This window comes from Lygodium microphyllum, chromosome 27 (assembly GCF_053477565.2).
Source record: "Lygodium microphyllum isolate KBCC chromosome 27, Lygodium_microphyllum_v1.1.10, whole genome shotgun sequence".
Lineage (NCBI taxonomy): Eukaryota > Viridiplantae > Streptophyta > Polypodiopsida > Schizaeales > Lygodiaceae > Lygodium > Lygodium microphyllum.
The window spans coordinates 14644116-14716204 of NC_141161.1; the positions used below are offsets into that span (position 1 = coordinate 14644116).

At 43.8% G+C, this 72089-nt stretch overlaps 1 protein-coding gene across 1 annotated transcript; it reads left to right on the forward strand.

Annotated features, from left to right (window-relative positions):
* The first annotated feature begins 5919 nt into the window (after positions 1-5919).
* Positions 5920-45606, forward strand: LOC148012079 (alpha/beta-Hydrolases superfamily protein). The gene is made up of 14 exons (XM_087669311.1): positions 5920-6076; positions 6173-6208; positions 6294-6437; positions 6530-6556; positions 6662-6752; positions 43484-43527; positions 43630-43728; positions 43824-43881; positions 43990-44042; positions 44167-44268; positions 44403-44468; positions 44559-44674; positions 44760-44931; positions 45036-45606. Exons 1-14 carry the CDS (start codon positions 5981-5983, stop codon positions 45114-45116), a joined length of 1185 nt encoding a protein of 394 aa, XP_087525437.1. The 5' UTR covers positions 5920-5980; the 3' UTR covers positions 45117-45606.
* The last annotated feature ends 26483 nt before the right edge of the window (positions 45607-72089 follow it).

Sequence of the window (72089 nt, forward strand, 5' to 3'; positions counted from 1 at the left end):
TCGCAGGCATATGCTGCGATCAGAGGACTTTTCCTGTACTTTGTCTTTCCCCTTCTCTTTGTGCTTCTCATTGTGCAACTCATGACACTGTGGGCGTATATGACCCTTCTTGCCGCAATGATGACATGTCACATTTGCATTTCTCCCACGAGACTTGCTACACAACTTACCATGTGACTTAGACCTAGACTTCTGCAAGTCTTTGCCACGATCATTCCCACTGTGATTCTTGCCATTATCATCTCTGCCTCTAACAGTCAAAACATGCAACACATGAGAGGCATCCAAGTTCTTATAGTTAATCTCTTCCTGCAGAAGAGCACTCTCTACATTAGGCAAGTTCAAAATAGTAGCAAGAGCATATAAGGCAGTGCGGAATACATCCCATGACTCACTGAGAGTCCCAAGCAAAACCAATGGAGTAACCTCATTATTAAAGGTAATACCTTGTGAAGTCAAGTTCTTGAGAATAGCATGGATTGACACTGGAGGAGAATATACATAAAATTAAGATGATTCAGTATGAAAATTCCCATCAGTCATACATAATTGCTTGCTGTAATAAATTACAGCCAGGTACAATGAGAGAAAACTGTGGGCAAAATCAATGCACTAAGTCAATGGCGGACTGTCAAAGCATAACTAGCATCAAGCGGGCATAAATCAGCATATGAAAGTCATATGGACATTGAGCAAACACCCAAGCATTTCAAACGAATCCGTCAGTAAGCCGGCACACCCCCTGTGTAATAGGGCAAAGTGTATACAACACTGGCAAGACCTGACACAAAGAGGTATATGCTTAGTAGTGTAAAGCCCAAATCAGCCCAAGTACATGTATGCGGACCACAACATATCAACCATGCAACATCCAAGTGAATAAGATCCCAATCTCAGAAGACTCAAAGCTCAATAGCATAAACCACCTGCTCAATGTCTATCAAACATCCAATGATGCTCCCACTGGCACAAAAGCCATCTGGATCAAGCCAAGAATCTCAAGAAAGGCATATGAGAGCACCAATGATGAAAGATCCAAGACCAGACATCAATGAGACATCATGAGCATATCGGCTATGTAGCCTCCAAGTATAGCATCCACAGACATCAATTGTATCCCAAATACAACTCTAGCGAGCCAAGAAATATCCCAAGTAAGTTCCGAGAAGCCAGATGCAAGCCGAGACAAGGCACTAGTAGCAATCGGCTCCAAACAATATAACGAGCATGTAGTAGTGGCATAGGCCAAGCATGTCAAGACTGGTCAGACATAGGTAACATACATGCCACATGTACATCCGAGACGGAGCATCAAATGCATTCCAAAGCCAAGCTCGAGTGCAAATAAAGATTCGGAACCAAAGACAAGTTCGATGTCGTACCTCGAAGGTCAATAGGCTTCAGCCCACTGCTGTATAGTAGTGATTTATTGTTCAAAACTAAGTATCTTTAGCAAGAAAATCAGTCCAAAATGATGGCATAACATGTGCCTTGCATCCCCCAAACAATCGGTCTCATCAATAAGTATTAAACCGCTTAACTAGGAAGCACCAAACAAGCATAGGCATCAACTGCTAGTGTAGCATTGACATTTAATGTTTGTAGGCTGATGTAAACTATTTCAAAATAGTGCTACAGGACCTTAGATCAATGTCCAAGACTCGGGAGGCTTCAAAGCATGTCAAGCATCAATGCCAAGGGTACCACATTGATCCAGGAGCAGGGCATGACCTTCAGCAAGTGGGAGATGAGCTATTGAAAAGCCTGTAGATCAAGCGCAAATCACGCTGATCTACTAAGGGCTTCAACTCCTATCGTTGTGCTAGTCATGATGGTAAGGAAGCTCTAGGGGGTGCCCAAGGAGGCACACAACAAGCCTCAAGTGCCCAAATGCAAGAGGGAGCAAGATACAAGCTCCAAGGGTTTGAGCTATGGCTGCCCTGATTGACTGCAACCTGAAAACTGAATAAAAGCACTAAAAGAACACTTCAATATCTCGATAGCAATGCCCTGAGGGTTCCTTAATAGGCCGGGAAGGTGCTCGAGAAGCCGGGGAGTGACGGGTGCTTGGGAAGGTCAGCTATGGCTGCCGGGAAGGAGACCCAATGCTGTAGGTATTTGAATGGAAGCTGAGAATGCCACGAACCAAGCTCAGGAAGCCAGGAAGCCTCACTCTGATACCAATTGAAAGGTGAGAAGGATTGAAGCTTGCTTGGAAGTGAGCTATGGCGGAGTACAAGAGCAAGAAGAGAGAGAGACACAAATGGGAACTCCAACAGTCACAATGTGTGACCGAGCCTTCTTTTATTCAAACTGTCACTAAAAGAATAAAGAATAAGGTGACGGTGACAAGCGCCCACCACCTGCAGTGTGCAGTGGTGGTTACTATCAGTGTAGTAATACACGGGCGGCTAGGCGGAGGCACCTTTACTCCAACATGCTCGAGCAATGAAATGCTGATGCAAAGGAATCGATTCAATCATGCAGTAGGTGGTGCTAGTAAAACTGAAAGGCAAAGTTCAACCTTCTCTGGCAACACATTCTAGAGGAACAATAGGCTTGAGTGGCTCAACGAGAAATGAAGAAGGCTAGCATTCCCTATCTCGATCAAGATTCAATAGACCCATACCCTCCACCAAAACATTGCCAAGTGCTCGACTCCAGTTGTAAGAGCCAAAGCCAAGAAGGAACCACACCTCAATCAAGGAGAACAATCCCCCAATCTTGATGATCCAAGCAAGGATCAGGGTGGTGGAGATCCTAACCTTGATGATCTACTCTCTGAAGACCCCTCTGCTCCCACTCAAGATATCATGAACTTTGTCGATATTCACTAGGTCCGGGCAAGTCTAGCAAAGTCTGAAGCCTAATCTCTAAAGTGCTTGCATCGCATCCATGCACTCTTGAGTGCCAAGCCCATGCACAAATATGAACTAGATGGCATGTAGGTCCATCTTGCCAAAATCACCTTTGAGTGTGACAAGCCCCAACACCAAATTCGACTCAACACAATCTACTTAGAAAAGCTTGCAACCAACGAACTCATCTTCAACATTGTGCTACAACCTTCCTTGTGGACCCAAATGGATCTCTAGTTGCAATAGCACCACCTATAGTATAACTTGGGCAAGCCTCTCCCTTATATAACATGCTGCCAACTATGATATTCTCTTCGCCCATTCGCCCATGTTCCGTGTCGACGGTCATAACTATTATTGCTGCTATTTGCTCATCAATGCGCCGTTGGCTACCTTGCTTTAAATGCGGCTAACTATTACTAGCCTTAACACTTGCATGCATGCTGGACTCGGACCCACTAAGTCAGTTCGCTAAAGTCACCTTCATCCTCAATGGTGGGCGCATCATCTTACTGGATTTGATCTTGGGGCACATGTGGGGCAATGGATGTCGAACCCAGTGGAGGGATGGGTGGAAGTAAGGAGTGGGGTGGGTTGGGTTTTGGTGGAGGCTAGAGTTGAACTGGGTGGTTGGGGTCGTAGCAAAGGGAGTGGGTGAATGGTTTGACTATTCATTTGTCCTTTTGGGTTCATTTGTGTGCTCGTCATCCAGCTGTTGGACCCTTTGATCAATTCTTTGGTTGGCATCTTGAGTACTATGATAATAGTAGAGTTGTTCCCCCTGTATATCCTGAGATATGAGTATTAGCAGTAATATCGCCATCCCCTTTTGTATTACTATTTGCCTCTAAGTCTATGAGATGATGCTATTTCTCTAGTGATTGTCCCTGTGCATCCAATTACTATCATTTCTATCTTGTTGAGACTATTGTATTGGTTTCATGCATCTATATACACTTAGAAGTTTTGTTTGAGTACTTCATCTTTGTCACCATTGTTTTGATGATGTTAATCTCAATACCTTGAATGCTAACTATAGAGTAGGATGTCAATGTCCACTTGTGTCGGCTCCAAGTATGACTGCACTTTACCCTAGTGGCGGTGATGCTTGGACCCAATTACAAAGGTATGGTATAGAGAGGTGTAAGGTATGTATGCATGTGTAAGGGATGTGCTTATATGTAAAGAGTTTTGTAAGGTATCAAGGTGCAAGCCTAGATGTCAACATAAGGTCTCAATTTATGGTGTAAGGCATGAGGGATGTGCATGGTGTGAGGTGTGTGGTAAAACGTATGATGCATACCAAAGAAAAGCTTTCCAATATTATTCTTTTTGAAAGTAACAGTGTAAGTGGAAGGTCTAAATATTTGTATAACATTACCATTTGAAAATTGTACTGTAAAGCTTCAGGGGTGTAAGGGAGGAGTGAAGATATGCTTTTTGAAGGTGTGTGCTCTAAAGCTATGAGGGTGCAAGGTATGGTGTAAGGGGTAATGCTCTTAGCAAATGCTATAGGGTGTAAAGTGTAATGGTATATGTGATAGCTCACACTATATCATAAGCCCAATCACCTAACTGGTGGTGGGGCCCGCAACCCACAAGTTTGCCCTCAACACATGTATGTTGGTGTGCTTTGTTTCATGGTTTTTTCATTTCCATTTTGTCACTGTGTCTTCTATTATTGAAATTTGCCTATCAAATTATTTCATTTATTTTGGGAGGCCAACTTGTAAACATGTCAATCTTCTATATTCTTTGAACCAAATCATCTCTTAATGCTTCATTTTGAAAGTATGGTCCTTATACTCTTGGTTAGATTAGCTTAACTCTAGCAGTTACTCACTTGTCTAGAAGATAGTTGAAATTTACTTTTAATGGGGTAATATTATAACAACAACTTCAATGGGCATCTAAATTGGATAGAACCTCAACTAACTTAAAATCTAGTTTGCAAGGCTTGTTCATCCATCAAATACTTTCTTATGAGGAAGTCCAAACATCAAAGAGCCCTTGTCCATAAACCATTTGTTGGTCTTTCAAATAAGTGGCTTAGATCCCATCAAACTACCCCAAGTAGTAGATTGTCTAAGATGTATTGCGAGGAAAGTGGATCTCTTCTTACTACAATGAATTTTAAATTTAATAGCCAAAATTCTCTCTTTTGATTAGGTGCCTAGAAAAAGTTTGTGATGTAAAGGAGTGCTGATGTCAAGATGAGAATAATTGATTCCATGATTGTAATCCAAGTTTATGTGGAGGTTTTTTGGATTCAACTTTCATATCCTAGTGTATGTGTAACATTGCAAGGTTATCTAAAGCAACACATTAAAGTTTTGCCATCATCAATCTATCTATTGAGTGGTTGTTACTTCGAATTTTGTAGCTTATATACAACTCAACAATCACCATTCTATCCATATTGTGTTTAAAGAACTTAAATGTCGGCTTTCCAAGTAGGTGATTACAAAGTGTTTTATGAAAGTATGATTTTATTCTCCTTTCAGCTTTCAGCAAAAATTGTTTCAATGGGATTATCCTACCTTTCACCCGAAAAAGTAGGCACACTGCAAAGCCACTCAATTGGAAAGACAACCCCTAGGCTTAGTCACAGCAACGACTAGTAGAGATCAATATTTTTGATAACATTAGCCCTTGCTTTGGGATTTGATCCTCAGGACCACAATTCATGCGCACGCGGCACGCCCCAACCGACTGGGCTGCCCCTTAGTATTGTCAAGTGTTTACTAACGTGCGTGTGAACTACTGTGTTTATGAATCCGTCCGTGGTATTGCACATGTACGAGTAAACGACATGGTTTGTCTTTGGAAAAGTGGGGCCCGCTATGGCAAAAGAGCACACATTGTGCTGACGTGGGACTCCAATAGACGGGCTTGTCGAGGACCGCACATAAAATTATACACCCTTGGCAAGGAGGCACATGCACGAATGATCGGGCGCCACGTGTGACTGCTGAGGGCCCTTCTGATTATTGAATTTGTTGTTCGATTTTAAGATTTTTCTTCCGATTTTAGAGACCAATAAATATGCATTTTCGTGTCTCTCGCGCTCTCTCTCTCTCCCGAGTCTGGCCTCGCCTCAGATCAGCTCTACCGAAGAAATAATGGCTTCGCTCCAGCAGCATCCTTTGCATGCTGCTGCTGCTGACTCCATGACGCCCGCTTTCGAGCGTGCTTTAGGGTTTCGCCATTCTTTTCAGGTCTAAAAACCTCCCTTTTCCTCTTTACAATTGCATTGCTGCCGTCTCGAACAGTAATCTCCTCAGTCGTCACTATATGTCTCAATTATCTTGCAGGAACAGCGTGTTTTGGGGTTTTTCCATCCTCTTCCGGTAAATGTCTTTGTATTTTTCTTTATCTCGATTAGTCATCGCCTTTCTCGTCTCAGCTCCTAGAATGTGCATCAACTTTCTGCAGAAACACAGCCATGGCCTGCCTCTGTTCTCTGATCAGATCCATCGGGGCATGTGCAAAGCCCCCCAACCCGTTCGGATGACTCTTGTTGACGAAAGGCCCGTGACTAGCAGGAACTCCATAAAGCCGCATCCGACCAAAGCTCTCGTTAGTCTCTTTATGTCTTGATTACCTTCTTTAAGGCTTTTAACACAGTTCATATGCCGTTTATGCCTGACGAGATCACTCTTCCTATGCAGGCTTACGAAATGATCCAAGGGCCTCTGGTAATCACTTTGTGTTTCAGCTCCCGCACTAATGAAATTCAGATGTTTCGATGTCACAGAGAGCCTGCTTTTGGCTCCTGTTGATCTATTCTTGTCTTAATACAGGTGAGGTGGAGTGAAGTGATGGACAGAGTTAGGCGTGAGCCTCCAACAGCAGTCCTTCTCCATGGAATTCTTGGAGCGAGACGCAACTGGTGTATGCTTATGCAACTCTCAGAAAATTATGGATGTGGACTGCACCAGTTTGAAATTTTTGGATTGCTATGCATAGCATGGATTGTTCCACCAAACCTCCAAGCTCCTTGTAGGAGAATGTGAGCCTCTGACAGATAACTCTATTATGCTCTTCTCCGTGAGTCAAGGCTCGATGGGAAATGAAAGCAATGACAGAGCCATAATACTAGCCATTTCATATCTCTGTGACGTTATCAGGGCCTTCCCTAGATTGTGACCATGACTAGTTAGAGCGAGAACCAGAGTGTACATAAAGCCAGCATAATGTCACTACCAGAGCATTAGTGTAATGCCAATAATATGGCTTTTTTAACGTTCTTGATCACCAGGATCCTGTTCAACCTCGTCATGTGGTTTGGCCTGCTCCTCGTCTTGAGTGAACGCTTGATGGGACATGAAAACAATGATAGAGTCGTCATACTAGCCATTTCAAGTCTCTGTGATGTAATCAGGGCCTTCCCTTGATTGTGACCATGAACCAGAGTGTATGTAAAGCCAGCATAATGTCACGACCAGAGCATTAGTGTAGTGCCAACAATGTGGCTTTTTTAACGTTCTTGATCACCAGGCTCTTGTTCAACCTCCCCATCTGGTTTGACCCCCCTTTGACAAATGGTTGCAGGTGCAAACTCAACCAGCAAGCAACTGCAGGCTTTCTGTGCATGGGCAACTAGGCACGTGGCATCATTCAGTGGCTTTGTTGAACACTTTCTTGTTGGAAGTGCAGTAGGTTCCTCAGATGGAATTGACAACTTTCTATTGTGCTCATGCACTCCAACATTACATCTGTTCTCTAGACTGTTCTTCCTGGGAGTGAAACTTTGGATCCTAAAGTAGCATCACTGCTCCTACCTATGTTTGTTTGCCTTTGTGCCAGCTTCCACTGGGCTGTTCTGAATAATAACTTGAACCTTGAGTTCATGCCAATCAATCAATTGATCTGCAAGATACACACAATAAAATTCAAAATTATGGTCCAACATACTGCTAAGTAGCTGGTTGTACACAATCGTAAAGGGGATGCATGGCAGCAGAGTAGTGAATTGAAGCATAGCAATCTTTAACTTGTTCTTGTCTCTAATGATTGGTCTGTGGATGGAAAGCTATGGAGAATGATAACTTTTAAACAAGCATAGCCACCTTTGACTTTTCATGTGTCTAACGATTGGTTTCTGGATGGAGAGCTATGGAGAATGATGAATTTAAACCAAGACTATAGAATAGGGCTTTCTGAGACCATAGAACATGGCTTCCTGAGACCATAGGATATGGCTTTCTTGAATACTAGCACCTTGCAACGCCACATGTTCTGCTTTGGCAACCCGTGCAACTTGAAAATGGTACTTACTAAGAGTCTAGCCAACTTGTGGCATCCCACATAAGCCTCGACAATTTGCACGAAGACCGTAGATTAGGGCCTTCTAGAAAGCTCTACTGAAGTGACAATGGCAGCCTGCACAACTAGACAATCATCATGTTGTGACAAACATTGATTCGTTCTCCAGATTTGCAGGACATTAGTAAGACTTTCTTTGCAATTGGCCAACTTAAAGGCCACTATAGTAATTCACTGGTAATCTTAGGTTGAACCCATGATCGAATCGGAGCAGTTTTGATGATGTGGCAGGCTGTACGGCAGCAGCTCATCAGTAAACGCAGCTGCCCTGATGATGTCAGCAGTTAGGCACTGAAACAGGTTGGACAACAGCAGACACAACTTGAGCAGGTGAGAGGTTGGATGCAGAAACATCCATCTGAAGGGGTGTGGACAGCAGAGAATAAGTGCCAACAATCTGCAAAACCAGGGGGACTGAGTGATGGGCAGCCTGCCTATTATAGATGAGTGGATCCTCTCAAATTATGGTTCTGAATAATCCAATCAAGAACCACACTCTTAGTACTAGTTGGCATTAGTAGGTGCTAATATCCATTGAGGTAATGTCACCAGCACTAGAAAGTAGCAAAAGGAGGGGCAGCCAGCCTCTTCCCCTTCTTTGAAGAAGATGACCCCTTCCATGCCTTGACCTTCACCTTGGTTGGAGGATTTGAGCCGAGTTGGAGGAGGATGAGGATGACTTGTCAAAAGAGTCCATATCTTGCTTCTTCTTCTCCTTTTCCCACAACGCTGCTAACTCCTTATAGTCCTTGTGTAAATGTCCCTTCTTACCACAATGATAGCACCAGGTCTTTGACTTCTTCTTGTTACCTTGCTCTGAAGTTGCAAATGTCTCATCATGGCCATCGTATTGAGATGGAAGCCTTTCATGTAATCTCAATGATGCCTCATGCTCAAGCAACATCGAGGACATATGTGTGAAATTGACTCTGGCATCGATGATGTTTGAGCTCACAAAGCATTGGCTACTCCAATAAACTCTGGAGGGAGCTTATAGGGCACAATCCCCGCAAGATGAGCCTCTAGAAGCGTGGATTGTATGCGTTGAAGCTTATCGTGTGCCTGTGTAGTACGAAGCAAGAAAGACTATACAATATCTTTAGGCTTGAACTTCATTTGCTCGAGCTATCCATAGAGAGTCATTGCATGCATATTCGATGAAGCCTCATACATGTGAAGCTTCTCCCACACCATTGAAATAGTTCTGTAGGAGGTAACCGCCGGTAGTAGCTCTTTAGAAATGCATTGGAGAAGAGTAGAATACGCATGAGCATCATCATAATCTCATGTAAGCACAACTTTCTCATAGTTGTTAAGGTCCCAATCATTTAAGAGGAGTGGAAGGTTAGGGTTGCTCAATAGCTCCTAAAAAAACATACTATAATCACTTGTGCACAAACCATGCTTTCATGACAACAATCCATGTAAGATAGTCAAGACCACGAGGTTTATCATTGTTAGAGCGACGGTGAGGTGCCATTTGGAGAAGATAGAAGTGTTAGCAGTTATGTTTGCCATGCGTCATCATCTCTTGCCTGTGAGCCTTAGTCTGAGTCAGACAAGGACTTTTGGAGCTCTGATAGGTCTTTCATGTGTTTTGATGGGGGAGGCCACTCATTCTAGGGTGGCTATCTGGGTGCATTTCTTTTGTTTGTTGAGTTCTTGTGTGTTTTCCATGGGCAATTTTTGCATTTCCCAAGTTGTCCACACTTGTTGGACATTGTCCTTGCTAGTTGGATTTTTTGGTGGCCATCTGGCATTTTCTAGGCATTTATTATGCCACAACCAGCATTAAATGCTGGTCAGCCAGCATTTATGGCATTTCCAAATTGTAGTAGGCTAGTTTAGGGGTTTTGTGGCTATTTATAGCCATTTCCCACTTTGGTAGTCATTCATATCATCATCTTCCTTCTTTGGTGGGCAGGTGCACACTCCAACTTTGACATCTTTCTCTTCCGTTGCGCACTCTCACATGGTATTATCGCCCAAGTGAGGACATAGTCTAGAGATTTCTTGTAGAGAGACTTGAATTCGGGAAAATTTGATTAAAAACAGTCAATAAAGCTTGAGAACTCAATCACCCAGTCTGGAGGAGAGAAAAAAATCTGAAAATGCAGATGTTGGACAATTTAAAAATGCAATTAGTATGAGCATTAAATACAGCAATGACTGAATAAAATAATATAGAAAATAGAAAATGCAGACAGCTGACTAGAAAACACAGGCTGTACGTTAGAAAACGCCATAGTACGGGGGAGTTTTGGAAATGGGGGAAACGGAAACGGGAAAAACCGGAGTTTCGGAGTTTTGACCAAATTTTGGAAACGGAGAAACAACGTTTCGGATTGTACACTAAAATAAATACAGTATTATGTGGATATGTAAATATATCAATGCCTACAATAACATGTACCCAAATTTCATACAAAACTTTTGAGTCCATGTTATATGATTGCAATCATGATTCATTACACATGTCACGACTCACGAGTGAGAATTGAAGAGTCAAGACTCAATGGTTGAAACTTAAGACAGCTTAACACAATTAAGACTCAATTTTCAAAACTTACTGCAACAAAATGAATTATAATTTATGACTTATGAATCATCTATGATCTAAAGAGTAGTGAAGACTGACATCAAGAACAATGGAACAAGAATCAAGATGCATAATAAGTGAAATCAAGATTCAATGATACATGTATCTATGTCATGTGAATAATTTGTCAAAACTTCAAAGTCCAGTGATGAGCACTGAGCATTGTGTACTAGTCTCTAGACTCTTGAAGAAGAAGAAGAAAAAGAAGAAGAAGAGGAAGAGGAAGAGAAAGAGGAGGAGGAGGAGGAGGAGGAGGTGGCGGTGGCGGCGAGAGTTGGAGTACCCCGAAACGGACCGCAGGATGTCGAAATGCCGGTCTGCCGTTTCTATTTCGGTTCGAAATGGCCGGTCCGTTTTGGCAGCCCCAAAACGCTGTTTTGGGGTACTATGGAAAATGCAGGGTTTAGATGGCTGGAATAGGCTGATTTGGAGCAGAAATTGGTTGTCTATGCAGCAGTAGACAAAGAAAGATCAGCACTGGCAGTTGACAGACCTGCAACAACAGAAAACACACTCTAGGATGGTGGTGCTTTGAAGTGTAGAAGACTGCTGTAATAGATTGCACAACACAAGAAAAAAGAAAGAGAGAACAGAAGAACATTGCAAAGAACTTCGAAGAATGCTTGGGAATGGAATCCATATACCAAGACATGAGATAGTTAGATACAATAGCAAGTCATTGGCTGTATGGGTACTAGCACCGAATCCCTCTCTCTAACAAGACTTGCTCTAGAAAACTCCAAGTGATGAATAATTGTGGATAAGGGAGCCCATAGTAAATGGGCAAAAAATGCCTAATAATGCATCAGGTCGGTCAACATCATGACGGTCTAAAAGTAAAGTTGGCTAGTACAAAAAATGCTAGAAATCTTAATAATAGGCATTGAAAAGGTGTTTAAAATAATTTATTGTGCACGACCCACCAATATATATATAGACTCACTCATGAGCTAATTAATCTGCTAACACCCTCACCTTCATGGGGGAGCAAAAATTGGAGCTAAATCCTCTAAGCCTTCCTCTACCTCTACTCGTGCTTATGAGTTTGCATTCCTTCACATCCATGAGATGAAGGAGCTTTCTCCATCGATTGTCTCATCTTCAAATAGGCCTTGGCTTATTGACAACGATGCTTCAAATCATATGATTCCTGGAGGAGATTTGCTGTAGGATCAGTATCCATTAGAGGGTATAGTCATTGTTGGCGACATTTCTTTGGTGCTTATTCGCGGTGTTGACACTTTACTACTTTGCTTGACCATCCATCAAGCTTTGTTTCAGAAGTCCTACACGTTCCAAAGTTGCGCTTGCCACTCCACTTTGTTTATGGTCTTACTAGACTAGAGCCTCGGATTGTCTTTATCGAATATGCCGTCTTTGTCGAGGATTCTTCTATAGGAGCCATTCTTATGACAAGTTTGCAAGAGAGGGGGCTATATAGACTCCATTCCCCTTCCATTTTGCAAGGTCCTTTGTGGCAATTGTCTATTGCTGCACTCGTTCCCAACTATGGACCACCTATCCCACAGGTTTCATCCTATCCTCCCACCATCTCCTTTGGTGGCTTGCTTGTCCTCATTGTGAAGATATGCTAGGATTTGTATTGAGGGAACATAGGAAGTACGACCATGATTGAAACACAAAGACTGAAACAATGATGTGCAAAACCCAATCCCTAAACGCAAAATACAAAACGTAAAAACACAAACATAAAAGAAAAAACTTTGAAGTGAATGAATCAATGCTGTAAATGAATGAGAGAATGTAAAAAATGCTCAAGGGCAGAGCGATCAACCGGTGGTTCTCATGGGAGCAAGTTGAGGGAGGTGTCAATGTGTATTGTCCACTAGAGATGGATCTTGAGTGCAACAACCACTAGTCGGAGCAAAGGTTGTGAAGAGAAGTGCTGAAAACACAAAAAATGACTTGATGTAGATAATGGAAGCTGATCATCAATAGTAGTGGGAGGCTGTGCGACAATTATAGACCACATAGCAGCAATTGTTGGGAATTGGATTGCTAGTGGAAGAGGGCTGATGGTTGAAACTTGCAAGACAAGGATTGGGCTAAATGGTGGGCAGGTTGTCTATTTATAGATATGGAAAGATCCTCCCAAATTAGGGTTTTGCATGTGGAACCTGAAAACTCTCTCGAATTGCTTTCCGTTTAATGAAACTTTTGGTAATTTATTGTTTTGGGGTTGTTTTAAAGAGCTAATCAAATGGTAATGAATTTTAGCTCAACAACCCCTCTTAGGCCCAAAACTAAAACCAAGAAGAGACCGGAAAAGAAGCTCAAGTCCATTTTTACCCCAAAGTGTCCCATCCCAAAGTAGCCACGGCATCAGACAAAGGGTGTATGTTGGTTACCTAGTGGCCTACCAAGATTACAAAGGCAATGGTTATCTTACAAAAGGGAGTCCAAGTAGTCACCCTAGAGAGGAGAGGGCATCATACAAAGGTTGCTTTTTGGTTGCCCAGTGGCCTACCAAATCCTACAAAGGTGGATGGAACCACTTTTTTTTTGTTTTTTGGTTTTTAAGAAAACAAAAAGTGTTTGGTGAATGAAGAATAGATATGGTTTGTGGCCTCTCAAGTAATTGTGCCTGGTGGGGAGAATTGAAAGGGATGGTGAGATTCAACACATCACAAAATAAACAAGCTAACTCAACCACTCGACGATGTCGATGACAAGGGAAAGGGTGATGAAGGATGGTACTGTGGTGGTAAAGAACTGCTAGTGGAGATAACTCAGGATCCACTTAGGGGGCCATGTGCAATGGGATGCATAGAATAGTGTCCTATGTGATGAGAATGCGCATGCAAAAGGTGTCATTTGGATAGTGCCCCTTGTGGGAAATTGTTCACTTGCCTAAGTAACCTTTACAAAGATGAGGAAATCATGCAAAACCCTACACAAGAGATCAGAATCTACAAAATAGAGGTTAGTAGTGAGATGCTACACTCAAGTCTGAGGGGAAACTGTTGTAACTGAGAGTGGAACTAAGGAAGCTTAACATTGGCTGTAGCATTGCGTACGGGAAATGAAATCCATATACAAAACACGAGATATAACAATGAGTCACTAGTAGCGTGGGCACTAGCACTAGCTCCCTCTCTCCACAGGGTATGCACTAGATCTGCAAGTGATAATTGATTGACTGTGGAGGAGGAGCCTAAATAAACAGGACAAAATAGTGCCAAGAAAGTGATCAGGTCCGCTAGCATTTAATGCTGGTTAGCCAGCATTAAATGCTCAAATAATCACCTAAATGACCACTAAAAAATACCTAGATAACTTAGTAATGCATGGCACATCCCAAACTCACGCATGAGGTAACTAGATTGCTAATTACACTTGGCTTGGCTGAGATGAAGAAGATGGATGGCCAATTGTTCGAAATGCTGAATGTCCTCCATGATCAGAGAGGTTCTCACCGACCGGTCCTGATGGAGTAGCAAAGCTGGTAGGAGGGGTGTAAGCTTTACTATACATGATGCACAATTACTCTTCAAACTCCTCCTCTCTCAAGTGATTGAAATCTGGAACAAGAGAAGGAAAAGAAGTGTGAGCTAACATAAGCATTACATGTTGAATTAGCCACTTAACAGCCCAAAAATGCTTAATTAGTGAGAACCCTAAAATTGTGCATAGTTTGAAAGAGTTTTAAAAGGGTGCATGGTATGAGGTCTCGAAACTTTCTATAAATAGGTAGGTTGCCCTCCATTTTGCCTAATCTCGTTTTTTTAGGTTTCAGGCCCTCTAGCTTTGCTGTCCACACCCCGTTTGCAGAGGACATCTTAGTTGAGGCTGCTCAACATTGTCTCCATCCATCTGGCATCTGTTTCTAGTCTCCATTGCATAGTCTACATCGATTTTTGCTACATTTTTAGATTACCCACATTGTCTATAGTTGGCACACTGTTGAATTGTTGCGTTTGTGATATGGAGTTGCTATACGGATTACCACATCATCATAGTTGTGTTTTTGCTGCCGTCTGCTTGCCAAGTCATCATTAGCTTGCTGCATTTGCAGCATTTGCAGTTTTCTCTCCTTTGCCTGTCTGATTTGATCCAACACCACATATTGTTGCATTTGCTGCTGTTTGACATTTGAAGGCTGCTTTGCTACGTTTTGGGATCAATTAGGAGTACAACACTCTCTCGCTCAGCACCTTTGCCTCGGTCTATGCGACACGAGAGTTCAGGGTACATTGATTCAGATTTCCATTGTGTTCATTGTCTTTGAGTTATCCTAACCCTAATTGTATTCTTTTGAGTCTATGCTTTGTCGTATGCCTTCATTTATATTTTTGTGTTAGGGTATTTCTTCACATGGTTTCAAAGCAAGGTTCTTTTCCATGAAACCTCGGCCTTGGATCTGAAAGCCCTTCACAAGAAGCAAGAATAATAGGAGGGAAATTTGACTTCGAACACAACTTCTCCACATCATCATGATGCTCTCGAGCCTAACATATCAAGACATGAGATGGAGTGGGCTTCAGAGCTTGCTCCTCCTTCCAACATGGCTGGAGGGTCTTTGGACTACCATGGAGTCCACAAACCATGCGAGATCTCACAAGCTGAATATGATCTCATCCTTATGTATCGTGCTTGATAGTAGATTGAAGGTAATTTTGAGTTTTCCCCTTTAGATTTGGTGCATTGGTCTAATGATTGTGTAAGAAAGACGGAAGCTCCACAATGGAGCCATTCTCACGTGAAAACTAACATGGAGTACAAACCATTTTTCTCTCTACTACCATCATCTTTATCTTTACCTCTTTCATCTTTTCCACACACTTCTCCACCTTCATTCACTCCCATATCATACACATGTTACTACTACTAAATCTTTTGAGTTTACTTTCTCTTTTTCACAAGATATTGGAGATGCTCATGATGAAGGAACTCTTCAAACTAAGTATTGGTTCATTAGCCCCGAACATGATAGATTTTTCCAGTTGCACTCAAGAAAAGATAAACAAGAATTACGAGAATCTATGGTGAGTGCTGCTTCTTCATCTTTTTCTTCAGCTTTTATATCTCATGGTCAATTTGATTTTGGTGATTCATCTTTTTCATCATTTGCATTTAATGGACAAAAGGAACCTAACATATTTCCCACATCTATACAAATGACAAATCCATTTAATCTTCCATCCATCCCACCCACTAGTTCCGCTACACTGTCCTTTTAGCCTTCATTTTCTTGATCTTTGTGGGGCAACATCCACCATCACCTTGAACAGTGCATTGTACTTCTTTTTGATTGTGGATGATCATTCTTGTTACATGTGGGCGTACTTTCTCAGGCATAAGTTGGATGCCTTCACATTTTTTCTACTTGTGTGGTTTTGGTGAATAGCTAGACCAGTCGTGGTGCAGGATGCATGAGGAGAGACAATGGGGGTGAGTTCACCTCCCACAAGTTTTTTGAGTTTCTACCAGAGCATGGTATTTCAAGCCAGCTTATCTCTATGTAACCAGCCTTCCTTTCGTGGATGGGTGGTAAATCCCTAATTACAACCTAATTATAGCAACAAACAATAAATGCAAATCTGAAAATACAAATTTACCTATTGATCTTGGACAATGCATACCCGATTGGCCCCAAAATTGGCACCCCTTTTGGTATTTCTTTAGCTTTATTGAAGAAAAAGTTGATTTACAGTGGGATTCTCCCGATCCCCTTGGCAATCCAAACTCCCCTTGCTGTCCAAAGTTACCAGCAAATCTTCAATTTGATTTGCCCCTTGATTTGGGCACTTAATTGGCCTTCATCCACTTCATAGACGATAGAAATGCCCAAATTCAATGGCTGGCTAGTCCTCTACCTGAATTTAGCTGAAATTTACCTTCAGCCCTGGAAAATCCAAGTCTTGGAGCTTCTAATTTTTGGCACGCTTCTCGAGGCTGCTGCTAAACCTTGATTTCTGTGTAAATCAAGGTTTACATTAGAGAATTTTGCAAGTTGTCAGCCTCCAAGGGTCAAAATGTTGAGATCTTTAGAGTAAGGTTGTGAAATGACTGGGAGATGAGAGAGAAAGCTGTAGAGATAGAAAATTCATAGTTTTGTCACGAAGAATGATTAAAAATCAGTCAAATGCAACTGCTTCCCTACCACAACAGCTTGTAGATGCAAATAGGTGAAGAAAATCAGTCATTTACTATTGCTGCCTTGTCTCAACAGCCTGCAGATGATGTCACTTGCTGTTGATTGGTCTTCTCCAGCCCTTGGTTGCCTCAGAAGGTCCTCCAATGGCTGCAAATTAGACCTGTAGCATCTCCTCTCTCTTCTTGCAGGTTGAATATACCAAAAATGCCTCTTTCCAGCCTCTAAAGACGTTTTTTAGTATTGCATGGGCATTTTTGACAAGTGGCAGCCTTCCCAAATGGCTTTTCTAGCATTAGCCATAATTAAATATTAATTTTCAGTCTTTAAATATCAAAAATTAATCTAATAATTATTTCGGTGTTGTGAAAAATAATCTGACTGGCCAATAATTAAATTGGCTAGGCAACTTCCATTCTCGAGTGTCTCTGCGCCATCTTTGACCATCAGATTGGTATTAGGTATCATTAAACGCCACTTCTCTAGTGTCACTAAACTGACACTTATGGCCAAATGAATGACCTATGTCAACAACTGGTATTAGATACCACCAAGTATCTGTGCGGCATAACTTATAGTAACTTTTGCCTTTGACATCCCGTGATTTTCTCGGGTTCCGAGCTCGTAAATTTACTCTAAACCCAATTGCACCTCACATGTGCAACATCTACTTAACCATGTGATTAAAAAATAATCCACATGTTAAGTGAGGTTTTAAAAATACATGTCCTCATGAGAACCCTTTTCCTTAAATACTGAAAATTAATCTAATAATTATTTCAGTGCCCTGAAAAATAATGTGATAGGCCAATAATTAAATTGGCTAGGCAACTTCCATTCCCGAGTGTCTCTGTGCCGTCTTTGACCATCAGATTGGCGTTAGGCATCATTAAATGCCACTTCTCTAGTGTCACCAACTAACACTTATGGCCAAATGAATAACCTAGGCCAACATCTAGCACTAGATACCACCAAGTACCTGTGCGGTATAACTTATAGCAACTTTTACCTTTGACATCCCGTGATTTCCTCGGGTCCCGAGCTCGTAAATTTACTCTAACCCTAGTTGCACCTCACATGTGTAACATTTACTTAACCATGTGATTAAAAAATTAATCCACATGTTAAGTGAGGTTTCAAAAATACATGTCCTCATGACACTTACCAACTCCCCTTCATAGAATGGAGTTGTAGAGCGTAGGAACCGGACCATCATGAACATGGCATGTTCTATACTGTTCGTAATAAAGCTCCCTTAGTGTCTTTGGGTTGAGGGTATTAATGTTAGCAGTCATGTTTGTCATGCCTTGTCATCTCCTGCCTGTGAGCCTCAGTCTGAGTCAGACGAGGACATTAGGAGCTCTGACTTGTCTATCACTTGTTTTGACGGAGGAGGTAGCTCATTCTAGAGCACTCAGATGTGCATTTCCCGGGGCAGTTTCTGCATTCATCAGCTTGCCTCACCTGCCGGACATTGTCCACCCTTTCCGGGATTTTTCTGAGCATTCCTGGCATTTTTACCAGCATTAAATGCTGGTCAGATCAGCATTAAATGCTGGTCGGACATATTTATGGCCTCAAATTTCAGGTCGGCCAGTTTGTGGGTTTTTTGGCTATTTATAGCCATTTCCCACTTGCCAGTCAGTTGTATTATCAACTTCCCTCCTTCTTTGGCAGGTGCACACTCCGACTCCGTCATCTTCCTCCGTCTTCGGTGCTGCCGTCATCATCAGCCTGATCTGGTGCCCTCACTGACGCTTCGGGCTGCGTGCAGGGGCTGATCAGTCCCCAGTTTTGTATTCAGCATTCATTACAGTCAGTGCAGATTTTCTTCCTTCATTTTCTGCTGTCTCTCTCTCCTCCTCTGTGTTCGTGTTCTTCTTCCGTTGCGCACTCTCACATGGTATCATCGCCAAACTGAGAGCACGGAGGTCTTCATCGACTGGAGAGAGACCACACCTCTCATCTGTTGCTGCCCCCCTTCTCTCCAACAGCCAGGCGGCCCCTCCAGGTGGTCTGAATATTTGCGTTTGCTGCATAGGTGGTCTGAATATTTGCGTTTGCTGCATCAGCCCCTTCCAGAGGCTGCCACGTCATCAACCAGCCCTGTCTCCTTGCGTTTTCAGCTGGGCGGCCTTCTTTTCAGCTGGGCCACTCCACTACAGGCTGCGTTTTGCATCCCCGCTGGTCGTCTACCCTCCTGGCGGCTCATCTCCAGCTGGCGCTTCTCTTCTTGGCTGCGTTTTGGTGCCTGGCAACTTTCCCTCCGGATTTTGTGCCCTACACAGCTGCGTTTTCACCTCCTGGTGATAGGCGACCTAATTTCCTGGAGTTTGGTGGTTCTTCTGGTGGTTGGTGACCCTTTTGGTGGTCATTCTTCGGCATCGGCACAGTTTTCTCTGGTGTTTGGTATTTTGCAGATTGGAAGATGTCTTATCATCAGTTTACAGGTTTTGATGACTTAGATGATGAGCTTTTGTCTCGACATTCATCTGAACGGCGGCGTGATTTCTATCGCGAGGATCGTCATACGGAGTCTATTCCTCGTTCTCGTCCCCCTTCTATTCATGTATCTCGGCGATCCCCTTTCAGAGGGCTGAAGATGCAGCCTTTGGTACCCCCTGTACAGGTACCCGTACTTCCTCAGCTGCCCAAAGAGGACCGGTTGGATGGCTCCAACTTTTCTCTATGGTCCTGCAAGGTGGAGTGTATCTTGGACTCCTTCGATCTTTGGGAGCTTGTTTCTGTTCCTATTCCTCGGCCTCAGGTGGATCCCGCAGATGGGACATCTATGGATCGTGCAGCATTATGGGATCGGCTTAATTCTAGATCCAGATCTTTCCTCTTTCTGAGTTTGCAGGATTCTGTCCTTGTTCATGTTCACAGGTTGAAGACTGCAGCAGACGTATGGAGAAAGCTCGCGTCTCTCTATCAACAGAAGACGTTTGCCCACCGGATATCTCTCGAAAAGAAGTTGCGGATGCTCGCTATTGATGATAGTCCTTCCATGAAGAACCACATCAACAGATTACAGGATATGAGGGATGAGCTTGCATCCCTCGGTCGGACGATATCTTCTGAAGACATGGCTATGATTCTTTTGACTCGGCTGCCATCGCCTCGGTTTGATGTCTACTACACCAGCCTACTTACATCGAGGACCCGTGAGAAGCTTCTATGGGAGGAGCTATCCCCGCTTGTCTTGGAGCATGACGAGCGACTCAGAGAGGTCAGTGCTAGTGGATCCGACTCCACTAGAGCCTTTGTTGCAGGTTCGGGAGGACAGAAGAAGAAGAAGAAGAAGTCAAAGGCTAAGAAGAAGGACAGTTCTTCAGGCTCTGACTCAGATTCAGAGAGACCGAAGTGCCCACACTGTGGGAAAGGGACACATCCAGAGGAGAAATGCTGGAAGAAGTACCCTCACCTTCGTCCGGGAGCGAAGGGTGGATCTACATCGGAGCCTTCTTCTACCTCTACACCAGCTGTTACCCATGAGTCAGTGTTCCTTCATATCCATACTTTGGAGGAGGATCCTTCTTCCGTGGCTGCAGTGTCTTCTGCGCAGCCTTGGTTAGTGGACAGTGGTGCTTCGAGTCATATGACTCCCTGAGGTGATTTGCTACAGGATCTTCGTCCATCAGAGGATTCAGTCACTGTTGATGACCTTTTATCGGTGCCTATTAGTGGTGTTGACACATTGCCTTTGTTTACAGACCGACCTACGAGCTTCCTTTCACAGGCCCTACATGTTCCGGACTTGGACCTTCCCCTCCTCTCAGTTTATGGCCTTACGAGGCTTGGCACACGAGTGATCTTCACCGAGCATGCCGTTGTTATTGAGGATTCTTTTACAGGAGCTGTCTTATCTACAGGTTGGCAGGAGAGCGGGCTTTACAGGCTCCATTCCCCTTCTTTGATGCAGGGTCCTCCGAGGCAGTCTATTGCTACACCCGTTCCCGCTTGTGCACATTCTATTCCACAGGTTCCTTCCCATTCCCCACCCTCTCCTCCGGTGGTTCCCTCGTACCCCCCATCCCTTTCAGAGGGGGATGATCTCGGTGATGCGGCTGTGGATTCCCTGGCCCCTAGTGTTTTAGAGGGGGATTCCCAGGATCGTGAGGAGCTCCTTCAGCAGCAGTCTACATCGACGGACTTCATCGACCTTGGCATTCCTCTTGCCACCCCAGGATCCGTTTCTCCCTTGGCCTTCTGCCACATCCAGGATCTGAGAGGGGGTGTTAGCAGTCATGTTTGTCATGCCTTGTCATCTCCTGCCTGTGAGCCTCAGTCTGAGTCAGACGAGGACATTAGGAGCTCTGACTTGTCTATCACTTGTTTTGACGGAGGAGGTAGCTCATTCTAGAGCACTCAGATGTGCATTTCCCGGGGCAGTTTCTGCATTCATCAGCTTGCCTCACCTGCCGGACATTATCCACCCTTTCCGGGATTTTTCTGAGCATTCCTGGCATTTTTACCAGCATTAAATGCTGGTCAGATCAGCATTAAATGCTGGTCGGACATATTTATGGCCTCAAATTTCAGGTCGGCCAGTTTGTGGGTTTTTTGGCTATTTATAGCCATTTCCCACTTGCTAGTCAGTTGTATTATCAACTTCCCTCCTTCTTTGGCAGGTGCACACTCTGACTCCGTCATCTTCCTCCGTCTTCGGTGCTGCCGTCATCATCAGCCTGATCTGGTGCCCTCACTGACGCTTCGGGCTGCGTGCAGGGGCTGATCAGTCCCCAGTTTTGTATTCAGCATTCATTACAGTCAGTGCAGATTTTCTTCCTTCATTTTCTGCTGTCTCTCTCTCCTCCTCTGTGTTCGTGTTCTTCTTCCGTTGCGCACTCTCACAATTAACACTTCGGTGTACATGCTCAACCGGTGCCTACTGTAGCGGTTGTTCCTCAGAGAACTCCATATGGTTTTTCACTTTAGAGTTTTTAGGAGTTGTGCTTACATGCACACCGCTGATGATAAAGTAGGCAAGCTCACTCCTTGATCTGATCTCTCGATTTTTGTGGGATACTTCTTCAAAGCTAAAGCCTATCATCTGTTCGATCCTTGGACAAAGCAAGGTGATCGTTAGGAGAGAGGTAGTGTTTGATCATAGGGACATTGTATAGTCTTTTGTATTGGATTTCATGCCCTTTTCTTACGTTATTCCTTCAGAGATAGTGCCTTTTGAGCAGGGTCTACTATATGGTCTTGATCCACGTGTAGATTCTTTAGCTCCCAAGTCCCCTCCATGAGACCTGTTACCTCGTTGGCACCAACAGATCATGTAGGAGTTGGAGATTCTTCCATCAGATTCCACTCCGGAAGGCCCTAGAAGATTTGCCCGGCTTGCATCTTAGGCTTCATTTGCTTCACTGTGTATAGCTAATTACATAGTGCATTTTGAGCAGGAAAGTTAGCAAGAGACTCTTCACCACCCCCAATGGCGTGAGTGGCCATGGAAAAGAAGCTAGTGAGTATTGATTGAAATGCGACTTAGACCTTGGTTGATCGTTCCAGCCACAAAAAAGTCATCGAGACGAAGTGAATTTTTAGGACTAAGCTAAAGGCTAATGGGACTCTAGACACGTACAAGGCTTGCCTTGTGGTGCAAGGGTTTTGACAAAAAAATTAGTCGGTGTTGTAGTATATTCTATCCAAGATCGACTTGGGTACACCCTTCCCTACTTCTTCAAATTGACAGGGAGAGGGTGATTCCCTTCAACTTTTCCTTTCACTTTGAGAGGGGGTAGCTTTCTTCTCTTGGTGGTAATCACTGTGCACCCTTTGTTCGATGCCATGGTTGCTTTGGGGTGGGATGCCTTGGGGTAAAAACACATAAAAACCAAAAACACTCAAAACTTTGGGTTGGCCTTTCTTTCTAGCTTAGTTTTTGGACTTGAGAGGGGGCGTTGACTCTTGAGCTAACATAAGCATTACATGCTGAATTAGCCACTTAAACAGCCCCAAAAATGCTTAATTAATGAAAACCCTAAAATGGTGCATGGTTCGAGAGAGTTTTAAAATGGTGCACAGTATGAGCTCCCAAAACTTTCTATAAATAGGTTTGTTGCCCTCCATTCAGTTGTATCTCATTTTTGTAGGTTTCAGGCCCTCTAGCTTCATTGCCCACACCCTGTTCGTGAGGACACCTTAGTTGAGGCTGCCCAACATTTTCTCCATCTATCTAGCACATGTCTCCAACCTCCATAGCATAGTCTACATCGATTTTTATTGTGTTTGCTGATCAACCACATTGTCTATAATTGATGAATTGTTGAATTGTTGTGTTTGTGATCTGCGGTTGCTGTACATGTTGCCATGTCATCATACTTGCGTTTTTACAGCCATCAGCCTGCCACATCATCATACTTGCATCTTTGTTGCCTTTAGCTTGCCAGGTCATCATTAGCTTGTTGCGTTTGCAGTTTTCTCTCTTCTACCAACTCAACACTGATCTGCCACCACACACTACTGCGTTTGCTTCTATGCGACATTTGGAGGATGCTTTGTTGTATTTCGGGATCCGTGAGGAGTACGCCACTCTCTCTTGCTCAGCACCTTTGCCTTGGTCCATGAGACATGAGAGTTTGGGGTACGGTTTTCATTCCTACATGGTTTGTTTGCTGCATGAGCATTGTATATTTAGCATTTAGTCATTGATTGAGTTTTCCACTGTGTTCATTGTCTAGAGTTACTCTAACCTTAATTGTGTTCTTTTGAGTTTATGCTTTGTCATATGCTTTCATTCATGTTTTTGCGTTAGGCTATTTCTTCACAAGAAGGTGAAGGTGAAGGTGAAGGTGGGGGGATGTCTTTCTTACAGAGTCCATAATGTCTCCTTAGGGTCTCCAATGATAGAGAAGCTTGATAAGACATCATGGGATCCTGAGAAGAAGGTGTTTGAGACATCATGAATCAGTTATGTGTCGTTTGTATACCTCGCACAAACCCAAGTCTCCATAATATTTGTATGATACTTTCTACAAGAGCACAAACTTTGATACCATGTGAAGATATGCTAGGGTTTGTACCGAGGGAACATAGAAAGTATGACTACAACTGAAACACAAAGACTTAGATAGTGATGTGCGAAATTCAAACCCTAAACACAAAACACAAAACACAAAAAGAATAAATGTTGTAAATGAATGAGAGAATGCATAAAAGGCTTAAGGGTAGAGCAATCAGCCGGTGGCATTTGTGGGAGTGGGTTAAAGGAGGTATCGATGTGTATCGTCCACTAGAGATGGATCTCGAGTGTAGCAACTACTAGTCACAGAGTAGAGATTGATAAAGAAAAGTGCTGAAAACACAAAAATGATTTGATGTAGATGATGGAAGTTAATCATCGATAGTAGTGGGAGGTTGGGCAACAACTATAGATTACATAGCAATAGTCTCGTTGAGGGTTGGACATGTCGAGCTCAGAGGGCACGAGGATCGAGACACATAGTGATTGTTAGTAGTAGAAAGACAGAAAGTGAGAGAGAGCAGAGTTGAGAAAGAGAGAGTGTGAGTACAACTTGTGCGTATAATCGAGTGTGTACCTCTTTAGGTTTTTAGATATATATATATATATAGATATATATATATATATATGAAAGTACAAGTGTTAAGGGTGTGTTCACACCCGAGCACATTTAAAAGGCACGAGGGCCTTTATTCCCAACAACCTCCCACCTAAAGGCAATGTGCCTTAAAAGGAGAAAAGAATAAGGTAAGTCTAGGTATGTACAAAGCTGAAATACATATATCTATCCAACTCCCATCATTTGTCGGCAACGAGCAAACCGCTCTGTTGGAAGACCCTTTGTGAGAAGGTTTGCAGGATTATCATCTGTATGCACTTTGACAAGCTCAATGCTCTTGTTGTCAAGTACATCTCTAATGGAGTGATACTTCACTTGTATGTGCTTTGTCTTTGCATGAAAGACGGAATTCCGTACTAGCATGATAGCACTCTGACTGTCACAATGGAGAACATGTAACTCTGTAGTATGCTGTATAAGAGTGCAGAAATATACACGGGGATAGAGGAAATATCTGCGTGTGTCTCCGACTTGATGACCTCGATCTCCGTCAGCTCGAGCACAGTCTGTCTCAGCCAACAGATCTCAAGATCAGAATCTGAATAATGAATATCCTGGACTATGCCACAAACTGGCTATAAATAGCCAAAAAATAGAAAATACTAGTTCCAGGTCGGTTGCACAGAATTGCAGTCCGACTGTACTTGTGCCATGTGGCACCTGTTTGCCCTGTTGACGTGGCATCCTGCCGTATTGTGTTGACGTGTCTGCCTGCTGCCGTACTTTGCTGACGTGGCATTGCTATCCGACTGTCCAGGAAATGACTGTCTAACACCCCCTCTCAGATCCTGGACGGGGCAAAAGACTGAGGGATCTGGAATGCGGCCGAAGAAGAGCTTGGGGAAGCGCCTTCGTGAACAAATCTGCAAGATTATCCTCCGTCTTGCAGTACTCCACATCAATTGTCCCATCCAGAAGCTTCTCCCGAAGTGATAGTGGATCTCAATGTGCTTCGTCCGGGCATGGAATACAGGATTCCGCACCAAGGTAATGCAACTCTCATTGTCACACCGCAGAAGAGTAGAAAGAGTCCGGAGGCAGCCAAGCTCTTCCAACAATCTCCGAAGCCACACAACCTCACATGTGGTGGAAGACGCAGCCTGATACTCTGCCTCGGTAGAAGAAAGGGCTACTGTGGGTTGCTTTTTGCTACTCCAAGAGATAACACTTGTACCCAAGGTAAAATAGTAGCCGGTAGTAGGCCGTCGGTGGTCCACATCGCCAGCCCAATTCGAGTCATTCCAACGTGCAAGAACCAGATCTGAAGCATCTGTATCTGCGGGATAAGAAATCCCTAAGTTAGAGGTCCCCCTCAAATACCGAAGAATCCTCAGGGCAGCCTACTAATGCACTTGTTTGGGTTCGATCATGAACCCGCCAAAAGACCCATAGCAAAACAAAGGTCAACACGAGTGTTGAGAAGCCAAATCAAGGATCCAATCAACTGACGATAGTGGGAAGCATTCGTCACGGGAGAATTTGAGTGTGAAGTGGTCTTCTAGTTTAGATCCATAGGAGTAGTAAGGGGCCGACAAGTCTCCATCTCAAAAGTCACAAAGAGCTCCTGAATGTACCTCTACTGGGAGATGAAAATCCCCCTCTGAGACTGATAAATCTAGTGACCCAAGAAGAAATGAAGAAGACCCCAAATCCGTCATCTCAAATGTCTGATATAAAGCTGTCTTGGTCGCTCGGATCTTTTGTGCATGATCCCCTGTCAGAATTAAATCATCAATATACAACACAAACAACATACGACCAACCTCGGAAGTGTGCACATAAAGTTGCGGATCAGCCTTGGAGCGTCAATATCCCAACTTCGATTGAAGAAACGAGTCAATCTTCTTGTTCCATGCATGCGGAGCTTGCTTGAGGCCATACAAGGCCTTCTTTAACTTGTAAACTTTCCCATCCGAGGATCCAAAGCCAGGAACGGGGCGTTGAGTAAAACCTTTAGCAACAAGGCGAGCCTTGTGCTTGTCCAAAGAACCATCGCTAAGGTACTTAGTCTTGAAGACCCACTTGACACCAATTATCTTCTTGTGAGAGGGATGAGGCACAAGAGACCAAGTGCCATTCCTCTCAATAGCCTCCAACTCGACTTCCATAGCCTTCCGCCAAGGATCAGATTGCAAAGCCTTTTTCACTGAAGTGGGCTCACGATCCTGCATAATACAGGTCAACAAACAATAGTTAGAGCAAACAAGCTCCGTAGAATGTGCCTGGGTCCTCCTTGACCTCCGCGGTCCATCCCGTGGTTTCCACTCCTCAGGGACCCCCTTGATCCCTGAATCGCGGAGTGTGTCATGGGTCTAACGGGAGGAGGTTGGACCTCTCCCCGTCGCTCTCCATATGATGAAGACTCGGAAACATCCACCGGTGGAAGCTTCTCAGGGGTGGCCGGTGGAAGTGAAGACTCCGAAATAGAAGAAAAATCTCCATCAAAAGACTCTGGCTCTAAAGGAACTGTCTCGAGAGCCCAACTCTCCCTTGGATCTCCAAGAACAGGGTGCTCCTCACCCCCTCTATGACCGGAACTTCCACGAACCGCACATCTCGGCTTGTGTAGACATCTCGCTTTACGGGATCAAACAGATGATAACCTTGGGGCTGGGAGCTGTAGCCAACAAAAACTTGTCATCGGGAAGCCGTCTCGAACTTGTCACGTTGCATCTTTGGGATGTGCACATAAGCGTCACACCCAAAGATCCGGAAATAAGAGACATCAGTCTTAGTCCCAAAGTAAACCTTAAAAGGTGTCATTCTGTCAACGACCGAAGTGGGAGATCGATTGAGGATGTGAACTGTGGTAGCCACTGCCTTGGCCCACAGAAACTGAGGTGTTTGTGTCAGAGATCATAGCCTGTCTTGGAGGGCAGTCGGACCAGCAGCAGCAGTCGGACCTGCAGCAGTCGGACCAGCAGCAGTTGGACTGCCACGTGGCAGTCCGACTGCCTGCAGCGGATTTATTCCAGGCTGCGCCCTATTTCTGGCGCCCCAGTTCGTGGCAGATTTCGGCTATAAATACCCGATGTTTCCAGCAGTCTGGCCACTCTTCTCTGTCGCAGATTACAGACCGGTGCCGTGCAGATTTCTGTCTCTGTTCACAGATTTCAGACAGCAGACAGTGCAGATTGCAGCAGACTTCGAGGTGGACAGCAGGTCGCATCGTCGAGGTGGAGACACGCAGTCCAGCGCATTGCGCCAGTGTATATCTTTGTATTCAGCATTCTTTATACAGCAGATCTTCATCGTCCACTGTCTCTTTCTCTCCCTTTTCTCTCTGCGTTCTCTCTCTCTCAGTCCTACGCTTCCGCATCGCTGCACTCTGACATGGTATCAGAGCAGTGTTTGAGGGCTGACTGAGCGCAGAATCAACCTGAAGGGGAGTTTCCATCGCGACACAAATTTGCGTTTTTTGCGTTTAAGGGCAGACAGGAGGGCTGCGCCTTGGAACAAGGCTGAAACGAGTGTGGGCGCACAGGAAAGGAGTTCAGGTGGTGGATTTGCTGCTGTTTACTGCTGTTTGACGCGGAGGAAGTTTGAGTTTTCAACCTAAAAGTGCAGGTTTTGCTTTTTCATCGCCTCCGGCAGGTGAAGAAGCTTCGGGACGCGGAAGAGCCTTAGCAGGCTGAGTTTACCCAGTCAGAGGGGGCTGCTTTTGCGTTTGAGAAGGCATTGCAGGTGAAGATGTCTACAGAGATGGACTTGGAGTTCCAGGCGATTATGGACCGGAAGGTGCCTGTCCTACCGGCTCTTCCTACAGATCAGAAGCTCGACGGCGACAACTACCGCATTTGGCGCGTTATGATGTTGGCCATCCTTGAGTCCTATGATTTGGCGGAGTTGGTACAGGAGGATATTGACCGGCCTTCGGTAAGAGATGAGTCTAAACTCTCTTCCGATGCTCGTGCGGAGTTGGCCAGGGCCCAGTCTCATTGGGACAAACTGAATGCCAGGATTCGATCCTTTCTCTTTCTATCATGCACTACAGTCGTGATCGCTCACATCGAGCACTTGACGGTGGCTCGTGAGATATGGCTGGAGCTTGATCAAATGTACAATCGGATGACCCTGATGAAGAGGGTTTCTTTGGAGGTACAGATGCGGACCTTGTCCGTCAATAAGTCTTCTTCGCTAAGGGAACACATTAACAAGCTAAGGCAGCTACAGATGCAGGTTCAGAATGCGGGGAAGCCGATTTCCTCCGAAGACATGGCGATCACACTACTGTCCCAGTTGCCGCCACGATTCGGTACATTTTACTCTGCCCTTATTGCTTCGGGGCGAGAGTCTACTCTTCGGTGGGAAGAGTTGGTTCCTATGGTCTTGGACCAAGAGGAACAGTTAAAGGGACAGAATGCTTCCAAGACGGAGGCGTTGACGGGTCAAGCCTCTCAGAAGAAGGGGAAGGACCAAAAGAAGAAGAAGGGGGATAACAAGTCCAAGAAGGACAAGGAGAAGGACAAGGACAAAGACTCCACATGTCATATTTGTGGAAAGACTGGCCATTGGAAGAAGGATTGCCCTGACAAAGACACGAAGGACACTAAGAAGAAGGATACCAAGGATTCTGGAGCGGTGGCTGCACCCTCATCAGCTGCATTTCTACATTTAGTTGTCATTGAGGACGCTTCACTGAATGCTTTTGATGCTGCGATGACGGCTCCCCAAGCTCGAGAGTGGATTGTTGATAGTGGTGCCTCACGGCACATGACTCCTTCATCAGATGGTGTTGCCCAGCTGCGCCCCTCACGTGGGCAGGTTCTCATTGGGGACAGCTCTTCCGTTTCTATTGCAGGTCGGGATAAGATGTAGCTTATTCCGGATGGACGAGGTGGCACCCATACCTCAGAGGTTTTGCATGTACCAGGATTAGGGTACCATCTCCTTTCAGTTCATAAGATTTGTATGAGGAGAACGGCATTTACAAACTGAAGTCTTCCACTGCCCTCTCTACTCTTCTTCTTACCTCACAGTCACAGTCTGAATTATGGCATGCTCGGTTTGGTCACCTAAACTATGACTATCTTCGGAGGGCGTCACGTGGACAGCTTGTTCGAGGGTTGCCGGATATAGTGGTGAGCCAGCAGCCATGCGTCTCCTGCATACGGGGGAAGCAGCATAGGGATGCCATTCCCCACACAGCTTCGCGGCGGTCTACTTCACCGATGGAGCTAGTATCTACGGATCTATGTGGCCCTATGAGGAATGAGTCCCTGCGTGGGAGCTCGTACTTCATGCTGATCGTGGATGACTACAGCAGGATGACATGGGCCTATTTTTTGGCACTAAAGTCAGAAGCTTTCTCGCACTTCAAGGATTGGCTTCTCTTTGAGGAGAACCGATCAGGCCGGAAGTTGAAGACCTTGCGATCCGACAAGGGAGGTGAATTTGTGTCTAATGAATTTGCTCGGTTTTGTGCAGATAGAGGAATTCACCAGGAGTTTGCCAATACCAATACTCCTCAAGAAAATGGTATTCTCGAACGGAAGAACCGCAGTGTGATCGAGATGGCGCGCACCATGATGGAGCACCGACAGACCCCTCAGGTTCTGTGGGCCGAGGCTGTGGCTACTGCAGTCCACATTCTTAATCGATCCCCTACTTCGGCCGTGGCAGGGATGACTCCATTTGAGGCTTATTTTGGGACGACGCCAGATGTTTCTTACTTTCGGGTCTTTGGGTGTGATGCTTATGTTCACATTTCCAAGGTTCACCGTGACAAATTTGAAGCGGCTTCCCGAAAACAGGTATTTGTTGGCTACAGCTCCCAGTCCCAAGGCTACCGACTGTATGATCCCGTCAAGCGGGATGTATATACTAGCCGTGATGTGCGGTTTGTGGAGGTTCCGGCTTCTTCTACGGGTGATGAGCATCCCGTTCTTGGAGATCCAGGGGAGAGTTGGGCTCCTTCTACAGTTCCACTGGAGCCCGTGCCTTTTGATTATGATTCTGTTTCTGACACAGAGTCTACTGTTCCACCAGCTCCTTCTGAGGAGTTACCCCCGGTGGACATTCCAGAGTCTTCTGCTGATGGAGAACGACGAGGGGAGGTTCGGCCTCCTCCTCGCTGGGCCCGTGACACACTCCGTGATTCAGGGATCGAGGGGGTTCCTGAGGAGTGGGGACCGCAGGATGGTCCGCGGCGGTCACGGAGGCACCAGGCGCATTCTTCGGAGCTTGTTTGCTCCAATTATTGTTTGATGTCCCGTGTTATGCAGGATCGAGAGCCCACCTCCGTGAAGGAGGCTTTACAGTCCGCCCCATGGAAGAAAGCTATGGAAGCTGAGTTGGAGGCTATTGAGAGGAATGGCACTTGGTCACTTGTGCCACGTCCCCCGAAGAAGAAGGTGATTGGAGTCAAGTGGGTCTTCAAGACCAAATATCTCAGTGATGGTACTTTGGATAAGCACAAGGCTCGCCTTGTTGCTAAGGGTTTTGCCCAGCACCCAGGGATTGACTGTCATGACACCTTTGCCCCTACAGCTCGTATGGCCACTATTAGAGCTGTTCTTGCTTTGGCTGGCCATAGGAGTTGGCCTGTTTATCAGCTGGATGTGAAGTCGGCCTTCCTGAATGGTGATCTGAAGGAGGAGATCTACGTTGAGCAGCCTCCTGGCTTTGGTTCTTCAGATGGGAAAGTCTACAGGTTGAAGAAGGCCCTGTATGGTCTCAAGCAGGCCCCGCGAGCTTGGAACGAGAAGATTGATTCGTTCCTCCAGTCTCAGTTGGGATATCGGCGGTCCAAGGCCGATCCGCAGCTGTATGTTCACACTTCCGAGGATGGTTGTGTGCTGTTTGTATTATATGTTGATGATTTGATTGTCACAGGTGATGATGCACAGCAGGTCCAGGAGACAAAGTCAGCTTTACATCGGACGTTCGAGATGACGGATTTGGGGCTACTCCATTTCTTTTTAGGACATGAGATTTATCAGTCTCAGAGGGGGATTTTTCTCTCCCAATAGAGATATGTACAGGAGCTCTTGGTGTCTTTTGAGATGGAAGATTGTCGGGCCCTCTCTACTCCTATGGATCCGAACTGGAAGGCCACTTCCCACTCAGCTTCTCCTTTGGCGGATGCTTCCCGCTATCGACAGTTGATAGGGTCCTTGATTTGGCTTCTCAACACCAGGGTTGATCTATGTTTTGCTGTTGGGCTCTTAGCAGGGTTCATGAGTGAACCTAAGACGGTGCATTGGCAGGCTGCTCAGAGGATACTTTGGTATCTGAGGGGGACGTCTGATTTGGGGATTCATTACCCCGCAGGGACAGATGGGTCAGATCTTGTACTTGCAGGTTGGAGCGACTTGGATTGGGCCGGTGACGTGGACCACAGGCGGTCTACAATAGGTTACTGCTTTACTTTGGGTGCAGGTGTTATTTCATGGAGTAGCAAGAAGCAGCCCACGGTAGCCCTTTCGTCTACTGAGGCGGAGTATCGGGCCGCGTCTTCCACCACATGCGAGGTTGTGTGGCTTCGGAGATTGTTGGAGGAGCTTGGGTGTTCCCAGACTCGTCCTACATTGCTGCGATGTGACAATGAGAGTTGCATTGCCTTGGCGAGGAACCCTGTTTTTCATGCCCGGACGAAGCACATTGAGATTCAGTACCATTTCATCCGAGAAAAGCTTTTGGATGAGACCATCACTGTGGAGTATTGCAAGACGGAGGATAATCTTGCGGATTTGTTTACGAAGGTGCTTCCTCAGGCTCTACTTCGGCAACATTCCAGATCCCTCAGGCTTCTGCCCTGTCCAGGCTCTGAGAGGGGGTGTCAGAGATCATAGCCTGTCTTGGAGGGCAGTCGGACCAGCAGCAGCAGTCGGACCTGCAGCAGTCGGACCAGCAGCAGTCGGACTGCCACGTGGCAGTCCGACTGCCTGCAGCGGATTTATTCCAGGCTGCGCCCTATTTCTGGCGCCCTAGTTCGTGGCAGATTTCGGCTATAAATACCCGATGTTTCCAGCAGTCTGGCCACTCTTCTCTGTCGCAGATTACAGACCGGTGCCGTGCAGATTTCTGTCTCTGTTCACAGATTTCAGACAGCAGACAGTGCAGATTGCAGCAGACTTCGAGGTGGACAGCAGGTCGCATCGTCGAGGTGGAGACACGCAGTCCAGCGCACTGCGCCAGTGTATATCTTTGTATTCAGCATTCTTTATACAGCAGATCTTCATCGTCCACTGTCTCTTTCTCTCCCTTTTCTCTCTGCGTTCTCTCTCTCTCAGTCCTACGCTTCCGCACCGCTGCACTCTGACAGTCTGTCGGTGGTCCATCATGGTGCGCGCCATCTCGATCACACTGCGGTTCTTCCGCTCCAAAATGCCATTCTCTTGGGGAGTGTTGGTGTTAGCAAACTCCTGGTGAATGTCTCTATCTGCACAAAAACGACTCATTAGACATAAATTCACCTCCCTTGTTTGAATGCAAGGTCTTTAGTCGCCGGCCAAAACGGTTCTCCTCAAAGAGAAGCCAATCTTTGAAGTGAGAGAAAGCTTCCGACTTCAAAGTCAAGAAATAGGCCCAAGTCATCCTGCTGTAGTCATCGGGCCACAAAGATCCGTAGATACAAGCTCCATGGGTGAAGTAGACCGCCTCAAAACTTTGTTGGGAATCGCATCCTGATGCAATTTCCCACGAATGCAGGAGACACATGGCTGATACGATCAACATGAAGTACAAGCTCCCCTTCAGGGACTCGGTCCTCATCGGGCCACAAAGATCCGTAGATACAAGCTCCATGGGTGAAGTAGACCACCTTGAAACTTTGTTGGGAATCGCATCCTGATGCAATTTCCCACGAATGCAGGAGACACATGGCTGATGGCTCACCACTATATCCAGCAAACCTCGGACAAACGATCCTCGCGACGCCTTCCGAAGGTACTTATAGTTCAAGTGGCCAAACCGAGTATGCCAAAGCTCGGACTGTGTTTGAGAGGTAAGAAGAAGAGAGGTAAGAGCTGTGGAAGACTTCAACTTGTAGATGTCATCCTCCTTATGCCCTGCAGAGAGAACCTTCCTCGATCCACGATCAAGGACTCAAATAGTATCACTGTCAAACTCCACCAAGAGGCCAAGGGCACAAATCTTATGGACCGAAAGCAAATGATACCCCAAGCCGGGCACATGCAACACTTCGGAAGTGTGGGTACCACCACATCCATCTGGAATAAGCGGCATCTCACCCCGCGCAGCAATAGACACAGAAGAGATGTCTCCAATGAGAATCTGCCCACGCGAAGGTTGCAAAATGGCAACACCCCACTATCCACTCTCGAGCCTGGGGAGCTGTCATCACAGCATCAAAAGTCTTCGATGTAGAGTTCTCAATGAGTGCTAAGTGTAGAAAAGCAGTTGACGAGGGTGCAGCCACCACTCCAGAATCCTTCGTGTCCTTCTTGTCTTTGTCGGGGCAATCCTTCTTTCGATGACCGGTCTTACCACAAATATGGCAAGTCGATTCCTTCTCCTTGTCCTTCTTGGATTTATTGTCCTTCTTCTTCTTTTGGTCCTTCCCCTTCTTCTGAGAGGCTTGACCAACCAATGCCTTCGATTTGGAAGCATTCTGTTTCTTCAACTGTTCCTCTTGGTCCAAGACCATAGGAACCAACTCTTCCCATTGAAGAATCGACTCCCACCCTGAAGCAATAAGGGCGGAATAAAAAAGTACCGAATCGTGGCGGCAACTGGGACAGTAAAGCGATCGCCATGTCTTCGGAGAAAATAGGCTTCCCCGCATTTTGAACATGCATCTGAAGCTGTCGAAGCTTGTTGATGTGTTTCCGAAGCGAAGAAGACTTATTTATGGATAAGGTCCGCATCTGCACCTCCAAAGAAACCCTCTTCATCAGGGTCATGTGATTGTACATTTGATTGAGCTCCAGCCATATCTCTCGAGCCACCGTCAAGTGCTCGATGTGAGCTATCACGGATGTAGTGCAAGACAGAAAAAGAAAAGAACGAATCTTGGCATTCAGTTTCTCCCCAATGAGACCGGGCCTTGGTCAACTCCGCACGAGCATTGGAAGAGAGTTTGCACTTATCTAGCATCGAAGGCTGGTTGATCTCCTCCAACATAAGCTCCTCCAAATCATAAGACTCCAGAATGGCCAACATCATCACCTGCCAAATGCGGTAATTGTCACCATCAAGCTTCTGATCCGATGAAAGAGCCGGTAGGACAAGCACCTTCCTGTCCATGATGGCCTGGAACTCCAAATCAGCCTCTGTAGACATGTTCACCTGCAATGCCTACACAAACGCAAAAGCAGCCCCCTCTAATTGTGTAAATGCAGCCTGGTAGGGCTGTTTCCGTCTCTGCCCGTACCTTCTTCACCCGCTGAAGGCGATGAAAAGGTTAAATCTGCAATGGAAGACCTAAAATGCAGTCTCTCCCCTTCAAACAACAAATTCACTGATTGGACTCCTTTCCCGCACGCCCACGCTCGCTTCAGCCTTGATCCGATGTGCAGCCCTCCTGCTTGCCCTCGAATCCTGGAAATGCAGCCTTGTGTTGCGCTGAAATCTCCTCTTCAGATAGGTTCAGCCCTCAATTAGTCCATCTTCACTGCTCTGATACCATGTCAGAGTGCAGCGATGTGGAAGCGTAGGACAAAGATTGAGAGAGAGTGAACACAGAGAGAAGAGAGAGAGAGAGAAGAGGAGACAATGTAAACGCAGAAAATCTGCAGTGTAGTATGCTGTATAAGAGTGCAGAAATATACACGGGGGCAGAGGAAATATCTGCTTGTGTCTCGGACTTGATGACCTCGATCTCCGTCAGCCCGAGTACAGTCTGTCTCAGCCAACAGGTCTCAAGATCAGAATCTGAATAATGAATATCTTGGAGTGTGCCACAAACTGGCTATAAATAGCCAAAAAATAGAAAATACCAGCCTCAGGTTGGCTGCATTAAATGCAGCCGATTGCAATAAAACTGTCCGACTACACAAAACTGCAGTCCGATTGTACTTGTGCCACGTGGCACTTGTCTGCCCTGTTGACGTGGCATCCTGCCGTGCTGTGTTGACGTGTTTGCCTGCTGCCGTACTCTGCTAACGTGGCACTACCATCCGACTGTCCAGGAAATGGCTATCTAACAAAAGCCTCCTTGCATGCCTCAGTGGCAACCACATACTCTGCCTCTGTAGTAGACAATGCAACACACTTTTGTAGCTTGGAGATCCAAGAGATTGCTCCTCCTATGAAGGTAAACGCATACCTAGAAGTGGACTTCCTGTAATCCGCATGACCAACATAGTTTGCATCCGTAAAGCCAACAACAGATGTCTTCTGCTTTCCAAAGCAGATGCACAACTTCTTTCTGCCTTTGAAGTATCTCATAATACCTTTCGTTGCTTCTTCCCAATGCTTTTTACCAGGGTTTGCCATGTATCTGCTAACCACCCCCACTGCAAAGGCAATGTTAGGACGTGTAGCAACCATATCATACATCAAATTGCCAACAGCTGAAGCATATGGTATATTGGCCATTTCAGTCTTCTCATCATCAGATGTAGGGCTGTCCTTTGCACTGAGTTTCACATATGGAGGCAATGGAACCCCAATTATTTCCCCCCCCCCCCCATATTGAAATGCTGCAAAACCTTGGAGATATACTCCCGCTGAGATAGATAGAGTAATCTTGTTGACCTATCTCTGAGTATTCGCATGCCAAGAATGTGATTTGCATCACCAAGATCCTTCATGTTAAAGCTGCCATGAAGACTTTGCTTCAGTGAGTCCAAGGCATGAGTATCCTTGCTAGCAATCAGCATGTCATCAACATACAGATCCAAGATAATCAGGCTACCATCTGCTGACTTCTTGGTGTACAAGCAGTGATCCACTTGACTTCTATGGAAACCTTGAGACTGCATAAATGTATCAAACTTATGATACCATTCTCTTGGTGCTTGTTTCAGTCCATACAAACTCCTTCTGAGTTTACATACCATCTTCTCTTTCCCTTTTTCCACAAACGCTTAAGGTTGCTGCATATATATGTCTTCATGCAGATCACCATGTAAGAATGCAATCTTTACATCCATCTATATGAGCTTTATATCTTCAGTTGCAACCAAGCCCAAAATGGTTCTCAATGTAGTCATCTTGACTATAGGAGAGAAGATCTCATCAAAGTCAATTCCATGTTTTTGCTTGTACCCCTTCGCAACCAATCTTGCTTTGTACTTTGGTGAGGAACTAAAAGTGAGCTTCATCTTGTAAACCCATTTGCATGGAAGTGTTTTCTGCCCTTTAGGCAATTGCACCAAGTCCCAAGTGCCATTTTTCTCAAGAGATTCCATTTCTGACAACATGGCTTTATACCATTTCTTGCTGTCTTGTTTGTCCATTGCTTCCATGAAGCAAGATGGTTCACCATAGTTTGTCAGCATGACATAATCAGCCACATTGTTTACATCAGGAATGAATCTATTAGGTTGTCTAGTAGCCCTAGATGATCTCCTAACCCAATGATCATTGTTTGCTGGCTATTGAGCATTTTCAGCTTGCTGTCTTGGCATTTCAGCCTGCAAATCAGCATTAACAGCTTGCTGTCCTGGCTGTTCCTACACATGTAGTGGCTCATTATCATGGGCAATAGCTGGCTCATCATTTCCAACATTATTTTTTGCATTTACAGGTTCTTTTACAGCAGGTATTTGCTGCTGTACAACGGGCACATTTTGCTGTCCAAAAGGTATTTCTTTCCGGAATACAACCCTACAGACCTCCTCAGTTTTTTCAGGTTGTTTATGCATGCGACCTTCCCGGAAGATAACATCATTGCTGCGTATTACTTTCCTTTTCTCAGGATCCCATAATCTATACTCCATTTCACATTCGTTGCCATATCCTTGGAAAATGCATTTACAGGACTTTGGCTCAAGTTTGTTGCGTTTTTCTTTACGAATGTGCACAAAAGCTTCGCATCCAAACACTTTCAAGTGTGCATACGAAGGTGGCTTGCTCAACCACGCTTCTTGGGAAACTTTCCCCTTCCCCCCCTCCCCCCCCCCAACCCAAAGACTTGTTTGGTGACCGAGTAATCAAGTGTACGGCTGTCATAACAGTCTTTGCCCAAAAACCATGGGGTAATGCAACATGAGACATCGTTGTACGGATGCTATCCTGTATGGTCTGATTCATACGCTCTGCAACTCCATTTTGGGGTGGATTATGAGGGGCAGTGAGCTCCCTCTTTATCCCTTTGCTGTCACAAAATGCCTGATAGGCCTTGGACACATATTTTCCACCATTGTCAGAGCGAAGAATACTTAAGTGTCTTATCAGTCTGATTTTCAACCAATGCCAAGAATTTTTTAAACTTGTCAAACACTTCATCCTTGCTACGAATAGAATAAACCCATACCTTCCATGTAGCATCATCGACAAAGGTGACAAAATATTTCTTTGCCCCTAAAGATAATCCTGGCATCTGACATACATCGGAATGTACTAACTCTAGAGGAGAAGATTTCAGTGAAAGAGACTTCTTATGAGACGTCTGTGCATGTTTACTATAAACACAATGATCACAATGCTCAAAATCAGCATAATGAAGACTAGGCAAGTAACCCAAACGAGAGAGCACTTTCATTCCAGTTTGACTCATATGTCCCAACCGGCCATGCCACAAAGAAACACTTGGCTGCTTAGTCACAGCAACAACATGATCACTCACACTAGATACATGGAGAGGATACAAGGTATTACTTTTACAACCTCTGGCAATCACTCTAGATACCTTACAGATCTTCCGTTTCCCATCACCAAAGGTGGTATGAAATCCATCATCATCTAGCTGCCCTGTGCTGATCAAGCTCTTCTTGAGCTGAGGTACATGCCGTACATGCTGAAGTGTGAAGATAGAACCATACTGAAACTGCAACTGTACACTGCCAATACTTGCAATGTCACATGCATAGTTGTCCCCAAGAGGAACAACACCATGTCGACCCCCTATATAGTCAGAGAACCACTTACGGTAAGGGGTGACATGAAAGGAAGCACCTGAATTGAGAATCCAAGTGTGCATGTCCTCATCCGTATTTGCAAGTAAAGCATGTGCATTAAAGTGTGAAGAGACAAAGAGTACGTCATTTTCACTATTAGTGTCATGAGTGACTATATTCACCTCTTCAATTTCTACACTACTCTTCTTAGGCTGACTCTCTTTCTTCTCTTCCTTGCTATCATCTGTCTTCTTGCCCTTTCCTCTCTCTTTTTTCCATTTGTAGCAGTCACATTTAGAGTGACCCTTCTTGCCACAATGATGGCATTCAACATCTTTGCCATGTGATTTACTGCGTCCTTTGCTATCAGATTTACCTTTCTGTTGTGATCTGCCTCTAGTATGCAAAGCATTGGAAGACTTACTGGATGCATTGTTTTGCCGATTCATTTCTTCCATGAGTAGAGCACTCTCTACATCGACATACAAAAGGATCGCATTTGAACTTCAAGGCAACCAGTTGGCTGAAAATGGAGTTAAACTCACTCAAGTGAGTAGACATTGCTATACCCTCTTTCATACGCAAATCCATAAGCCTTTTCAGCCAATACACTTTGCTTGCAGTACTCTTCTGTGCATACAGTTCTTCCAGTCAAGTTCAAATAGCATATGTAGAATCCAAACCTTCAATGTTAAACAACACGGCATCAGAAATCGATAGCTCGATGGTTGAGCGTGCAAGCTCATTTAACTCATCCCAATCTTCCTGTTCCATATCTGCGGGCTTTGCCCCTTTGGTCTTAATCGGCTTTGCCTGCTTCTTCTACAATAGGATATTGTAGCACTGTTTTTGCCAGACTGCAAAGTTATGTGCTCCTTCAAGCTTCTTTATGTGCATGAGATTACTACTGTCACTGCTGCCAGCCACGATTTTCAACCCAAATGTGACAAAAAATTCAGCAAATGCAGGCCCAAACTGTCACACAAGTGACCAAGGTACAAACAAGTACCAACCAGCAATAAATGACCATGTAGAAGCAGAAATTTCAGATCTGTAAGTAAATTTTCAGAAGCACCAAACCATGTGCTACAGCATTCCACAACTGATTACAGCTGTTCCAAGGGCAAATACATCACATTACATAAGAAATTCCAAATTTTAGCTGCAATTTCTGTTGTACATGTACCCACGGGCATAAAATTTGACACGCATGGTCAAAAGCCCCAAAATTGTTGTGCTCAAAGCATCAACCATACATCTGCACTGTCTTTGACATGCTAGAACATGCATATTTTGCCAAAATAGAGCAATTTCAGCAAAACCCCCAAATTTTTCTAGATGTTGGGTATCCAAATTGCATTAATACATGTTCCCGAAAGCATAAAACATGCAAAATTAGTAAAATTTCACAAGGTTTTGCAAAAGCCCCAAATTTCTTGGGTCCAAATGTGCACCAATGTCAACCAATCTGACTCAACTGAACAGAATTTCACCAATACAGTAAAAGCTTCAAATTTTATGGATCCAATGTTGAGAAATTTCACTCAAATGAGCAAAATTTCAATATATTTGGCGAAATGCCCATTTCAAACGGGCACGTCTGCAATTTTTGGCGCAAATGCCTCAATTTTGCATGAACAACACTCAATTTGGAAAAGCCCCAAATTTCTGGGCCTAGATTGCACAAAACAATGGAAGTTGCGCCTCCATGTGTGAAACCCCGTCAGAGGGAAAAGGAGATTTCCTTTTTTCTTTTCCTTAAAAAAAACCCAATTTCGAAAGATGTGACCTGGGGGTCCATTGACCCCGTGCAGGTCGCCGGCTGATCATGGCGCGCCATGGAGTCGAGTGACTTCTACTCGTTCGTTAGCGTAGCCGTGGCCTATTCGCTCGCTAGTCGCCTGTTAGTCGCGTGGCTCCTGTCCGTCAGTGCGCCGTGACTTGCTCCATCCGACTATTGCGATGTTGTCAGATTGTCTGACTTACCCGCCGTGCAGTCGCCACGTTGTCGTCGGCTCGCCTGACTTACCCGCTGGTCGGCAGCCTGAACTAGTCGACTGCCCTTTGCACTTGTCGACTGCATCTCCTACACACGAGCCTGCCTGCGATTCCCTTGCACCTGTTGACTATTGCTCGTTGAGTCCACTTGGGACTCCTGCAATACCTGCCGTTTTCTTTGTCCCGAGAAGCGTGCACTCCTTGCCGAAGATTTGATACCAGTTTGTCGAGCTCAGAGGGCGCGGGGATCGAGACACGCAGTGATTGTTAGCAGCAGCAGAAAGACATAGAGTGAGACAGAGCAGAGTTGAGATAGAGAGAGTGTGAGCACGACTTGTGGGTACAATCGAGTGTGTACCTCTTTAGGTTTTTAGAGAGAGAGATATATATATATATATATATATATATATATATATATATATATATATATATATATATATATATATATATATATATATATATATATATATATATATATGAAAGTACAAATGCTAAGGGTGTGTTCACACCCGAGCACATTTAAAAGGCATGGGGGCCTTTATTCCCAGCGGGACAGCTAGTGGAAGAGGGCCGATGGCTGAAACCTGCAAGAGAAGGATTGGGTTGAATGGTGGGTAGCTTGTCTATTTATAGATATGGAAGGATCCTTCCAAATTAGGATTTTGCATGTGGGACATAGAAACTCTCTAGAATTGTTCCCCATTTAATGAAACTTTTGGTAATTTAATGTTTTGGGGCCGTTTTAAAGACCTAATTAGAGGGTAATGAATTTTTAGTTCAACACTCATTCCTTTCAGAAAAGGTGGGGGGGGGGGGGGGGCGTGGATATTGGTGATGTGGTTATGGATTCCCTAGCCCCTTGTGTCTTAGAGGGGAATTTTGAGGGTCATGAGGATTTTCTTCATCAATAGATTTCATCAGCCTTGGGACCTCATCTGCCACCCCTGGATCCATTCCGTCCTCTTAGGGCTTCAGCCACATTCAGGATCTTTGAGGGGGTGTTGGCAATCATACGCGTCTTGCACAGCCATCTCCTACTTGAGCCTCAGTTTGAGTCAAATGAGGGCATTAGGAGCTCTGACATTCTATCTACCTCTCCTTTCATGTGTTTTGATGAAGGAGGCAACTCTTTTTAAGCATGCATTATAGTGCATTTCTTTGTCGGTCAATTTTCAGTGTGTTCACACTGGTTGAGGTTTATTAACAGCCTTGCATTTCCTTTTCCGTGGGCTGGAGGGTGTATTTAGATCACATTGATGAGACGACCAGCATTTATGATGGCAACTGTATTAGTTTAGAATTTTTAATGCAGTTGGCCAGTTTGATTGCATGTCTATACAGAAGTTGACCAGTTTTGGTAGGCTTTGGCTATAATTAGCCATTGCCCAGTCATTGCTGGTAGCCTGGTTGTCATTCTCCTTGCAGATTTGGCATACTCCGACATTTGGGACTTGCCTCCATCTTCCAGTGCTGCCATTTGTCATCATCTTGATTTGGTGCCCTTGGGCTGCATGCAGGGACACTCATGAGTCCACCTTGTATTCAACTTTCATTTAGAGTTTAGTGCAGATTTATTACTTTTATTCTCTTCTTTCTTTGCAGTCTTTCTCTTCCCTTCTCTCTCCATGTTTGTATTCTTCTTCCAAACTCACATACAATGAACAACGCTCGATTCAAAGCGCTTTAAAGACAAAGATTTATCCATAGCTCAAAGCATGAGAGGCGAGCAATCACCTTGATTGAGGCCTTCTCTCCATTCTACTTTTTTAACACTTTCTAGTCATGTGTCTAACTGTGTTGCATTCGAAGCAACATCCTTTGTAGAAGCATGATGATTTGTGACAAGACAGTAGAAATGCCTCTTTTTGATGGAAGGATTTAGTACTCCGTAGATCTTACAAGTAGTAGAGGTTGTCGAGGACATGCGTGAGGAAAGAGGCAAAGAACTGGTTATTACTGGAGACAATTTGATGGAACTCCATGGAAGAGTCTTAGCATGCGCACGCGCGCGCATACACACACACACATTTGCAGCAGACATGTTTGAGTTAAACATTATTGTTATCAACCAAGTGGTGGATGCTTTGGGACCTAATTCGGATGCAAAGAAATGGAAAGACATTGTTCCTTGTACAAAGATGGAGGTCCCTTGTTCCGAAGTTCTACCTAGTCTTGATTCGTAGCCATTGATTAAAGGCAGCAAACATGCCTCCGAGGCAACTGATGGAACGTTGCCAAGTGATAATCAAGTGTGCTCCTATGGGTAGGTCATGTTCGAGTTTACCAATACTTTGCTAGGTGATTACGTTCAACACAATTGTGAAGCATTCTCTGATTAGGATCAAGATGATGTTTTAGATGCAATCATTGATACCAAGATTGTTGCGTTCTTTCTTAGCATTTTATGAAAGAGGGGTCATCCTCTTTTTTATAGGCAAGATGAAATCTGCCTTCCTTCTCGGATGAGGTAGTATATAACCTAATTAAGCACTTAATTACAGTAATTAACAAATTCACAAAACTGAAATGCACACTTTACTATACAATCTTGGACATTGGACAGCTTGTTGGCCCCAAAGCTGGCACCCCTTGCGGCATTTCTTTAACTTTTATTGCAAATAGATACAACTAAGATCCTTTAACCTCCTTTGCTAATCCAAGTGTCTCTTGCTGTCAAGATTGACCAGCAAGTATCCAAACCAATTTGCCCCTTGGTTTGCTTGGGAATTGGCCTTCACCCTGCTCATTGAAAGACAAATTCAGCCCCAAATTTGATATTGGTTGGCTGGCCTCTTGAATCTCCCTAAAATTCCTCAATTTTAGCTGTTGGAATTCAAGTCCTAAGCCCTCAATTCTAAGCGCACACCCTGAGGTGGTTGTCAAAATCCTAATTTTTGTTGTAAATTAGGGTTTACAGCAAAGATTGATTGAAATCTCTTCCTCTAATGGCTCAAACTGCTAAAAAATGCTGAAATAACTTAAGCGATGGTGTCTGATGTATATTCTAAGGTTATGCTTGTTTTCCCCAGCATCGTTCGCCAAAAGACTTGCGCAAGAATTTCCAACATGGCAGGTAACTTTGCCATCAAGTTAGGTGTGAGTTTTCCTGAAAATGATAGTCAGGATGGTTGTTAGCTTCATAAAGTTTAGTGACAGGATTTTCTTTTATTTACAGTTTTTACTGGTCGACCTGCGATGTCATGGTGATTCTTCTGCTATTAAAAAATGTGGGCCCCATACAGTTGAATCAGCTGCACAAGATGTGCTTAAACTTGTGAGTCTTGATAAATTTGACCTCAAATGGAGTACATTTTCTGCAGTTAATCTGCCCCAGAACTAGTCTAAGATTTGATGTTTCTGTTTGGATAGGTTGGACAGCTGAAGTTAACACCTCGAGTCTTGATAGGTCATAGTTTTGGAGGCAAAGGCATGTTCTCGATCTCTTTATAGTATCTGCTCAATTAACTTCTGCACTTGTGCATGAAATCACTTTTATGTTGAGGTGTGTAATTCTTTTAAAACTTCATGGTAGCAGTGGCTTTGAGCATGGTTGATCAAGCTGCAAAACCTTTGGCACGGCCAGTCCAGGTGACAGTTCCATTGTCATGATTTGCAAAGCAAGAGCTAAATAATGCTGTACTACACTTGATTTTTCTATTTTAGACCGAGTCATGGTTAAAGATCATGTCTTCATACTGCTATACATTGAAAGGTATGGGTGCTGGATGCTACACCTGGAATGGTTCGAGCTGGGGGAAATGGAGAAGACCACCCTGCTGAACTTATAGAAGCTTTGTCACAAATGCCTAAGGAGGTTTGTCTATGACTGCAAAAGTTTAAGGATATGCATGTCTCGTGTATTGACTTGAAATGGCATACTTCCATGTTTTTACTCTGCCAGTCTCTTTTTCTGCTGTACTTGGTTCTGAGAAGTCATGTTGCTACTAGGTTCCATCAAGGCGGGTTGTTGTAAACTGGTTACTGCAAAAGGGCTTCTCAGCTGGCATTGCACAGGTAAGTTTTACACTGCACCTGGAATGATATGAAGCTGTTCGCCTTCTGTTATGATGGCTAATTGTGAGCATCCTTGTTATGGTCTGGCAGTGGATGACAACAAATCTAAGACCAGTGGACAATGCAGCATCTCCATCATTCTATTGGAATTTTGATTTGCAAGGCATTTCAGACATGTATCAATCTTATGAGGCAACCAATCTATGGTCAGGCTCTGATTCATCTTATATGTTCTTCTCAAAAAAAGAGGGGGTTGAGTTTTTCATTCTTTCATTTGTTTGAGTTGCGCAGGCATGTAGTGGAGAATGTACCTCAAGGTGTCCACTGTAACTTCCTAAGAGCAGAGAGAAGCTTACATAGATGGGCACTTGAGGACGTCCAGAGGATACACTTGGCCGAGAGCATAGCTGCGAGCGAAGGTGCAGGTGTAGAAATGCATGTTCTTGAGGATGCAGGCCATTGGGTAATGCATGTTTGTTGAAGTCGAGAAATAACATTGGTTAATGCTTGTGTATACTTGATTTTGCTCAAATTTTTCTCAATACAAGCCTTTTACTATGGTGACAGGTTCATACTGACAACCCTGATGGCCTTTTTAAAATTTTGACAAAATCATTTAAGGGGCATGAGGTAGCATGTGTGGGTTGAACCAAAGTGTAATGAGAGCTTTTCCTTTGGCAAGTGCCTCTGGCAAAGCTGTGCTGTGGTTTCCAATCAGAAAATTCTCCTTGGCTTAGAGTCCTAGCCGAAGATACTCAACTGTCAATTGCCCTGCAAAGCCTTCTCGAGCAAGATCTGTGGTGCAATCAGTCCTGACTGCGGTTTAGAGCAGGGTTATTAATAGGTCCACAGCATAAATTTCACTTGGTGGGTGGTGACCATGATCATAAATATGTAGCATGTTGTAACTTGTGAAGTTGGAGATAGTAGGCCTGACACATACATTTATTCTTGTATTTGTAGTGGTGATCCATCATGTGGTTCCCTCTCATTTCTCTACTGTACTGCCCAAGTTCTAGTGTATAGCAATTTTTAGTCCCATTGTGATCTCTCATCAGAATGCCAGGCCCAGGATCATCTGTTGCCACAAACAATCATATTTGTAATCTACCATTGCAATACATACTAATTCCCTCAAGGAGACTGTTATACTTAGTTGGCTACTCAGCCCTCTTCTTGCAATAGAATTTTTTGGCAGAGTTCAGAAACCACCATTTTCCAATCCTTCCTCATGCCCCCAAGAGTAGTGTCCAAAGACATGGGTTGGGCCTGCAGCATTTGTAATTTTGGAAACGAAAATCAAGTATGCATGCAACGTAACTGCTGATTTGATACGCCGTCTGCCCCAAAGCATTTGAATTAGGGTTTAAGGTGCTCCTTTATTTATGGAAGACATCATTGGCATCATAGGAACTTTAATAATGGGGATGGGAACTAAGTTTTAGCATCGACTTTAACTTGATCCCTCATTTAGCCCTTTAAAAGCAAGCCTTTATGCACACTCTCAATCATCCTTAATAAATCTTGTTTACATCTTTACTTATGAAGAGGTTCCTCCATAGGTGCACACTGACACAATCCAAGTTACTTGGACTAATATTGCTGCATGCACTATATTGATGTCAACTACTTGTAATCTTAACTTTGGTAGTAGCTTTCACCATGGTTGTGGAATCTCAGGTTGTTGGCCTCCCTAGGAGACACACAAACCTGCATTTAGATGTTTGCTTTTGCATGCTCTTTGAGTGCTAACAATGTGAGTTTGGATGGCACAACTAATTCGCTTTTATAACTTATTTTGGCCTTCTAATTTTGTTTAGCTTCGTTAAGGTTAATATTGTAACAATTGGTGAGCTCTCAATTATGTCTTCTTGGGAGTAATCAATATCCTGCTCTTACTGTACTATACAAGTCTTAGCCGGCTATTATTATAAAATACAAAAAGTTTTAGTAGTTGTACATGTTTGTGCTCACTACATTGTCTTATTTAACATACATTTAGTTATATGGATCTATTGTCAACAAAAATAATGTTATCATCTAGGGAGAGAATTTTAATTGTCATACAAGTCTACACTATTATTCAACATTCTTGGGATTTACTAAAAACACACATTGAATAGTGAAAAACATGAGTGGGTTTTCTAGGTTGGTTTGATTAGTTATTAGCCAAAAGGTATCATGTAAGGTTTGTATTTTTAGCAGGGAGCCTTGAATGAGGTAAAGTGTTACATAAAATATAGAGATTGTGGCTCCTAGTTTAAACATAGGGCGAATTTTTATTTTTTTTTAAATATGAAGTTTTGTGAGCCTTTAAACAAGTATATGTAGATACAAGCTTTCTAGTCAGGGTTTATACAAGGGCTAGCCATCATGAAAGCTAATGGGAAAATGAAACAAAAGATTCCATGGAAAATTTTGTAATCATTAAAGTCCTTAGGAGGAGGGGCGTAAGAGAGAGTACAACATGAGAAGAATAAGAGCTCTTTTGTAGTTATAGAGAGTATATGTAGGTACAAGCTTTCTTGTAAGGTTTTTTACAAGGATTGGTTGTAATTACTTGAACAACCATCATCAAAGTCCTTGCAAGAAGAGGGATGATATAATAGTATACAAGCTTTCTAGTCAGGGTTTATACAAGGGCTAGCCATTGTAAAAGCTAACGGGAAAATGAAACTAAAGATTTCATGGACATTTTTGTAATCATCAAAGTCCTTAGGAAGAGGAGCGTAAGAGAAAGTACAACATGAGAAGAATAAGAGCTCTTTTGTAGTTATAGATGTTGAGAAACATGGATCTAGAGCATGGCAAATTGCGGAAGCTATGGAGGATGGAAGATGAAGAGAGAACTCATGATGACATTGACAAAGAAGACAACTATTATTACACAAGTGAATTAGGTTTCAAGATTGAGACTTGGACTCATAAAGACATTCTTGTGTAGTACTAACAATGACAAGACACTTAACTGAAAGTACAAAGCATCATGACATTGTATTCATTCTATGTTGAAAAGTGGTAGTCAAGTACAATGCTTTATAGTTGTTGGATGGGTAGCAATCTTCCCTCTCTGTGCATATGGGATTACTACAGCCTGCATGTCCTAAGCCCAAACTGCCTCATACAAAGAGGCTACATTATGTGTGATTGCAAATATCTCAACACCCCTCCTCAATCACAACCAGAAAGTACAAAGTGTGTAGAGGCTTTAGTGAAAGTAACACCTGCAAAGTGTGGGTACACCATAAACATGGCAAAACACCAGAGGCTGTCGCAGAAAAGGCTAAGTGTGAGTACCACAAACATGATGGTCATCTAGAGGTTGTAGCAGGGGCCTTACAGAGGCTGTAGTATAAGGCTACATGAGGAGTTTTACAAGCTTATGATAAAGACATTTGGGCTAGACATTATAAGGCTAAAGAAGTCAGTAAAAAATTAGATCAAGGACTGGCAGGCTCTTGCAATTTTCAGCATTACTCAATTCATTGTAAGTCTTATTGTCAGAGTAGTCCAGCTTGCCCTTTTGATCATGTACTTACTGTTCACTTTGCTTGCCGCTTCAGAGTCTTCATGATTTTTCTGCTGCTTCTTTTTCTCTTTGATCTTTCCTTCATGGTTATCATTTTCATGGACTTTTCTTACATTAGTCATTTGGTTTTTGTCTTTATGGTCCCCCTCAAGCAAAGGTACAATCTTTGAGACAACGAAAATGTCTTCAAACTTTTGCACTTTCATGTCTTCAAGGTCTTCAAATGGATTCATTGATTTCTCTTTGGTATAGATAGCTTCATTTCCTTCTGCAGGTAGAGTAAGAACATCTTCTATGTCATGTAAATAAGCAACACAAGTCATATTACTCTTCATGAAGTGTATCCACATAGAAATCTTCTTGATTGTCATTGATATGACCAAGAATCAGCTTCAAATCTGAGATAAATCAGTAAGAGTGTTGTACTTAAGTGTATCAAAGGATACAAGAAGAATAGTGACAAATAACACTTGATAAGTATCAATAGATATTGTTCTTGATGAGCCTGATGTTGATGCTGGATCTTCTTGAACCTTATTCTTGTTGATTTTTATGTTTTGATTTCTTGCTGAAGACTAAGTTTTGGAGCAGATCAAAGTAGCAAAACCTTCAGTTGAGTGAGAAGAGTGAGAAGGATGAGTTGGAAGAGGAGCTTGATGTGGTTGTTGCTTGAGCTGCTTGATTTCTTCAACTCTTTCAACTCTTCCAAGCACAAATCTCCCCTTCTTGATGTGATTTGATGAGCAATCCTTGTTAGAATCTTCAGTGTTCAGTCAGATCTGAGTGGCAGAGGATCCTTGAGCCAAAAAATGAAGTAGAGATGAAGCTTTGATGTTGTGGCTATGGCTTATTCTTTAGGGTTCAGAGACAGGCGACTGTGTTTTCGGTTGCAGCAGTGCACGCACTTGATCACTTGGTCAGATATTTGAGTGGAAGGAGGTTTGAACAATACTCTTCAAATGCCATATGGTTGCAGGTTTAATCGCGAACAGTATAGCACGAACGAGGCGTACGACCAACAGGCGGTCGGATCTAGACAGCAACGAGCTGATTGCGCAATGTTGGGAGGTAGGTTCAGTAATGTCATGCTGTGATGTGACAGAGAGGAGCGCCTTGAGTTGGGAAATATTCTCCCAGAAGGAATCGTGAAGAGATATGGTCTCTATGAGGAGATATGAGTGCTCAAAGCAGGGTATGTGCTATGTAGCTATGACTGCCAAGCAGGGCAGTGAGAAGAAAGAGTAGGAGATGAGTCCTAGACTTGGCCTGAGCTGGACTGAGCTCAAATTGAGCTAAACTTTTACTTCAAAAGGACCACAACATTAGTAATCCTACTATCCCTATCACTTGTAATAATCAAGTAATCCACATAGATGACTATCCTGACCAAACATGCATCACCCTTTCTCACATAAAGTGAGTGATCTGCATTAAAAACATAAAAGCCAATTTTGATTTCTCATACCATGCTCTAGGTGCTTGCTTTAGGCCATAGAGCACATTCTTTAACCTACACACATATGGGATACTCTAAATCCTCATAACCTATTGGTTGCTCCATATAAACCTCTCCTTGCCATACAAGAGGGCATTATTCACATCCATCTATTACTGTAAACTCCAACCTTTGGAAACTATATTTCCCATATAAGCCTAATGGTGAGTTGCATAACCCTCTAAACCAAATGTTCTAACGTGGTATCTCACTTGAGACCTATACACCACTAGGTTACTCAATGAAGCCTTTATAATACCATGTGTTTTCTGTACACTTGGAGTTCAAGCTAAAGGAATACCAAGCTTATAATCTAAACTCTTTAAGCCGCTAGAGTCTTCATCAATAATTGAATACCTAGTAGATGCACCTAAAGATGTGGGGCTACTCCTCAGTCTCCCAAATAAGTGAGCGATTGCAATTCTACTATTAGATGATGTCTTTGGCTCACTGAGGGTCTATGAATTGTTCTTTTCTACCTACACATGACTATCATGATTATCAATGTCATCCAATGCATCTCCATTGGATGCATACTAGCTACTCGTCTCATAAAAAATAATATACTTGCTTACTCGAAACTCACTAGTGGTAAGGTTATAACCAATGGATATACATTTTTTAAGTCTTTGGGTCCAATTTCTTTCACAATACATTAGACACATGAATATATGCAATACAAGTAAATACTTTCAAGTGTGATAGATCACCTTTTTTGCTGATAAAATATTCTTTAGAGGTCATACCATGAACTGTAGCTATGGGAGTTCTTTCATAATGTAGACTATCAATATGAAAAGCCTCAAATAAAAAATACTTAGGCATATTCTTTTCAACCACTATTAATGCTCATGCAACTTCTGCAATATATTTGTTTTTTCTTTTTGCAATCCCATTTTGTTATGGGATATACATGTATGTAAACTATCACTTTATCCCATGAGACCTCAAAAAAACACTAAACTCATTAGAGAGGTATTCTCCCCCTCCATTTGACCTCAAGGGCTCAACTTTATAAAAGAGTAATGAGGACAATAAAAAAGTACCAACAACATATTGAGCTAAGTGTACTATCAACCAAGAGTGAGTTATAATAAATGAATCAATGTTTGTTAGTGCCAAAGGGAATATATCCTTCGATTATGAGACTCAAGAGATGAAACCTAAGATAACTTGCTATGAAAACCTCCCAAGGGAAACTTTCAGAACAATCCAACACTTATCTTGATGCTTAATAAAGAATACGCTTATAAAACAAGAAAGGTGCTAAAATAATGGATCTCAATCCTATGTCCATAAACTTTATATAGCCGATAAAGATTAGAAACCCATCAAGGATGAGGCATGGGATGAATAAATAACTTGTCACAAGTAATAGCTCACCAACGATAGTCCAAGTAGGAGTTGCTAAAATGTCTAAGCTAGCTTGATCAAGAGTTTCACAAAGCTCCAAGAAGATACGTGATAGTATTCAACCAAATGCAATGGCCAAGACACTACCCAATGATTGAAATAGAAACCCAAAATTTTTAACCCAATAAGGACTTGATCACAAATCACCTCTCAAACACCACTACTTGATTTCTCTAAAGAGTTGAATTTGGTACAACCAAGTGTTGAAATATGTACAACCAAGAGGAATCAAGATAAAGAAGTCTTCAAGGCATTTGCTAGATATTTTTGGTGAACTCACATATTGACTCAAACAATACCTCCATAATTCCCCCTCTAATGGGGTGGAAAAGGAAACTATCTCCATAAGGCTATGAGAAGTCCATGTTGGTGGAGGAGACTTTATTGGTGCTTTCACCACACGACTATCCATGAATAGGCAAGATCCCCTCTAAACAAATCTCCAAGAAGGATCCTTATAAATATATAGTCCATTTGATGCTAGTGAGACTACTCTTTGGTAAGGACCTTCTCTAAACACATCTCCAAGACGGATCCTTCTAAATCTATAGTCCATTTGATGCTAGTAAGAATAGTCTTTGGTAAGACCCCCCATGAAAAATTTTCCAAGTTGGATCCTTCCAAATGAATACTATAAGAAGACTATTCCACCACTTTGGCACACCCATAGATTCCCTTCTTGTACCAACAAATCAACAAAAGTAAGTGCATCAGTAATGGAACATTGAAGTACACTTGTGAATGCATGATGAAATGATTTGATTTAGATGTGCAACGGAAGGGAGATTGTATGAGATATAGAGGCTCAATCCATCTTCTTATTCTTTATCTTCATTCTTTTTCTTCTCATAATACACACAAGTGAGTATCTCCCACAGGGGATAGATACTTTGACTTTAGAGAACTTTACAACCTCTTTTCCTTTTTCATACAACCATAGGATATGACTTAACCTATGTTCTATTTTTCAATACTCCCCCTCAATCTCAAAATGAGCTTGCATATACAATACCCAAGTGCATTTCTAAAGTACTCAAGCTTATCTTTACCTAATGCTTTGGCAAATATATCTGTGACTTGGTCATTGGTTTTGACATATACCAAGTCTATCTCTCCATCCATGACTTTGTCTCTCTTGAAGTGATAATGTACTTAAATATGCTTTGTTCTTGCATGGTAGACTAGGTTCTTTGCAAGTATGATGCCACTAATGTCATCACAATATGTGATAAATCCACCATCTATCTCAATCCCCATATCACGTAGAAGTTCTCATCCATGTCTGCTCACATACCGTCAATGCTATACCTCTTTACTCTACTTTTGTACTTGACAAAGTAATTGTGGGTTGCTTCTTGTGGCTCCAGCTCACCATTGCTGAAAAAAAATGAAAAAGCATAGCCATAGTTAAATCTCCTATGCATAATACTTCGTGCCTAGTTTACATCTATGTATCCAAACAATGTAGGCTTTATCCCTTTCTCATAGAACAAGCCATAGCTAACTATCTTCTTGACATACCTCAACACTCTCCTTCTGCATTCAAGTGTGACTTGCATGGCTTTCACATGAATTGGCTTATCACTTCCTCTAAATAGCTCAAGTCAAGTCTTATTATGGTTAAGTAGATCAAGCTACCAACCATCTTCCTAAACATAAAAACATCATCAACCATCTTTGTGTTTTGATCCAATGGTGTATCAAAAGGCTTACATGTTGTCATTTCATAATTTTCTAATATTTCCAATGAATATTGCCTTTGCACCAACTAAATTCCATATGGAGTGTTAATCACTTCAATGCATAGAAAATACCTAAACAATATAGGATCTTTCATGTCAAATGTCTTGTCCAAACCATGCTTTACTTTAGCAATCTCTCTTTAAAGAGTATCTGTTATGATAAGATTATCAACATAGATGACAACAACCACCATTCCATCCTTGGTATGTCTAACATAGAGTGAATAATTAGCCATGCTTTGTTGAAATCCCATGATGCATAGGAACCTATTGATCCTCTCATACCAAGCTCTAGGTGATTTCTTTAACCGATCCAATGCTTACCTAAGCTTGCATACGTAATGCATAGACTTAGGGTGCACATATCCTATTGGATGTTCCATATATGCTTCCTTTTTCAATGTACCATTTAAGAAAGAATTCTTGACATCCATTTGATATAAATTCCAACCATAAATCGAAGCTAACTTGCCACTCCATAGGGTATAACTTCCATTGCATTCTTCATATGGTGTTAAGGTCCAAACATGTCCTCAATATGCTGATTTATTTGATTATTGTTTGCTGCAGTTTTCTTTCCATAAGCATTATCATTACTTCCCTCATAAGCATCCATCTTAATTGTCAATTTAGGCCTATACCATGACTCATATTCACTGAACCTTACATCCTTGCTTATATAGACCTCTCTAGTGATAGAACCATAACATCTATAACACTTCTTCTCATCTAGATAGCCAAGGAAAATACATTTAATAGCCTTCAATTCCATTTTCCTCCTCAAATCATCAGGAACATGAACATAGCATACACAACCAAACACCTTGAACTATGTAGTTATAAGTCTCCTTCCATACATCTTCTCATCCTAAGACATGTGACAGTCAATATTGTAGGTATCCTATTCATAATATGAATTGCAATATACACTATTTCAACTCAATAAGTCAAAGGCATATGCATTTGGTTCATCATAGCTCTTGCAACTTGTGCAATCATCCCGTTCTTTTTTTTTTGCAACATCACTTTGCTATGGTATATAATTGCATGTAAGCTATCTCTTAATCCCATGATCTCTCAAATAGTTAGAGAACTCATTTGCTATATATTCACCTCCATTATCCACTCAAGCACTTTTTTTGGCGCTCTCATGAGCAACACCACTAGGCCTACAGAGACCACTTATTGATTCAAGCATTTTAAGCAACTGAGGTATGGAATTATGTACTATCCAATCAAATATAGTGAGCTTACCGGGGGGCTGATCCATTTGTTATAGTCTAGCCACACAAATCTACCCCAATAGCTCCATAATCCAAGGAATGCACTCAAGCAAGCTCCATCTCCATACTCCACCTGTTGTGCTCATTGCGTGCAGAGAAGAGAAGAGAAAGAGAACAAGAGAAGAGGAGCAAGAGCTTCTCCAAGCTCGTCCCTCACTCTCACTTGCACTCTTTCTCTCTCAATCCATCTCTATCTCTCATATACAATAAGATAGAGAGGAGTAAGAAGAGAGTCACAAGTTTGCACACTCCAAGAATGAGCTTATCCTCTTATTTTTTGCCTTATGTACATGTGATTTTTTTGGGGCATCCACCCACCCTTTAGTCCAACATTGGCCCCTTCTCAATACATGTCTTGTATACTTTCTAAGACTACGAAGCACAAATCATCCTAAATGTCATTGTGAATTCTCAGATTTTACAACTTGCACAGGAGGAAACTTGGCACTTGTACAACTTGAAGTATTTTCCTTGTTTGGTCTCAAACTTTTTCTCATGCATTCACTTGTGCTTCAAAAAAATTTATTATCTTTTTTCTTTCTTATGATACTTTCATCCTAAAAGGGGTTAACATTTACCCCCTCCTAGTCGAGTGCCAGTCCCATGGCACCGTGAGGTTTGATGGGACCATGTGTGGCTTTTTTTTTCTTATTTTTTCTTCTTTTGTGTGAAAAGCATTGTGTACAAGTAATAAGGACTTCATTAGGGCCCCCTATGATCCCTAGATGGTGGTCAATGCAGGGACCACAAAGATCTCTCTAGGCATGCTTTTCTAATCATAGATTTTCAGTGCAAATCTTGACTGGCAAGGGTATTATTGGGAGAAAATGGTAGCTACAATTGGTAAACTGGGTAATGTTCATGTCATCCAGTAGCTCAAAATAGTATACCAATAGCATTGTAACATGAATGAGTAATCTCATCATAGTGTACTTGTCTATGTTTGCATTCACATCAAAGAACAATGGGTGGAGGCCCTCCTCTTCTATTGCCTTCTTCTAACTAAGCAGTTGAAGAAGAAATCTTAAATAATTGCACATTGTAATGAAAGTAGAATCTGGGTAGAAAGAGAAATCTTCCACAAATCTTTTAAAAGAAGGGATCAAGACCTTCTCTTGGAACTTGAGGCTGTCTCGTACTGGCCTTTCTACATTAACATTGTATATCAAAGGGAATTCATACTTGTTATGCCTTGGAAAGTTGTAATCAATCCATGTCACCTAGAACAACCCATGTAAGTGGGTTTCTCTCTTTTGGATGGTAGTGAGCTACAAAAGTCCACCCATGCTTTCCATGTTGTCATCCAAGATATGTTCCTTCTCCAGGGGGGTTGAGACTCATAACCTTTTGCAATCTATGGTAAGGGGGACTAAGACTCGTAATCTTTTACAATCTATGGGGCCTCAAACACCTTGTCATGCCAATAATCTACTAATTCACATTTCCATAATCCAGGGTCTTGAATTTTTTGCTCTAGCCATCTTTTCTCCAATCTAAATGATACCTAAATTACCTTTCACACAAATGTTAGAGGCAACACCTTTTTCAGCCCATGTGGACAGTTAAAAGCCAATTGCATATGCGAATCTTGAACCTCTCATTGTCCCCAAGTGATGAGTTCTCTATTCTTGTTGATTGATAAGTACTCTCCTCTCTGTGTAAAGGGTATGTGTGTGGCATTGGTTGAGTAGTGGCAATGAGCTTCCTTCTACTTTTTTCCACCAATTCTCTTTTTCTTTGCAAGGCTTCCATAATATTTCCTAGAGTGACCACACTTTCTATTTTTGTGGTAATTTTTGGTGGTGGGGATGCAAATTGCTCATGTTCTTCCTACTCCCAATCTACTTTAAGCACAATAGGTATTGATGGTGGTGCTTACATGGTTTGGGTGGGTTCTTCAATGATGGCTATTCCAATCATCTTTAGTCCATGTCTAGAGAGCCTCATTTTCCTAAGCCTTTACACATGTTCCTCCTTTGTCATGATGTACTCTCACTAGGGAATTGTCACCTCCAAACTATGCTTGAGTGCTTGTCTCATGAGTTGCAACTTCTTCCTGAGGTTGTTCATTGTGTCATCCTCACATGGCTGCCACACCTCAAGTAATGTGTTGATGAACTTTTGCTATTGAACTTGCATCACTATCTCAATTGTCTTAGCTCTTTCTACTACTAGGCTTCTTTCACATTCTGCTTATGCTAAATGGGTGGTCATGTTCTTCCATTGAGTCAAGCTTTCCTTCGCTATCTCTAGCCCTTATTTTTGCCATTTAGCAAGAAATGGTTGATAAGTGGCATGGGCTCTCTTTTCCTTTTCTAAAGCTTCCAAGGAAGCTAACTTTCTCTCCTCATCTAGCTAAACCCTTTCCTTCTAGCTCATTTAACATTTCTTTAAAACCCTCTGAAGCAGTTATGGATCTAGAAGCTAAGAACCCTTTCACTCTTAGCATTTTGGACACATTTTGATCAAATTCTACATCCACAATTGCCAACCTTTTGATACCATTGGCCATGACTTCTTTTGATCTCGCATGTGAGAGAGTGCAACCTATGTAGCAAGCTGATAAACCATGCCTTTTGGTCTACTTCTAGCCAAATTGTCCACTATGAAGGCTAGGATGGGTGGTATTGTGGCTACAAGTGAAAGGGGAAGTGTTTCTAGTGGAGCCTTACCTTTTCCCAAGATGATTGGTTACCTAGCTGTAGTCCTATTATGCTGATGCTTGCCTTGGAAGACCCTCCTAGGTTGAGGTTCATTAGAGCCAGCTCTTCAACTCTTAAGGGTTACTCTATTGATCTTCTAATCTCTAAGGCTATATCTTATTGCTCTAGCTTTCTAAGGCTTTCATCCTCCTTATGTTGTTTTTTCCTTTATTCCTCTTTCTCTCTTTTGGAGGCTTCTTTCACATTTTCAAGTTCTTTCTCCTCCTCCAGCATGCCCTTCTCTCATTCGATTTGACACCCTAATGACAAAATTTCCCCTTCCTTCCTTCTAACGGATATGAATTGTTTTTTTGTTGCTACTACTGGGTTTGTAGCTTCTTGTACTATAGATCTTGGAACCTCTTGCACCTCAACTCAAGTGGTCACTCTAGTGTTGTGGGTTGAGCTTGCATATCAGTTGTTATGTGCTCATAGTGAGTTGCTTCATGTTCTCCAGCTAAGCTTATCATGGGGGATTTAATTTAAGCTCTTTTACTAGGTGCTTTCTTGGTTTGGAGTTTCAACCATGTGGTAGCAAGTCTTCTCACAGTCTCCTCTACATCCTATTGCAATCACCTAATTTCCTCTTCATCTTGCTCCTTTGAGGGTCCCTACTCTAGAGTTTCAATGGAGGTGGATGACACCTCTGCATTGATATGCCTTGTGGTTGTTGTGCTAATGGTTTTGCTCTTGGACGTGATTCTTTGGTGATTTCTTGTATAATGGCCATTAGTACCCCTCCAAATCCTACCATAGTGGCCTTAGTTATTGCCTTCCTCCTATTTACCTCTCTGCTTGCTGTTGACATGGGTCCTGATTTCTCAAACGCTTGTGCACCAAAGCTAAATTCATTTGTCGTATCATGGATGGTTTTTATGATGTAGGCATTGAGGTTTTTATTATCCATTTCCCAAGTAGCCACACTTTCCAACATTGAGATGTGGATTCTGCTCATTAGGGAGTTGTATCCCTTTTCAGAAAATAAGGTATGTATCAATTTAGCTTGAATCTTAATTGAGAAATATGGGATGTCCTCCAAGCTGATGCCATCATTGTTGAGAACCTTTTGCTTTTCCATCCCTAGCATTGCATAGACGTCCCTCTTTGGTCACTTCTCCTACTAATCTAGTAGGCCAAAAGCTTTGTGCACCACCATTGGATTAAGAGGGATCTCCACATGTTCCTGTGTCCATGATTGTTGCTCACTCTAATCAATCCACTTTGCATGTCAACATCGTAGGTCATGATAAATTTTGTGCATTGCTCATTATTGATCTTCCCTTCAATTTCTCCATGTATTTATGCAATTCACACTAGTCTACTAATTTTCTAGCATCTAGATTTTTTATAGCCACTTCTTTTATATTGTGGATCTGTTTGTACCACAAGTAGTGATATCCTTTAACTTTTGTACCCAACTTGTAGTCAACTTGTTCTTCTTCGGTAAATGATGTATGGGACTTTGTCATCCTTTCACGTGCAACTTTGTCTCCTTATCCTACCATATTCAAGGTCTAACATCTTGTGATGAGTTCTCAAGAAGTACTAAATTTATTAAGAACAAAACCTATATATACAACTTGTTAAAAGAAAACAAAGCTTCACCCTTGCACAAACACAAAGAAATTTAAAATCTTCACCTTGAGCTTCACGTCTCATAGAAGGAAATTTTTGCATATTGGAAATATCAAGAAAGGATTCAAAAAGTGTTCAATTTACAGATTGAGTTTATGCAAACCCGTCCTCCCAATGGACTACAATACTTCCAAGATTGCATATTGGGTCATAACAAATATGTTTGCAATCATAAAAGTGCGGATTGTATTTCATGGCAATGTAATGGTACATAATATATGGATGGATATCGATATGGATAATATATGTTAGAACATCAATAAGGAGGTTTCTTGAACCAATTCAACCAGTAATATGAAGCCCTTCCTTGCTAAGGACTCAGCTGATGTACAATGAAACATTACATTATCTTCTAGCATGCATTTATGGGTAAGATTAAATGCCTGGAAGGATGTGGGTGCAACATAGGTAGGATCATGCTCTGACATTTTAATGGCACATATACAGCCTTGCACCTTCCACTGTAGCTTGTTGTAGATTGATTGGTCTTCTCAATTCCACGAACTTACGAACTTTTGGTTGTAGGCCTCTAAGGAAAACTCTCTTCTGGATGCCTTCATCCAAATGATGGTTGGCCCATCTCTTCAATATGGATTCCATTTGCGAGACATTGGCTTCTACTCGTTCACCAGAGGACTAACTTAGGTTCATGATCAAAAGACTTTTGTTGATTATCAGACCAGTGATATACAATACCTTTCTTTAATAATTTTGTTAAAGGTAATGCAAGCAATGAAAATTTTCTCACAAATTTTGTGTAAAAGCTAGCAAGACCTAAGAAAGAACGTAACTCATGCACATTTTTAGGGATCGTCCAATTCAAAATTTCTTCTATCTTTTTAGGATCAACTTTAATACCATCAGATGAAACAATATGTCCTAGGTATTCAATTTGGGTTTGGAAAAATTCACTCTTTTCAGGGACATCCCTCTCTTTCCTATTGTACTTATAGAGTAAACCAATACTACAAGAACAAGGAATCATTTTGTGTGAGGCAATCGAGGTTGGCTAGTTCATCGGGCATGAGCTCAACATAACTTCATATGAAAGAGGTGATTAATCTTCCTTTCAGAGTCTACTCTTGTGAAACCTAAGTTGTAGTATGCTCCTCAATGATTGAAGTAGTCTTGGTGAAGATGAGTTCATATTCTTACCATGAGCATGGTAGAGGCCTCACATTGTCTATGGTGTTTTCATCAAGGAGGCCTAAGTTAAGCCATTCATACCACACAATGAGTTCATAGTTCAACATGAATCGTCGATAATATCCTGTGTGTCTGAGGAAGCATTGAACTCCCTTGTAGTTTATTAATGGTGGCAGACTTACAATGACTCAAACTTTGGAAAATTTAGTAGCAATACAATTCTTCAAAACCACATGCCCTAAGATGCATCCATATTTTACCCAGAATTGGCACTTAAGGGGTTTAGGGAGAGACCATACTGCCTATAATGTTCAAAAACCACTCAAAGTTTTTGGAGATGTTTAGCGCAATTAGTATAGATGTAAAGATTGTCTACAAACAGTTCCAACCATTTCCAAAGCATGCATTTTAATATCATACACATTAGCCATTGGAAAGTGGTAGGGGCATTTGTCAATCCAAATGGCATCACTATATATGAAAATAGGCTCCATTCAGTGGTGAATGCCATCTTCTGCTTGTCATCCAAATGGACTTGCACATGATTATAGCCTGAGAACCCCTCAGGGAAGTTATAATCTTTCTTTCTTGCGGTTCTCTCTAACATGTGCTCAGTGTACACGGTAACAAGTAGTTGTCTCATTTCATCGTTGTGTTCACTTTCTTGCAATTTACACAAACCTGAAGTTTTCTATTTTTCTTCAGATCTATCACAATTCGTGATACCCAATATTCTATTTCATAAATAAATTGAGCATTCAATAGTTTACTTTCTTCTTTGATAGCATGTGTATGCTTGGGACTCATAGCATATGGTCTCTGATTGATTGGGATTGCATTAGGTACCATGGGAATATTATGATGATGATACTAGAGTCTACTCCCTTGAGCTCCTCAAGTGACCAGGTAAACAAATATTTGAACTCTCGTAAGAGGGTTAACAGGTTAGTCTCCTCATCCTCAATCAGGTCATTGGCACTGAAACACTAGTCAGGGTTTTTCACATTTCTCAAATAAGTCGACTTCTCTTACTGTTAACCCCAAGTCGAGATGGCGAAAAATGGCGAAAAATGAAGGAAAAAGCGTAAAAAGCATGGAAGAAGAGCAAAGACACGCAGGCGACCTCTAAAGGCTAAGCCGAGACCAAAGACGCGATTTTAAATGAAAGGCGCCTCAAAAAACTTGGAAAACTCTTGTAAAAGAGCACCAGGTCCCCCTCCTATGCCAATGGTAAAATATTAGATGGGCATAGGCTAGAGGCATAAGGATAGAAAAGGGAAATTGAAAAAGGACCTTGCCACAATGGCCGGTCATGTAAAAAAGGGGATGGATGCCCATGGGATTTTAGGTTTTGTATATAAAGTTCAAAAAGTGAATGGAAACTCATTCTTTGGTGTGTGGCTAGCAAGAGCTCTTCTCTTCTTCTCTTCTTCTCTTATTCTCTTATTCTCTTCTTCTTGCTTGTGTGTGCTCTTGAGAGAGGGAGTGTGAGAGTGTGAGGGAGTGAGTGTGTGGGAATGAGGGATCAAGAGGGTGAAGCTCTTCACCATCTCCTCTTCTCTTCTTCTCTTCTCTTCTCTTCTCTTTTCTTGCGCACGCGACTATGGAGGATGGAGCTTGGAGATGGAGGAGGCTTGAGGATGCTTGAGCTAGCATCAAGAATCGTGGAGCTACCGAGGTGTGTGAGGGAGGAGGCTACTCACATCGGCATCAAGGTAAGCTCACTACATTCGTAGGATCGACGGCGCGTCGGCTAGGTGAGAGATAGCCATTAGAGCTCGCTTGGAACGCTTGAAACAATAAGCGGTCTGTGGGTCTTGGCGGTTGAGCGAAAGCTCCCACATTTTGGTTCCATTGCCGGGACAAACGGATTCAAGCTTGAGCACTTGCGCGCCTCATATCGAGCATCGAAGTAGGGGATTCATCCCTGAAACGGAGCTTGAGATAGGTAGGAAGTTTAGGTGTTTTTGATCTTCAAAACAAGTAAGTATTTTGGGATATTTTGGTTGTTTGATGATTGGAAAGCATGGAGAATCTATTTCAGTTTTTTGCCTTCGATTTTTGTTGCATTTAGCGTAGGTTAGAATTAGGAAATTGAACCGGAGAAGGGTAGGGTTTACTGTCTCAAAACAAGGAAAAACAGGGCAAAAATCATGCAAAAATGGGTAAAATGCTCGCTAGTGATGCCTAAGATCGGCAAGTGAGTGATTGGGGGCATCAATGCCAAACTTGGGAAGGGGTATAAGAGCCAGGAGGCCAAGGAAGAGCTCATTTGTGCCATTTCAGAGAGAGAGAGAGAGAGAGAGAGAGAGAGAGAGAGAGAGAGAGCTCCAGCCCGCATCGATTCGATCGCATCACCGACGCACTTACCGGCCCGTTCAAGTATATGAATCTCTCCCTCTACTCCCCTAGATCGGATCTAGAAGTGCATGGCCATGGTGCTTGCCTACATCTGGTGAATCTATCAAAATCGTGTTTGCGCGGGTTACGCGCACCATATTCGGCCCATCTGAGTGGCCTTTCCTGGGCCGAGTCCCAGAATCGGCCCTCGGCCCCTGTTACTCGGCCCACTCGACCAAACCCTAGTCGGCCCTTGGACCACCTCGGACCGGCCCTCGAATCCCGGCCAAGGCAAACCGTCTGAGTCAACCCATTCGGCCGTCCGAGTCAAAACTTTTTGCCACGATGCACATTCGGCCTCGGCCCGTCCGAATGACCCGTCCAAGCCTCAAATTCGGCCCTCGGCCACCTTCCACGTTCGGCCCATCCGAATCACCTTGTCTAAATTTGCCATTCGGCCGTCTGAATCAAAACCGTCCGAGTCTAACCCTAAAATTCGGCCCTCGGCCCTGTGCCTCGACCCGTCCGAGTAACCTACTCGGACCCTGCAATTCGGACCAGTTGGTCTGAGTGCAACTTTTTATCAAATTTTTTAGAAATTTGACCTGACTCGGCAAATACGCAGCAGCGCAAACTGTCAAAACCCTTCGGGTGCTCAGAACTTGATTCTGGTACACATAATACGAGAAATCGTAGTGCGCAGCCGCTTGGCAACTAGAAGTACGCAGTTGCGAGACCCAAGGACTTAGATGCGAACCGCTGAGCTTTAAAACTTGATTGACCGAAAACGAACAAGGCGACATATGAGAAAACCCTAAACCTTGACAAAACGGCGAGAAAATTGATCTACAAGCCTATTAGGCCCGAAACAAGTGAGAGTGCGTAAGACGCTGAGGAATTGCTTGCTGCACTCACATTGAATTTCCGCACTTGAAGTACACTTAAGAAAGCTGAAAGCCTGATTGAGCACAAGTGCACGAGAAATGACACACGCACTGAGTGATCATAAATTGAGGTTTGTATTCAATAACTAAAGGAACTCACTCAGATAAACCACTCAAGGAACCCACCAATAGGAGAGGACCCAAGACATAGACAAACCATCAAAGTGCAGATTAGGACCAAGCAAGGGGCGCCAACAACGTGGATTTAATAAGTCTACTGAACCTGATCGATAGTTTGGTGGAGCAAGACAACTCGACAATGGCAGAGGAAAGCTCAGATCGCTGGTCTAATGAGGAACTCGATTTGAACGTCTTCCTAGATGCTATTCAGCTGTTGGTAAGTAGTTACGACGCACATGCCCGGTATGAGCACCGCGGTAGGACTGCAGACGCTATCATCGTAGATCTAGAAGATGAAAGAAAGCTAGCCCGCAAAGCATTGCAAAGCATGGCCGAGTACAATAGGGATCAGCAGGCTAGAAGCCAAAGGTAAAGTGCGGAGTTGCGCAAGGTGCAGCGAGTGTTAAACTTAGCAGGTAGGAACCGAACAGATCACGAGAAGGCCCTAGAGGGGGACTTGACGTTGAGTGAGCTTCTCATGAAGCGACTGCTAGATAACACGGCTGCAGAACAAAGTGCCGCGGCATTAGCGACATCACTGCTCGCGTCGCAGGACTGTGGGTGAACCAAGGCTCAAAGAGCCAGTCCAAAATACTGATCGTTGCCAAGCAACTCGACAAGTACCAACCCCATGACGACCCATACAGCTTTGTTGAGCAATTTGAGCAAGTCTGCGAAGCCAACGGCCTCAGTGACCTAACTCAACGCTCGCAAGCGTTCGGGCTTTGCCTAAGCAGCAAGGATAGGATGTGGTATACGAGCCTAGATGTTGTAGAGCGAGCCAACTTCAATGACCTCAAGGATCTCTTCATCAAGAGATTCGCCGAGCCCAGATACTCCGATAACCTACTAGTATGCTTGATAAATGTCAAGCATAAAGAGAAGGAGGACATCCACGACTACATAGCCCATGTGAGGAGTTTCAACTGTATTCATCAGCGGAATTCGAGACGAGGAGTTATATAAGGCTTTGGCAGGCAATTCAAGCTTGCAGCGAGAAGCAGTGACTAGAGTGTTTGAGGAAGCCATCAGAGTCGATGATCAAATGAAAGAGCGGAGCTCCAGCGGCTCGAACGTAGAGGAGACCAACTCGCAAGGTTCAGAGAGAGCGTCAGCCTCTAGTGAGCGATCAATCCGATCATCCCAAGATAAGGGGAAGGCCACCGAGATAGACCAAGGCTTGGCTGATGTCAAGTTGGAATTAGCCAAGTTGCAAGACATGTTGAGACGACCAACGCGCCCACATGTCCAATGCATGTATTGTGGCGGAAACCACTTACTGCCCAAGTATCAAGACCCTAGGTCAAGACCTTGTGCTAACTGCGGTAGGTTTGGCCATGACGTCGCACAATGCAGATTACCAAGAAGACTTCTATACTTGCAACCCTACGGCCAGCCTTACCTAGCGAATAGGCCGCAGCCATTCCTTGGAAGGGGAGCCCCATTGGCCCTTCCCGCGCCTAACAATATGAAGCCAGCCGTTCCTAGGATGGAAATAAATCCTACGGGCATCCCTAGACCACCTGATCCTTACGTGACCCATCCACCGAGCGATGCTCCAGTCCACTACGTGGAAGAGCCAAGTGAGGAAGAAACCTATATATACCCTTACATCTCGCATGACGACGAGGGCAACGCTATCCTCATGGACTATCGACCCGTGCCGGTGATGGTGTTAGGAAGAGGACCAAGTAGAGGCCTAGGAGGGCAGACACAGGATCCAGTCACTTGTTAGACTTGTGGTCACCTTGGTCATGTCTCATCACCCTGCCCTGAAAGAGAGTAGAAAAACAAAGACAAGGCTGACCAAAGGTGCATAGAGTGCGGAATCACCCATCTCTTTGTGGATTGCCCAAAGCGAAAGCCATCTTCTAGCTCAGCCAACGTACCATCTGTCCCATTGGGGCTGTTTGGTGTCGAAAACCTCGGTGGGGAGGCCACGCCTATCCCATTGTGGGTCATGACCCGAGCCTAAATGAAGCAGGCCGGTATCTCTCTGCCAGGACCTAGCAACCTTGACGCAACCTCGATAGGGAAGAAAAGCCGTAGGTGGAAAAAGAAGAGATCGGAAGCTAAAGTCGCACTAAAAACTGAGAGTGCTACGACTCTGCTTGCTGGAAAAAAGGTTTCAGACGCAGAGGCAGAGACTTTAGCCCCTAAGACGGCCGAAAAGGGAAGTGCTAAGGTAGGGGAATACCCGCATCCAAAGTGACAATTAGAGGCCATAGGAAAGGTGAAGGAATGGGTGAAGGAGGCTCAAGAGCATCTCAAGGACGCTGAGCCCATCATAGAGGACGAGATCGATGATCTCTCCAACGTAAGCACATCAATATCACCACCTCAACCTAAGTCGGCAGAAGCAACCGCGCCACAAGCAGTGCCGCTAAGACCAAGCCTTGATGCTACAGAGCTGCAGATCAGTTGCGGCCATTGGCCAAGACAATCTAGGTTAGGGGAAAGACGAGTATCCAACGATCTCCTAACCACGCTAGTGACTACCCCTGTAACACTTAGCCTAGGAGATCTGCTTAGGCAGCATCCTACCCTATGGCAAGATCTTAAGCAGTGGGTCGAAGGGTCACGAGAGTAGGTCGTGGCAGACCCTCAAGACCATGACGCAGAAACGCAAATACTGAGTTTGGCACTGCACTCTGTGCCTAAATCCTTGCACGTCAATGCCTTCTGGGAAGGTTCTGAGATGCACGTAGTCTTACCAGTCCTAGCCCTAGGCGACACAACAAGAAAGGGAATCGTAGACACAGGAGCTGGGGTTAGTGTGCTTAGCCACGCAATGCTTCAAACTTGGGGAAACCCGCCTGTCAAAACTGCTAGATTTAATGTCACACTAGCAAACGGTATGAGAGTAAAGCCATTCGGGGTACTTAAGAATTGGCCAGTAAAGATTGCAGGCATCCGGTTCTCTGTTGACTTTATAGTAATGAAGGGAGTGGACTACGATATCCTATTAGGCCGACCTTGGATGCCCAACGCTAGAGTCATCGAAGATTGGGGTAACGGCTTGATCTTCCTTGGCAACAGAACGGATGCCGTAAGAATAGAGATGGATACTTGGAAGACCTCACCAGTCGACCTAGACGCCATCTCTGCTATGCTCAAGGGTAACACTCAGGTTAAGGAGTCCTATGGGCCCTTGACCAAGTATATCCCATGCCCAGAGGATGAGCGAGATTGGATGCAGGTCCTTGCTACAATCCACCTGCCATTCTCAGACCATGAGGCATATGAGCAAACTATGAAAACGATCGGCAAGCCTAGCAACACACTCTCCGTACCAATCTGCATGATGGCAGGAACCCTTCAGGGAGAGCCTAGGCCTGTCAACTTCCAAGTCCCAACTAACAAAAGGGAACTCCAGGAGATGCTGGAATACTTGACAGACAAGCTAGCTGGCAACTCAGCTGTAAACTTCAAACCACTCCAGGATCTCTTAGGTGAATCCAAGTGGCGATGGACCAGAGTGCATGACTTAAACCTCATGTATAATTGGGCCCTACTCCCTGACCAACGACAAGAGGTGTACCAAGCCCTAGGAGATTATGAGCAGTCTGATTAAGGGGATTCTAATGACGAATATGAGGATTGCCAATCCTTCAGTGATGGAAATGAGGGTGAAGTAGATACCATAGAATACGACACTAAAGGACAAGAAATAGAGCAAATACGAGTAGACTCCAAGCTGTAGAAAAGAAATACCTTTAGGATAGAGCGAGGGGTTATGCGCATGGAATGTGACCGCGCTTGGTTGGAACACGTAGGATCCATAGACCTTGAACAAGAAGGCTTAGCCCAACTAGGGACGACACCAGTCCTTAGGACAGGATCACCATCTGAACTACGCCCACCAGGGGAGACTACCTCTTCTAGCAAAGACGGGGAGTTCGACTCTGAGTCGGAGGTTAGTTCGGACAATGATCCAAAAATCCCTGGGCCGCCCACGACTAGACGTACGAAGGGGGACCTACCCGTCCACCTGAGGCGCAGACGGTTAAGGCAGGAAAAGGTAAAACCATCTAGGGATATGTGAACGAAAGAACAGCGGAAACCGCAGGATCTCCCCAAGCGCTTCACAAAATTCAAAAAAGGGGATAGGGTAGTAGTTCTGCTAGGTGCCAAACATCAAGGACAAACCAATGAACCAATCGAGGGACCAGCCAAGGTCAAGGAGGTGAATCTGGCCCAGGAAGGGGAAACACCCCGACCAGTTTTCATTGCCGACGACTTGACTAAGGAAGAAGAAACGAGTCTTGTCGCTCTCTTGTGAGAGTACATAGACATATTCGTCTAGTCCTTGGAAGAGCTCAAGGGGGTAGATCCAAGTGTCATGACTCACAACATACCCATGACGCCAGATGCAACGCCGGTCAAGCAGCGACCGTACCCTATGAATCCAAAACACGCTCATGCTGTCAAAGAGGAAATTAACAAGCTGATGAGAGCAGGATTCATTTACGAAATTGAGCACACAGATTGGGTATCACCCATAGTCATCGTGATGAAAAAGAATGGAAAAATCCGAGTGTGTGTCAATTACAAGAAGGTGAATGCTGCTATGAAGAGGGACAACTATCCATTGCCAGACACCGAGCACATGCTTGAGAGGGTGGCAGGCAAGGAAGCCTACAGTTTTCTGGACGGCTTCTCAGGGTACAACCAGGTGCAAGTGCATCCTATGGACAGGCACAAGCGCCTTCACCACTGAGTGGGGCGTCTTTGCTTACATAGTCATGCCCTTCGGGTTGACTAACGCCCCTGCCACTTTTCAACGCCTCATGTGCACCATCTTTAAGGACATGCTTCGTAAGGAGTTAGAAGTCTTTGTCGATGACCTGTGTATCCATTCGACCGAGATCGAACACTTAGACAAACTCCGCGGAGTCTTTGAATGGTGTCGCTTATATTGTCTCTCCTTAAACCCCTTGAAGTGCCAGTTTTGGGTAAAGCACACATGCATTTAGGACACGTGGTGTCAAAGAACGGCATTGCCACTGACTTCTCGAAGGTCAGGGTTATTGTTGACCTTCCAATCCCAATTAATTACAAGGGAGTTCAATGCTTCTTAGGCCATACAGAGTACTATCGGCGGTTTTTACTGAACTATGCGCTAATCATCAGACCATTGTACAAGTTGCTGATTGTCTTCCGAGTGGACCGAGGCATGCTAACGAGCGTACAAAGAATTGAAAAAGGCTCTGACAACAGCACCAATTCTATGAGCCCCCCAGATTGGACCATTACCTTCCATGTGCACATTGATGCTTCTAAGTTTGCCGTGGGGTTAGTGTTGTGCCAACCCGGTGAGCACCACTTAGATTATCCAGTGAGCTTTGCTAATAGACAACTCACTGAGACAGAAATGAACTACTCGACAACAGAAAGAGAGGGATTAGCCATGGTGTTCGTTGTGAAGAAATTTTGGCATTATATATTGGCCACACCCTTCATCTTTTTCGTGGACCATCAAGCCCTGCTCTATTTAGTAAACAAACCTTGTGCTACAGGATGCATAGCTCAATGGCTCCTTCTGCTCTTGGAATTCGATTTCTCCGTGGTTGTGCGGAAAGGAAAACAACACTACATGGCTGACCATATGTCACGCATTCCCACGGGGGAATCCACTGGACAAGGCATCATTGATGAGTTACCCGACGCCCATCTATTCCACCTGTCCAGCGAGAGAGATTTATTTAAGGCTGATCTAATGCCATATTGGGCAGACGACACAGTCCACGTGCTTAAGCATGGACTACCCGAGCGACCAATAGAAAAAGCCCGACTTAGGCGCTTGATCCTTAAGATCCAGTCCTATTAGCTGATTGCAGGCCAACTCTATAGGCTGGGGCAAGACGGATTGCTGCGTAGATGCGTGTGTGAGCATGAGATGCATGATGTGCTCTCGGAGGCACACGGCGGCATTACGGGAGGACACTTTAGCAGAGACAAAAGGTGCTGCAGTCTCAACTATGGTGGCCCACGCTTTTCCACGATGCCACATGATTCGTCAAGCATTGTGACGAGTGCCAACGGACAAAAGTCCTGATTCGCAAGGATCAGATGGAGTTGACCCCAATTATTGCTCGACAACCCTTCGAAAAATGGGGAATCGACTTCATAGGACCCATCAGTCTTGCGGCGTAGTACTCACAAGCCAAGTACATCATTATGGCCACAGATTACCTCATGAAATGGGCAGAGGCAAGAGCCACACGTAAAAACGATGCTAGGACGACTGCCAAGTTCTTATGGGAGCAAGTGATCGCACGATTCGGCTGCCCCATCGAACTGGTCAGTGACCAGGGCACGCACTTCATCAACGAAGTGATAATGCATCTCCTGTCCATCGCAAATCATCGCCATACTACCCTCAGGCGAACGGTCAGGCAGAATCCACGAATAAGATTCTCGTCAATGTCCTAACCAAAGTAGTCTCAGCCTCACGCAGTGACTGGGACAACAAGCTTATGGCAGCTTTGTGGGCTTACCGTACAGCTTATAAAACGGCTACCGGTCAAACCCCATTCAGGCTGACCTATGGAATAGAAGCAATCCTATCCTTAGAATTCTTTGTTCCTAGCCTGAGAATAGCCCTTCAAGAACGATGGGAAGGGAAGGAGGCATGGACGCAACGCCTAGTCGATCTTGAACGCCTATCAATGACCCGTCTTCTAGCCACCCATGCACTTATATGTGAGAAGGCCCGTCGCAAGAGTTGGTTTGACAAGCATGTCAAGCAGTGCGACTTTGAACAAGGCGACTTAGTACTCCTCTACTCCCTTAAGGGACATAAATAGAAAATGAAATTTTGAGGCCTTGGACCCTTCAAAGTTCGTGCCATCAGCCGCACAGGCAATGTCAAACTCGAAACCTTAGACGGTGAGGGAATAGGCTTCTTCAATGGCAGTCATGTCAAGAAGTACTACCCTCCCACCCATCCTTTGCACGAGCCACCGATGTTAGAACCGTCTGTCAAAGTACGAGCGGCCACAATCACTAAGATTGATGATGAGGATGAGGAAGCCGTAGAGCCCGCATACCTCCATATAACGGTCACTGCAAAACAAACCTGCGCTTTCAACGCTTTGACCGATGAGGGAGCAGACTTCAATGTCCTAACTCACGATCACTGGACCAAACTTGGCAGGCCACCACTTCAGTCCACGAATGCTAAATTAAGCCCATATGGGGCCCATCCCTACGCACTCCTCAGCAAGTGCAAAGTAGCCATTTCTATCGAGTCTGAGACTGTTGCAATGATTTTTTACGTGTTGCCAAATGCAAAAGCCGCAGGCACGGAGTCGCTGCTAGGGCGCACTTTTAAAAAGCAGACTCACTGCAATGTTGATTATGAGTCGCAGCGCATCCACCTCGCAATAGGCAACATTCACATTGTCACAGCTTTCAGCAAGGGCTGCGCGACTTCATCACCGTCTGCAAAGCCACTGATAGAATTCTCCATGACCAAATCTACGGAGGGGGGTAGTGCGCGGCCGCCACCTCCTAGCATTCAGGAATCACAGGCCACAGTAGCAAAACATCAGGCTCAACAGCCTAGATTTCAATGGAAGCCCAAACAGCCGCAACCGCTGCCTAGGAGTCGACACTCCTATCCTCGTAGGACCAAAAACTCTAGCCCTAGGAGGCCAAGACGTAGTCACAGAAAGCGCCACATGATCAAGCAACGATGGGTCCCTAAAGCCCTCTTACGTGCACAAGGCTACTATGAGGGAAATACCTGGCTGTGGATCCCTAAGGCCCACACAGCTAAAGGCACCATTCATACACCGCCCTCAAGCTTGATCAAATCGCGTCCCATAAACCCTCAAAACCACAAGCCACAGTTCTCTCCTGAACCACAACCATCCGCCTCATCCATGCCTAGGCCCAAGAGAGTCCCACAAGCCTACCGGCCCGAACCACAAGCTCTTCACAAGAGTCATCACGCGCCGAAGTCAATCCGCCTCCCCAACTCCACCCTAAATGCAGCAGCCCTCCGTCGTGGCTGCTCCTAATCCAGTTAACATCCAAGTAGCCCAACCACAAACTCACAAACCCTCCCAACCGCCCATCTTTGTTGTCAAAAGCTCTTGTTCTGTCAAACCTCGACCACCTGTCGGCCTTACGCCCTCCTATGAACAAAAATCCTTTCTAGCGCTAGCCACCTCGCTGAGGACACTGGGGATGACGTGGTGGATTGTATTAAATGACTAGATGACACTTTTGTGTCACTTGCACTAAGCTACGACTGCTTGGACCTAGGTCTATTAGAAGAACCCTTTGCAACTGAAATGCAAAATATGCCTTGCTCTTGGGAAACCTTTGAATTCGCATTCGCAAAAGCTTCTTGCTCCGCTACTGAATTGATTAAGAGCGAAATCTCCAAGGAGCAAGCCATCAAACAGCGCCTTATCACGTCATATGATCCACGAACCACTTTTGCTATCACTGACCAAGAAATCGCAGAGTTATCACACCTCGCTGATACTGGATCACCTTTCTTGAGGGAGTGGTACGCTCTTACGTTGCAATGGGAAGGATGTCACATAATGACCAACATTGAGCAACGCCGCACCATCAAAACAGTAGAGTATAATCCCACTTACATCGCGCCCACCTCGTATAGAGTGTAACCACTCTTCGAGGTCGACCCATGGAAGAACACCTCAAAGGACACCCCTACCTTGATCACTTGTTGACCGAGGAAGAGCTATACATTGCTAGCCGTGTCAATTCTGGTGACTTCCTCACAGATGTTCTCACATACATCATGCACGTGGGAATTCGACCCTTTGATTTGGACCGCGTAGCTCAATTGGAATACAATCCAAATTTCTATACTTGGCTCCTTCACAAGTAACTCCTACCCTAACATGCCGAAAGCCCTTGACCTTTCAACCCTCAATCCTAGGAAGGATTCTTCTCAAGATGGAAGGGGAGGGGGTAAGGTGGTAGGGTGAAATGAATCAGATGAGAAATGAATCAAAGGGGATAAATCAAAGTAAAATCAGTGAAAAGCATAAACATGTATTATGAAAAAACGGATGGGGTAGGAAAATGGGCATGAAAACTTTGAAGTAAAGGGCAACAAGTCCAAGTCTAAAAAGGAAAAATCTACATGGCTTTTTAATGAATTCATTCAAAAAGCATAGAGTTTTTCTTTTCCAGCAATCAGGGAATTAATATGTGGAAAGTACTAATGAAAGTTACGTTTATGGCAGGAGCATAAAATGTCGCAGCAAGACCGCGCCTATTGATTT

Coding starts and splice junctions, on each gene's coding strand:
- LOC148012079 (XM_087669311.1), top strand. CDS start 5,981: ATGGCTTCGCTCCAGCAGCATCCTTTGCATGCTGCTGCTGCTGACTCC. Junction 6,557..6,661: donor AAATGATCCAAGGGCCTCTG/GTAATCACTTTG, acceptor GTCTTAATACAG/GTGAGGTGGAGTGAAGTGAT. Junction 44,269..44,402: donor TGTCACAAATGCCTAAGGAG/GTTTGTCTATGA, acceptor TGTTGCTACTAG/GTTCCATCAAGGCGGGTTGT.